Here is a 72,089-nt window from a genome sequence, read left to right as displayed (position 1 = left end):
TTTGGGTTGGTGCTTGGCCCTCTTCCATCAGGTGTGTTTGTAATATGGATTTTGATTGCATAGTAGATACCAGTGGTTTTTGGGGACTGGATATAGCTCTTGGTATAAGAGAGAACCAGTATAAATTGCTTGTATGTTTTTCTCTTACCCTGAACTCATTTAAATTCTACTTTTAAGTTGTTTTCAATTCAGTTGATATAAACAACTGGTTGAATCGCAAAAACAACCGGTTGATTTTTTGTAAATCAACTTAAACAATTTTAATTGATTGCTTTCTGGATTTCTATATCTGTGATTCTGCTTTGAACTTCATTATACCTTCAAAGTTTGCGAAAATATTTCATAAACAATTCACCCCCCCCCCCCTTTTGTTTAAGGCCATATATTCTAACAATTGGCATCAGATCTTGGTACTTGAAAAATACTCAAGTTTGATCCTAAAAGTCCTTTTTTTATTGCTGAAAAATTATCCTTTGGGGAGGGTACATCAATAAACATACCACCTTTGTTTTGTGGTTTGAATTACCAATTTTGGAAGGTACGTATGAAGATCTTTGTTGAATCTCTTGATAGAGGGATATGGGATGCAGTTGAAAATGACCCTTTTATTCCTAAGTTTGAAAAGGATCGTGTTTTTATTGAAAAGCCTTGGTCCCAATGGACTAATGCAGAAAACAAAAGAGAAAAGTTTGATTGCATTGCAAAAAATATTATCACCTTTGCCTTAAATTCTGATGAGTTTTTTAGGGTCTCTCAATGCGGATCTTCTAAGCAGATGTGGGATACTCTAGAAGTAACTCATGAAGGAACAAACGATGTAAAAAGGGCAAGGAAACATACTCTAATCAAAGATTATGAGATGTTCAGAATGCTCAAAGGAGAATCAACTACGGATGTGCAAAAGCGGTTCACTCATATTTGTAAGAATTGATGGCTTAAACAAGAGGGGGGTGAATTCTTTTATAAAAGATTTTCGCAAATGCTTGGTCTAGAATGAATCTTTAACAAACAACTCATATAAGCACGTAAGGAAGGCAATCAAACAATCCAAAAGAAACAGATATCAAAATTTTAACCGGTTAAAACTGTGTTTTAATTGGTTGTTTATAGTAGCGAAAATATCAAACAGTTATAGAGTTTGAGAGAAAGAGAGATTTCCACACAAGGTTTATACTGGTTCACTCAATCCTTGAGATACATCCAGTTCTCAGACAAACCTCTGAGATTCCACTAGTAATCAACACATATTACAAACACACACCACAAAGAGGTGATTTTGAATCCCACAAAGCCTACTCACCCCCTTTGCAAAACTTCACACCTCAAGACAGAACAACATCTATCCTTACAAGATTTCAAACACAAACAGTATGTAAAAGAAGTACAATTACAAGACACTAAGTAAGGATAGAAAACACCTGGAATTACAGAACCAAAGATCCTATGATCAGCACTTGTCACCACAGCAAAGCTTGAAAGCACTCTTGCTTTTTTTTTTAAAACACTTTCAAAAACCAAATCTCTTTCTCAAATCTGAATCAATACTTGTTGTATTTGTTGTGTGTACTTTGATTTGAATGAAAGCCTTATTTATAGTCTTTGAAAAGCAGCCGTTTAAGGCATATTTGAACAACTGAATCAGTTAAAACAAGTTTTCAAAAAGTTGTTATGAAAACACACATTTAACCGGTTGAATGATTCAAGCAATTACACAGCTGATTCAAAAAACAGTTTCAAAACTTCCAGCCAGCTAAGTGACAAACAACCAATTATATCGACAAATCAACCGGTTGTTTTCCCTTTGCTTGGAAAAACACTTAGTTTCTTAAAATAGATTTAATCAAGCTTTGTGTAGGCTTCAAGGATTGATCTTAACAAAGATTCTAAACAGCTTAAACTAAACCCAAACCCAGAAAGCAGCACAGCTTCAGGCTTCATGTGGATTTGATACATCAAAGCTCCCATCTTCAGAGGATTTGATACATACTTTAAAATTAAACCAGTTAAAGCAGTTTATAACAGCAATGTTCTAAGCACTAATAAAGACAATTATTAAGAACATTACAAAACTAACACAAACCAATTCTTCTCCCGCTATTTGTCTCATCAAATAGACAAATGGTAGGAAAAAAAACATAAGGAAAAAGAAAGTTTAAAGCAATGAACTAGAATGAAGTACTATCCTCTCTTTCAGATTGTAGTTCCAAAATCTGTCTCTGGACTTCTTCAATTTGCTCATCCAGTGTTGAAAAACGTGTATCCATGTTGCTAAATCTTGATTCACACATGTCATAGAGGTTCCTTTAATTGTCAACAAAGGTGTCCATACGATTAATCATCATTCTTTCAAAAGGTGACATTGTAGTCATCCTTTCTCCCATGTTGGTGTCATTTTCATCATCCTCTTAAACTGCAGCAGCTAGTTCATCTTGCATTGCTGCCTCCTCAGGTTCATCATCTTCATTCGTTCCACATGGGCCAGCTTGGTCACCATCCTTGCTTACCCATCTTCCACCAATTTTAGTAAATCCCATCTTACTTAAGGATCCACTATTAATCTCACTAGAGGGCTTTATTACCTCAGCTAGCTCTCCTTCTATATTTACTTCAAAATAATGAAGAAACTTAGAGATCAAAATAGCATAGGGATAATGAAAATCACATAACCTTATGGATTTTTGCATGTGTTCTTTGATTGTGTGAATCCAATTGATCTTCACTTTGTTCATGATACAGTAGATCAGTAGGAGATCTTCTTCAGAGATAGTTGAATGATTGCTCCCCCTAGGTATGAGGATCCATGAAACTATGAAAGCCACAAGCCTTTCATCAAATTTTAGTCCACCAACTGAAAAATTCCTCACTTTGGAGTGGGGATTCTTGAGATATCTTTGTAGAATTGTATTTTGTTGAACTCTTCAATAACTCCAAGATTTCCTCTATTGATCCTCAATCCAAAGGATTTTAGCCCAATCACAGCAGACCATACATCACTTGTGATGACCATATCAACACCTTTAACATGTGAAGTAAGTGAGTCACCACTAAATTGAAGGATAGTGTAAAATACCTTCACCAAATCTGGATATATGTTCCCAGTGAACTCTAGGAATCTTCTCAGTCTTTGCTCCTTGAGAATGCTTCTCACAGAATCTATCTTTTGTTGTTTCATCCAAGTGAAAGAGACCAACTTGGGTGTGTTCACACTTTTTCTAGTTGTTTCAAGTGGATACTTGTTTATGAGATCAACATTACCTGAAAACCACCCTTCCAGTTTTCCACTACTCTTAACACCCCTGGATTTCATTCTCTTAACTGAGGGAGGAGTTCCAGCCATTTCAAAATCTCATAAACAAGCTTTAGCACACTGTAGAAAAAGCTTAAAACAGAGAAGAGAAGAAAAAATATATTGTAGGTGTGAGAGATAGCAACTAATTGCATTGCCTTATATAGCCAAAGTTCATGGTCAAAGATGGCACAGAGAGAGATGTTTTCAAACATAAAAATGAATCAAATATGAACCATAAAGCTGACATTGTCAGTCACATCAGAAAGGTACAGATTCACATGTGATTTTGAGCAAACATTACCCTTCTAAGCCTTCAACAGCTTTGACTAAGCATACTGGGAGACCCGACGATGTGCTCCTTGCGGCGGCGCGTAAACCACCCGATCTCCTAGCATTCTCCGGCGATCTCTGATCATCTGATCTCCTAGCACTCTCATACGGCGACAGTGACGTAACTCTGGTGACCGCCGATTACGCACACTAGAGATCGGAGAACGCCAATTCAGCGATCGGCGACTATGCCCACCTCTGAACCACTCATCTTTTCTAGCCTACGTGTTCCACTGAGCACGCCCCACCCCGAGCACGTGCGAGACACGTCATCACACCCGATGACCTGGTCGGTACAAGATGCAAGAACATCTTCAAAATTGGACTTTCCAATTGTAAGCTTGTCCAAGGTTTTCAAAAGATAGTGAATCTTCTTTTCAAGAATTTCACAATTTTCACAAGCTTTTGTCTTACAACTGCAAGAAGAATTTTTGTAAACTAATTTCAGGTTTTCAAAATCTTCTTTTGTTTTGCTTAGCTCTTCCTCTAGAGACTTAACTCTATTTTCCAACCAGTTATTCAGACCTTTCAACCGATTGAGAGAAAGTGTCAATCGGTTGGCTTCATCATGGGTTTCATTAAAAGCATCAAACACTTGATAGTAATTGTTACCTTTACTTGATGATGTGGAACTCATGCTACTTGTTACTAAAGCTTGAAGGCATAGATTAGCTTCCTCATCATCTGAAGAACTTGAAAATGAGACATCATTGTCATCCCATGCTACATAGGCCTTTTTATCTTTTCCCTTTTCCTTCTTGAAGTCTCCCTTTTCTTTGACTTCATTGTTGGGACATTCAGCCTTGATATGACCCTGTTCTCCACAGCCACAGCAAGTATACTTATTAGAATTAAATTCACTAGGTTTCTTTGAACCATACCTTTAAGAAGCTTGTCTTTTCTTCAAGAATTTGCTGAATTTTCTTAATAACAAACTTATGTTTTCCTCTTCACTTCCACTGGAATTTGGTTGCTGCTTGCAAGCCTTAAGAGTTATGCTCTTGTTGTGCTTGTCTTCACTCTCTTGGACAGCAAGCCTATGTATTTCAAGCTCATGCTCTCTAAGCTTACCAAACAGAGATGCAACCGTCATTGAGGTGAGATCCTTTGATTCAGAGATGGCAATGACTTTTGGCTACCATGTTCTATCAAGACACTTTAGTATCTTTATGTTAAGCTCCTCCTCATCAAACTTCTTACCAAGACTCATAAGATGGTTCACAATGTGAGAAAACTTCTTCTGCACATCACATATAGATTCTCCCGTTTGCATCCTGAAGAGTTCATACTCTTGAATCAAAGCATGCTTCCTAGCTCGCTTGACATCAGTTGTTCCTTCATGTGTGACTTCTAAGATATCCCACATTTCCTTGACAGAGCTTCATTGTGAGACCCTGAAAAATTCACCACAGCTTAAAGCAGATGTTATTATGTTTTTGGCTATCCAATCAAACTTGGCTTTTTTGTTTTCAGCCTCAGTCCACTCAGATGAAGGTTTATCATCAAAAACATCATCTCTCTTGACTTGAGGTATGAAGGGACCATTTTCAATTGACTCTCAAATACCCTTATCAGTTAAGTGTATAAAGATTTTCATTCTCACCTTCCAAAACTAGTAATTAATCCCACAAAACATTGGTGGCCTGTTTATAGAAGCACCTTCCCCAAAAGGCATTTTGTCAACCATCAAAACAATTTTAAAAACAGAAACAAGGACTTGAGTAATTTTCAAGAACCTAGCTCTTAATGCCAATTGTAAGAATTGATCGTTTAAACAAGAGGAAGGGTGAATTGTTTTATCAAAGATTTTCGCAAATGCTTGGTCTAGAATGAATCTTTAACAAACAACTCAGATAAGCACTTAAGGAAGGCAATCAAACAATCCAAAAGAAACAGATATCATAATTTTAATCGGTTAAAACTGTGTTTTAATCGGTTGTTTATAGCAGCGAAAATATCAAACAGTTATAGAGTTTGAGAGAAAGAGAGATTTATACTGGTTCACTTAATCCTTGAGATACATCCAGTTCTCAGAAAAACCTCTGAAATTCCACTAATAATCAACACAGATTACAAACACATACTACAAAGAGGTGACTTTGAATCCCACAAAGCCTACTCACCCCCTTTGCAAAACTTCACACCTTAAGACAGAACAACCTCTTTCTTTACAAGATTTCAAACACAAACAATATGTAAAAGAAGTACAATTACAAGACACTAAGTAAGGATAGAAAACACCTGGAATTACAAAACCAGAGATCCTATGATCAACACTTGTCACCACAACAAAGCTTGAAAGCACTCTTGCTCTTTTTTTAAAACACTTTCAAAAACCAAATCTCTTTCTCAAATCTGAATCAATACTTGTTGTATTTGTTGTGTGTACTTTGACTTGAATGAAAGCCTTATTTATAGTCTTTGAAAAGAAGTCGTTTAAGGCAGATTTGAACAACTTTCAAAAAGCTGTATGAAAACACACATTTAACCGGTTGAAACCACTATTTAATTGGTTGAATGAGTCAAGCAGTTACACAACTGATTCAAAAAACAGTTTCAAAACTTCCAGCCGACTAAGTGACAAACAACCGATTATATCGACAAATCAACTGGTTGTTTTCCCTTTGCTTGGAAAAACACTTAGTTTCTTAAAACATATTTAATCAAGCTTTGTGTAGGCTTCAAGGACTAATCTTAACAAAGATTCTAAACAGCTTAAACTAAACCCAAACCCAGAAAGCAGCACAGCTTCAGGCTTCATGTGGATTTGATACATCAAAGCTCTCATCTTCAGCAATATTGTCAATCACCTCATGTGATGGAGATCAAGCCCAAGAGAACATGGAGGCCACTCATCAAGCTCAAGAAGAGGTGGAGGCACAAATGGAGGATGCCCATGGAGGTCAAAGTCCACCTCAAAGGATTACAAGAAGCATGTTCAAAGCCTTGGGAGCAAGAGGACATTTATTTTCTCTTTTTGTAGTGTCTTTAGTTGAAGGTGCTTAGAGGGAAACCTTAGAAACCTCTTTTGTTATAGCATCTTTTAGGTTTTAAATAGGACCTTTAGGGGGGTGTATTAGTAGATAGGTGTAGGTGTAGTTTTTGGGAGGTGTCATAGTAGAAAAAGGTCACACCTCCCATGTGACTTGTTTTTGGTGGGAATTTCAAATGAGTTTATTTGAAATTTCCCACCTATTTTTCAGCACCTTAGGCTATAAATAGAGGTGCTTCCTTTGTAAAATTCAGATTTGGAATTTGTAGTATCAAAACTCTCCCAAATTGGTGATTGAGTGTAGTGAGAACTTGTCTTCTCCTCTTCCTAGTCTCATCTTGAGTGCCTTGGTTCTCTCAAGTGGCGGCATTGCACACTTATCTTGGAGCCTTCACACTTCAAGTGGCGTGTTCATCAACCAAGAACTACAACCACATAAGTCCTCTTTCTTCTCCATCTTCTCATTCCATTTTCGTGCCTATTTGAATTCCTAAACATGTCTTAGGTTCCTTTCTTGCTTTCTATTCGGTGTTCTTGCTTATTTTCATGTTTCAATCGGTTCATCTTCTTTCTCCTTGGATTTGTTTGGTGCATTTCAGTTTTGAAGCATTTTAATCGGTTCATTTCATTTGTTATGCATTTTAATCGGTTCATTTGCATTTTTACATCTTTTAATCGGTTCAATTGGCAAGAAATGGGTCTTCCATGTGAGTTTGGTGTTTGGTGCAAGTTTTGGTGAGTTCTTGATTATAGAACCTTGATCCAATTCTATTAAAAGTGCCTAAGCTATCTCCAACTCAAGTTGATTCCTAAGAATGTCAAGAATCATTCATATTGTGCTATTGGAATCACATCATGTGGTATCATGAGTCTTAGGTTCATTCTTGTTTAATTGTTGAGTTGTGTGCACTTTATTTCAAGAGCTCTTTAATTTTTCTTGCAATTTAAGTTTCTGTTTTAGAATTTTAATTGAGTATTCTTGCTGTTTTTCTTTTGCTCCAAGTGTTTGTGGAAAGGTTTATGGCACTCATAATTCTTATGAGTATGGTTGCTCTTTTGGAATGGCATTATCCTTCCTAGAGTTTACCTTAAGCTTCCTTCCACTTGTTACAATTTGTGTTGTGTCTTTTAATTTTTGAATCTTGTTAAGTTTTGTCTTAGTCATGTTATTCCATATATGTCATTACTTCTAGTAGTACTTTTATTGTTTTGATTGTTTCTTGCTTTGGTGTCATATATTTTTTTTCTGAATTGATGTTGATCCTTTGAGCATTTTCTTTTTAGCATTGAGTTCATACTTGTATTCTAGACCTATACAAGTTCCAATACATCATTTTCTATTATGTCTTTGCTAGTTCATCATCCTGTTTTTTTATTCCTATTAGGATTCCTCTGTTTCTGAAAAAAGTGCTTACTGTTTTTCCTTATTGCAATTGATTTACGTACTGTAAAATTCTGAAATTCTGGATTTGAGATATTGAAAGTGTTAGAAAAGAATAGAAAAAAGAATCATTCAAAAATATGAAGTACACAAAAAATGATAAATAAAATAAAAAAAGTGTACATTCCTGCCGAAAAAAATACGGTAATCTGGCAGTGATTTTAAAAAATTTATTTCTCTCAATTGGCTTACTGTTTTTAATTGATTCCAGTGCCATTTTTGAGTTAACATCTTGAAGTTTCTGTGGTATAAATTTCATAATCCAGTTCGCTCTACAACGTTCCAGTTAAATCAGTGAATATCAAACACAGTTTGCATTAAAAAAAAATTTCCAGTAGCTAAATTTTTTTTGTTTTCTTCATCTACTCTAGTGCTTTTCCTTAGGTATTCTTTTGTGTGCCTACTTTTCTCATTGAGTTCTTTATTTTCTTGTTTGTCTTTCATTCTTACTCTTTGAGTTTGTCTTACACATAGTTTTCCTTTTGCAATTACCTTTCCTTGCTTATACCTTTTCTTGTTTGTCTTTATTGTTTCATTGGTTTTGTGGTGGTTTGCTCTTAAGATTGGTGTGCTTGCTTTGACATATTTCATTTGAGGATTCCAAGGCCTCAAGATCAGATTGGTGCAAGAACATTATTTCTTTGAGAGTGATATCTTTTCAGCCTTAAATTCACTTCGGCAGTTTCAATTGGAAAGCTCACTGTTTTTGCTAATTTTTAACTTGTTTGCTGTTTTGTGTGTTTGCTGTTTTTTAATTACAAATGGCTGGATCTTCAAGTGATGCATCCTCCAAGCAGAATTCTCCTTCCAAAGCTTCAATTCTTGGTGAATTACATGAAGCTCAAAGAACAATTAGAAGGTTGGAAGAGAAATTGCAAAAGATGGAGGTCAAACAAACTAGACCATCTCCTTCTATCCATGATGGACATCATTCTCATAGACCATCTTCAAGAGCTTCTTCAAATGATGTTGGCCGTGAAGATGAGCATAGGAGAAGGAGACCTCCACCCCAAGTCCATGGACAAAGACATCATCACCAAGGGGAAAGAATTCACTACGGCAATGGCTTCTACCATGATGCAAAGTCCAAGCTTCCTTCGGTCAAACTACCTTGTTTTAATGGTTCTAGTGATCCAAATGTGTATTTAGATTGGGAGGCTAAGTGTGAACAAATTTTTGAGATCCATGAGATCCAAGATGAGCATAAGCTCAAGCTAGCCACCCTAGAGTTTAGTGATTATGCCATGAAATGGTGGCATGGGATTGTAAAGGACATTATCTATCACAAGGGTCCTCCCGTGGACTCTTGGAACTCTTTAAAGGATCATATGCGCGCTAGGTTTGTGCCCCCACATTTTAGGAAAGACCTCATGTTGAGACTCCAACGGTTTCAACAAGGCACGCTAAATGTGGATGAATATTATAAGGAGCTTGAGACGCTTGTGCTTAAAATTGAATTAGAAGAAAGTGAAGAAGCCATGGTTGCTAGGTTTGTGAGTGGTCTTAGGAAGGATATCCAAGACATTGTTGAGTTACAAGAGTATTCATCATTGGGCTCTTTAGTTCATCTTGCAATGAAGGTGGAAGCCCAACTTGCTAAGAAAAACTCTTTTAAAAATGCTTCCAATAATGGATACTACTCCAAGTCTTGGAGAAACAAAACTTCTTTTTCAAAACATCCTTCCAAAGATTCTTCTTTCAAACCCAAGGAATCTAAGCCATCAACATCTAGACCTAAGTCTCCCACTAGAACATCTAACACTAAATGCTTTAAATGTATGGGTTATGGTCATATTGCTGCAAATTGTCCTTCAAAACGAAGTATGTACATGCATGAGGGCATTGTAGTTAGTGAGCATGATTCGGATTCTTCAAAGCATTCATTGCATTCTCATGCATCTAGTGAGGAAGAGAGTGAATGTCCACTTGAAGGGGACTTGTTAGTTGTGAGAAGACTTCTTGGACAAGTTTCACAACCTTTTGATGAAAGTCAAAGGGAAAATATTTTCCATACAAGATGTCTTATTCAAAACAACATTTGTTCCTTGATAGTGGATGGGGGTAGTTGTGCAAATGTGGCTAGTACAAGAGTAGTAGATAAGCTTGGATTGCCTACTATCTCTCATACAAAGCCCTACAAATTACAATGGCTTAGTGAAGTAGGAGAAATAATTGTTAATAAACAAGTCCTCATCCATTTCTCCATTGGAAAATACAAAGATGAGGTATTATGTGATGTTGTGCCCATGGAAGCCACTCATGTTCTTTTGGGAAGGCCTTGGCAATTTGATAGAAAAGTTTTACATGATGGCTTTACCAACAAATTATCTTTTGAATTCCATGGTCACAAGGTTACTTTAAAATCTCTCTCTCCAAGAGAAGTCCATGAGGACCAAGTTATCATGAAGAAAAAGAGGGAGAGTGAAAAAGATAAAAAAGATAAAAAAGATAAGAGTTCTAAGCCTACACTCCTTGTGTCTAGGCGTGACATTGAAAGGGAAATAGTGGCTCATCATCCTCTTTTTTTAGCCATCCCTAGAACTCTTAGCATAGAAACACTTGTTGATAGTCCTCATTGCTTGGAAAATTTGGTAGAAGAGTTCAAAGATGTGTTTCAAGATCCTCCAAATGGCCTTCCACCTTTGAGAGGGATTGAGCACCAAATTGATTTGATACCGGGCTCTTCTTTACCAAATCGTCCCGCATATAGGACCAATCCAAGTGAAACCAAGGAAATTCGCCAACAAGTTGAGGCTTTGATTGAAAAAGGGTGGGTGCAAGATAGCATGAGTCCTTGTGCTATGCCTATCATCTTAGTGCCAAAAAAGGATGGCACATGGCGAATGTGTTCGGATTGTAGGGCCATAAATAACATAACCATTAAGTATAGGCATCCCATACCTAGATTAGATGATTTGTTGGATGAATTACATGGTTCAAAAATCTTTTCAAAGATTGATCTTAAAAGCGGCTACAATCAAATCCGTATCAAACCGGGTGATGAATGGAAGACGGCTTTTAAGACCAACTTTGGTTTATATGAGTGGTTAGTTATGCCTTTTGGTTTAACTAATGCACCAAGTACCTTCATGCGCCTCATGCATCATGTTCTTAGACCTTTCATTGGTAAGTTTGTTGTGGTTTACTTTGATGACATTCTCATTTATAGCTTATCTTTGAATGACCATAGGTTGCATGTTAGGCAAGTTTTGGAAACCCTTAGGAAGGAACATTTGTATGCTAACCTTGCTAAATGTATGTTTGCTCTTGATCATATAGAATTCCTAGGGTTTGTTGTGAGTTGTAAAGGGGTCCATGTGGACAAAACCAAGGTGGTGGCCATTCAAAAGTGGCCTACACCGAAATCTTTGAATGAGGTCCGAAGTTTTCATGGGCTTGCTTCTTTCTATAGAAGATTTGTCCCAAACTTTGGTACCATTGCCGCACCACTCAATGACATAGTGAAAAAGGATGTGGTCTTTCATTGGGGAGAAGCACAACAAAATGCTTTTGATACTTTGAAAGAAAAATTGACTAATGCTCCCATCTTGGCCCTTCCTAATTTCACTAAGACATTTGAGATTGAGTGTGATGCTTCAAGCATAGGTATTGGGGCTGTTCTCCTTCAAGAGGGCCACCCCATAGCCTATTTTAGTGAGAAATTGAAGGGAAGTCATCTCAACTATTCCACCTATGATAAGGAATTATATGCACTTGTTAGGGCTTTGTTTACTTGGCAACACTATCTTTTTCCCAAAGAGTTTGTGATACATAGTGATCATGAATCTCTTAAATATTTGAAAAGCCAAAACAAACTTAACAAGAGGCATGCTAAGTGGGTGGAATTCATTGAGCAATTTCCTTATGTGATCAAACACAAGCAAGGCAAAATAAATATTGTGGCGGATGCTCTTTCTAGAAGATACACCTTGCTAAATCTTTTAACCTCTCAATATCTTGGTTTTGATCACATTAAGGAACTTTATCATGATGACCTTGATTTTTCTCTCCTCTATCAAGAGTGTCTTAAGGGAGGACACAAAGATTTTTTCATTCAAGATGGCTTTCTTTTTAAAGGAAAACGTCTTTGTGTTCCCCAATGCTCTATTAGATTATCTCTTGTTAGAGAAGCTCATGAGGGGGGCTTAATGGGACATTTTGGGGTTGCTAAAACTTTGGATGTGTTGCATGAACATTTCTTTTGGCCTCATATGCATAAACATGTTCATAGTTTGTGTGATAAATGCATAGCTTGCCGCAAAGCTAAATCTAAAATGCATCCCCATGGTCTTTATACTCCTCTTCCTATCCCTTCAATGCCTTGGGTAGATATATCTATGGATTTCATCTTAGGCTTACCCAAGACATCAAAGGGAAAGGACTCCATTTTTGTGGTAGTGGATCGTTTTTCAAAAATGGCTCACTTTATTCCTTGCCACAAAGTGGATGATGCATGCCACATTGCAAACCTCTTCTTCCAAGAAGTGGTTCGCTTGCATGGGATTCCTAGGTCTATAGTGTCCGATAGAGATCCTAAGTTCTTGAGTCACTTTTGGAAGACCTTGTGGGGCAAGCTTGGAACTAAGCTTTTATTTTCTACCACTTGCCACCCACAAACCGATGGTCAAACCGAGGTGGTAAATAGAACTTTGGGACAACTATTGAGATGCTTTATTTCGGGGAATCCTAGAGTGTGGGAGAATTTACTACCCCATGTTGAGTTTGCATATAACCGAGTAGTAAATTCTACCACCTCCCATTCTCCTTTTGAGGTGGTCTATGGGTTTAATCCCCTAACACCTCTTGATCTTCTTCCTATTCCCCTTCTTGACGATGTCTTGTGCAAAGATGGGGATGAAAAGGCTTCTTTTGTGAAAACTTTGCATAAAGACATCAAGAAGAGAATTGAGAAGAAGGTTGGCAAGTATGCTGAACTTGCCAATAAGAGGAGAAAAGCATTGTTGTTTGATGAGGGCGATTGGGTTTGGCTTCACTTGAGGAAGGATCGTTTTCCTACTCAAAGGAAGTCCAAACTAATGCCTCGAGGGGATGGACCTTTCCAAGTCCTCAAGAGGATTAATGACAATGCTTATGAGTTAGATATGCCTGATACATTCTTAGGTAGTCATACTTTTAATGTCAGCGATCTAACTCCTTTTTCTGTAGGTCTCCAGAATTCGTGGTCGAATTCTCTCCAACTCGGGGAGTATGATGGAGATCAAGCCCAAGAGAACATGGAGGCCACTCATCAAGCTCAAGAAGAGGTGGAGGCACAAATGGAGGATGCCCATGGAGGTCAAAGTCCACCTCAAAGGATTACAAGAAGCATGTTCAAAGCCTTGGGAGCAAGAGGACATTTATTTTCTCTTTTTGTAGTGTCTTTAGTTGAAGGTGCTTAGAGGGAAACCTTAGAAACCTCTTTTGTTATAGCATCTTTTAGGTTTTAAATAGGACCTTTAGGGGGGTGTATTAGTAGATAGGTGTAGGTGTAGTTTTTGGGAGGTGTCATAGTAGAAAAAGGTCACACCTCCCATGTGACTTGTTTTTGGTGGGAATTTCAAATGAGTTTATTTGAAATTTCCCACCTATTTTTCAGCACCTTAGGCTATAAATAGAGGTGCTTCCTTTGTAAAATTCAGATTTGAATTTTATCTAAAGAAACTATACTCAAAATTGGAGTGAGCATTTGGAGAGCTTTGAGCTTCTTCTCTAGTCTTATCTTGAAGGACCATGGTTTCCTCAAGTGGCGGCTTCCACACTCATCTAGGAGCATCCATTCTTCTAGTGGCGTGATCATCCAACCATTCCTCCATCTTCATGAGCATTCTCTTCTCCTTCCTTTCTTCTTCTTCAATTTGTTCTTATTGCCTTGAGTTTTGAGTTGTTTTTGTTTCGGTTCCTTTAATTTTCCAGCACCTATTTTCTGTTTAGTTTTTAAATTCTGTTCGGTTCTTTTGTTTTGAAGTTCAATTCTGTTCGGTTTGTTCTTTTCCTTCTCCTTTGTTGATTCAATTTGACAATATTTGGTTCATCCAAATGAGTTTGGGATTTGGTACTTGTTTTGGTGAGTTCTTGATCTTAGAACTATGATCCAACTTCTAAGAAAGTGCCTCTACATTTTCCAGCTCAAGGTGATTCCTCAAAGTGTCAAGAATCTTGTTCTATGTGGCTATTGGAATCACATCATCATGAGTCTTGGAAAGGTCTTTGACAAAGAATAGTTGAATATCAAGATTCTCAAATAGATCTTGGCAACATAAAGTCACGACTATCTCAGAATCAAGGGACTTGACATCTTTGACTACAGGCTCCTTATTTGGAAAGCTTAGGGAGCATGAGTTGGAGATTAATAGACTCAACATTCAAGAGAGTGAAGATAAGCATGTGAGCAACATTGCCTTGAAAATTGACAAGCACAAGAACAACCATGTTTCAAGTGATGAGAGTGAAGGAGAAACTCTTAGTTTGTTGTCCAAAAAGTTCAGCAAATTCTTGAAGAAGAACCACAACAAAGACTCAAACAAAGAAAGGTATGACAACAAGAAAACTAGTGATTTTAATGCTAACAATTATACGTGTTATGGTTGTGGAGAACAGGGGCACATAAAGGTTGAATGCCCAAATAAAGAGAAGAAGTCAAGCAAGAAGGAAAATAAAGCAAAATCAAAAAGTGCCTACATTGCTTGGGATGAAAATGATATCTCTTCATCAAGCTCCTCATCAAGTGAAGAAGAAGAAGCTAATATGTGTTTGATGGCCAAGGAAGAAGATGATGCAAGTAGTGTAAGTTCTTGTACTTCTTTAAATGCTGAAAATTATAGTCAACTTCTTCAAGCTTTTAAAGAAACACATGAGGAAGCTAACCGATTGGCACTCTTGAACAACCGGTTAAAAGGGTTGAACAACTGGCTTGAAAATAGAGTCAAGGCACTAGAAGAAGAGTTGGAGAATTCAAAAACTGATTTTGAAAATTTTGAAATGCTTTACAAGAACTCTTCTTGCAAATGTGACTCACTTGTTTGTGAAAATTGTGAATCTCTTGAAAAGAAGGTTCACTACCTTGTGAAAACTGTGGATAGGCTTTCAAAGGGTAAATCCAACTTTGAGACTGTCTTGGCATCTCAAAATTGTATTTTTGGAAAAGCAGGTTTAGGTTTTAATCCACAGAGAAAAAAAATGAGTTTCCAATGCCTTTTTCAAAACTACCAGAAAAACTACCGATTGAAAAATCGAAACAACTAGTTGTTACATGTTTTTATTGCATGGAGAGAGGCCACTAAGTTAGATTCAGCAGTCTTAGGAAATATTATGTTCCTAAAGGTGTTATGAGATGGATTCCCAAGAATTCTGAGGCTCCTCATGATAAAGTCAATGCCAAAGAACCCACTTTTGTAAGGGGACCAAATCTTGTTGCTTGATTTCATGGTTTTGCAGGATTACTAAGAGATCAAGGAGTCTTGAGTCACAAGATCAAGCTTATAAAGGGATCTTCTGGTCTTCCAATTACTGTGTTGTACCATCTTAGTCTTCTTGGAGGCCAAGAGAAAATTCTTGATCATGGACAATGATTTATTGAAAGAACTACTTTGTCAAAAGGATAACACTTTCCTTACTTTATTTTTCTTCTCTTGAATTTTTCGTTAAATTCTGTAGTATGAAAAATATTGATTGATGTCTTTATCTTTCATATATGTAATGTGTATGTGAAGCCTTCCTTTCTAATTCATCTTTTCCTGTCAATTCTGAATCTGTGAAATGCTTAAATTGCTGTCACAGAAAAACAACTGATTTTTTTCACGAACCTATTGTTTCCCTCTGACAGCACTGCATTAAATTGAATTAATTTTGTTATGCATTTTGTCTGTTGCAGATTCTTTCCTAAAGCAGTTATGGGTCAAAGTGCATTTATCATGGGCCTGATTTCGTTCAGAAGGGTGTTACTTTTGTCATAAATGGAATATATTCCATAATTTCTTGGAAAATTAAGAACCTTTATGACTAGTCAAAGTCTTCATGTGCTTTCATGTGAAATCTGCCAGAGTGACGTGCCACTGTGTAGTCTTGGACCAGATTCTCTTTCTTGAAGACTGATACCCACTAAATGCCAAGGATTGGAATTGTTTTCTGTGTATATATAAACTCATATGCAGTTGTTTCTCTTCACAAAAACAACCCATTGCCACATCTCTTGTTGGTTATTAAATCTGCCAAAGTTCTCAATCTGGTTTCTAGTTTTCTCTTTGCTTTCATGGATTCCACACCCCCTTCATCAAAGAGGATCAAAACAAGGGCTGTAAGAAGAAGAGGACGCATTGAGGCATGGTTCTCGGGTGAAGATGAAAAGATTGAGAAATATCTTCATGAAACAAGTAGGACGAAAATAAACAATCCAAAGCTTATCTCTTTCACTTGGTTAAAGGAGCAGAAGCTGGGTGAGCTGAGAAGTCTTCTCAAAGAACAGATGCTGAAGAGGTTCTTGGAGATGTCAGGGAACACATATCTTGATATTTTGAAATAACCTTGTTTCTCATGTAAAAGGGGTTGATATGGAGATTACGCATTGCCATCACTGGATTAAAGTATGCAGGGCTGCGAATCAACAAAGAAAACATTGGTGTGGTGGATAAATTTAACAAAATACAGTTTTACAAGAATTGTTTGAAGAATCCTCAAGCTAAAGTGAGAAACTTATCAGTGGGAGGTCTTAAATTGAATGAAAGGCTAATTGCCTTGATTGTGACATGGATGCTCACACCTAAGGGGAGCAATCATTATGTGCTTACTGAGGAGGATCTTGTGATAGAGATCAAGTAAGAGAGGATTTCACTAATGGAGAAAGAGACCATCCACCCAATAATTTAAAGTTCTTCCTTCTAGTCTTCTCAAAAATTAAAGAAGAATTAAATAAAGAGAGGACCAAGCCTAAAAGCCAACAAGAATACTACAAGCATTCAAGAATGGGCTCCAATTAATCTCTCTCTTTATAGTTTCTTTTGTATAAATTTGTAAATAATATAGAATAGCTTTAGGATGTGATAAAGAGGGAAACCTTAAAGACACCTCCATTGTATAGCACTTTAGGCGTTAATTTTAGGAAAGATCTAGAAGGTGCCTCTTCACTCTCCTTTAGGCGCTAGAATAGGAAGAGTTATAAGGCTACCTTGCAAAGCTTCTCTTGTAAGCTTCCTTTGTAATTGTGACCGATCATCCTCTCTATATAAGGAAGGCTTAGGTCTTTGAAATAATAGAATTGATTTTGTGAGTAAAGACCCTCTCCCAAATTGGTGAGTAAATTGAGATAGACTTGTGTCTTCTTCTCTTCAAGTCTTATCTTGAGTGCATTCTTAGACTCTCAAGTGGCGGCAACTACACTCATCTTGAAGTCATTCATCCTTCAAGTGGTGTGCACATCTCCAAGAGCTCCAACCACATAAGTTTCCTAGTTCTTTTCATCTTCTTCATCCATTTCCATTCCAAAACATACTCTAAAACATGTCTTTGATGTTTCTTGTCTTTTCAATCGGTAGAACTAGTTTGTTTTGTGTTTTTATTCGGTAGTTTCTTCTAGTTTGTTGTTCTTGTGGTTTTGGTTGTGTTTCCTTGTGTTTTAATCGGTTCATTTGTGTTCTTTCTTGTTTTAATCGGTTCAAATGCCATAATATGGATTTCTATATGAGTTTGGCTTGGTTACTTGTGTTTTGGTGAGTTCTTGAATGTTAAGAACATTGATCCAATTCTTAAAAAGTGCCTAATCATATTCCAACTCTTGTTGAATCCATAACATGTCCATATCATATCTTTATCATGTTATTGGAATCATATCATCTTGTCTACATGTATTGCATTACGAACAAAGTCAAGATCAATTGGATCCACATCATCAAGGAACACATGCAGAAATCAATGAGGTTAAGTGACTATCATTATCCATATGCTGTATTGATTTCTAAATTCTTGAATTATTTTGAAGTGGACCTTGAGGAAGAATAGACTGAAGTTGTGAAATCATCTCTTAAAGTGAACAATGGGTCACTTAGCAAGATGGGTTTCACCAAGATTGGCAGAAAATGGGTGAGTAAAGATGGTGATCAAGGTGGTTCCTCAAGTGGTGTGCATGTTGGACAAGAAGAGGAAGATCTTGATGCTGGTGAAGGTGCTAGAGTTGATGCTCAAGAAGAACATGTTGTTGCTGATATAGGTGCTGGAAAAAGTGTTGGAAATCAAGGAGAAAGGATTATCTCAGTGTATCCTTTTGAGAGGTTTATGTTTAATAGGATGGATAGCTTTGCTGAAAACCAAAGGAATCTCCATGAATTTTGTGCTACAAATTTTCAGAACTTTGATGGCAGATTCCAAAGCATGGATAAACGTTTCCAGAACCTTGATGAACAGATTAAAGTTATTCAAAACAAACTATTTGAGCTGCATTATGGAAAGGAAGGTTGAAGCAAAGTTTTAGTTATGTTTATGCTTATCTTGCTTTAATTTTTGGACATTTCTTTCTTAATTCTGTTTTTATCCCTTTCTTCATTCTATTTGTGAAGACAAATAGGGGGAGAAAGTGTTGGTTTATGTGTTGTGTATGATGCTACTACAAACTCTGATTTAAAGTTGTTAATTCTGCTACATTGTTGCTACTCACTGGTTTTGGCACTTTTTGGACTGGTTTTTCTGTTGTTTTGATTGTGTAGAAAACTAGTGTGTGTGCCTTGTTAACCTACTACTATATATGTTTTGTGTTTGCATAGTTTCTGTTTTGCAGGTGCAGGTTCAGATTCAAACAGATCAACACAAGCAACCAGGGATTTATCTTTATCAAATAGGGGGAGATTGTTGATCAAGGATGATCTTGAAGCTTTGATGTCTCGAAATCCATGGAGTTTGATGGAAGGCTGGAGTTTTTGTATGTGTGGGTGTGTTTTAGGTAGAATGATGTGTAATCCACTCTTTGTTTGATTCTAAAACAGTTTGGAATCAAAACCTTTTTGAAAAAGTTTTGCTTTATGAAGAAGTGGAAAAACAACCTATTGTTTTGTCGTTTCAATCGGTTGTTTATCACTTAGAGGTTTTTGAAAAGGGTTTGAAGTTGGTTGACTTGGTTGACTTGGTTGACTTTGCTTTCAAACAAATTCAATCGGTTGTTTCGAGGATTCAACCGATTGTTTGTTGAAAATCCATAACAAAATTTTTGTTATGTTTACAAATCAGCTTTAAATGTTTTCTAACATAATAGGCTCCTGTTTTAAATATTTTAACAGCTTTTGGAGTATTTAAAGAGGTTGTTATACTCTCTTAAAGATTAATACAGTTTTGAGACATTTTGTGAAAGTGTGAAAACAGATTTGAGTTTTCAAGATTTGCATTCAAGCTTTTGGGTTTTCTCAAACAAGTGGAATAGGATTGTTGTAATCTTTTGATTTGATCTTCATCAGGTGTAATCCTTTATGTATCTCTTGTATTTCTGAATACTGGTGTGTAAGTGCAGAATCAGAGGGTGTTCTTATTACTGTGGTGTTTGTGTTCCAAAGGAAGTGTGGGACTTGAGGTGTTCAAGGTCACTTCTTTGGTGGTGTGTTTGTAATCTGGATTTTGATTGCATAGTAGATACCTAGTGGTTTCTGGGGACTGGATGTAGCTTTTGGGATAAGAGCAAACCAGTATAAATTGCTTGTGTGCTTTTCTCTTACCCTGAACTCATTTAAATTCTGCTTTTAAGTTGTTTTCAATTTAGCTGATATAAACAACCGGTTGATTTTCTGTAAATCAACTTAAACAGTTTTAATTAAATTAATTGTTACTTATATTTCATAATAGTGCAATAAGTAACTAGGAAACTTTGAATGTGATTACTATGTGAGGCATTGGTGTGGAACATAGCACGTGTGAGGATTATAGACTCTTGGGAGCAGGTATTATGTGATTTTAAATGCTCTAACTTCTCATTCTGCATATTTAAAGTTAGTATGAACACTAATATACTCTTACATTTCTCAGCTTTTTGAAGATTCCGAGCCACTAAGCACAAAAAATCTTGAAGAAATATGTCAGGAATGGGCAAAGTACTTTCTACAAGTTAGGAATCAAAACATGCAATGATTTGTTACTTTCTAACATGTGTACATTTTCATTAGATGTAAATTATACAATTTTGATTAATTACAATAGCAATATTTATATTTCTCTTAATATACAAATCAATCTGGCTGGTATTATGGTTTTATTATATTTACGGGTTTATAAATTTAGGTAAAAAAATATTTTATTAAATTTATAAAAAAAACTGTCACATTTTACACTGATTATGACCATAACCGGTGTAATATGGGGCTCAATTCACTCCAAAATATGAGCTCTAGAGGCACATTTTACACCGGTTATGACCATAACCCATGTAATATGGGTCTCATTCATAACTCAAAATTGACCATATATTACACCGATTAATTAGTGTAATATAGGGGTTTACCAACTGCACATTTAAGCCCCTATATTACACCGATTGGCTCGAGTAACTGGTGTAATATATAGTCATATATAACACCAGTTGAGCAATCGGTGTTATTCCGTCCGGTTGACCGGGACGTCTTCGTGCATGACCTCAACCGTCAGCTAGGGACTCCTTCCCACGGGTTACCTGTGGATTCCTGCAAAAAGAGGACAAAAGGGCGCCCTAGCGGCCGTTTACACTCCGACGCTCAAGTCAGCCAGCAAGAAACACCAAAACTGGGCACCTCCGTATCTGAGCACCGTGTATGGCACTCTGAAGGTGGTAAAAAGAACTGTGTGTTGTGTGTATGTTTTCTCCCTCAGGCAAAGATCTTTCCCCAGTCCCTTGTACGTAACCTAAAGGCACGAGCAAGCAACTAGAGAGTTCTGGTAAATTTGCCAAAAGTTCGAACCCCGTTCCCAACATTCTCCGCGCTATTTAAACTACCCAAGCATTTAAAGCGCCTTAAAGCGCTTTTAATCATAAACATAACGTGCTCATTAAAGCGTTTAATTAGAAAACGTAGCGCATTTAAGACGTTGAAACGCTTGGGAGCCATTATAGTACCTGAACGCTCGAAACGGAAACTGTATTGAATGACTTAATTACCTGGCACCTGACTAAAGGGTGTTTCTATTCTGACCTGGCTGTCGTACACGTGGAGGACCTCACGACACCATGACCCCATCTGGGGGCGTTTCTGCCCAGCTGGGGACGTTTCTACGTGTGAGTCCTCCTGCCTGGGAGTGCTACTGCGCAAGGGGTGACTTTTTGGGTGCCAACTCATGCCCCAAATCATCTAGTCACTTACTTTGAGAGCGTATCTGCCTTCCTCTCGTACCCTGCACCCGGCGACCATGGGCGTGACTTTCCTCTTGAGTCGTATCTGTCCCAAAGGCGTCTCTGGGGCGGCAGGGGTACTTCACGAGTCAGGCTGCCCTACACTGGTGCTATCACTATGGCCTTGAAGCCACCTTTTCCTCCTCTTTATTACTGTTCCCTGGTTATCCAGGGTTTGGGGCCTTCCCACGGCGCCGCCCCCTCCATGGTCTTTCCTACCCATGGGTATTGGGGAGCAACGCTGTGGTCACCTTGTCCTTGTGCAATTCCATCTAGCGACGCTCACCCCACTGTTACATTCATTCCCTCTGCGTCTTCGGCACTGTTCATCGTCTTCAAACCCCTTTTCTCTGCAATTGCTGTTCTCTCCTTCCTGTGCTCTTCTTCCACCTTCACTTTGATAGCAAAGGTATGATTTTCGAACACTCACGACTCTTCCCTTTCGTCGCATTGTATGATTTATTGAACTGCCTGGGACTGTTGTCATTCATGCATTACTGCGTTCTTCCGCTTCTCCTTCCTTCTCTGTTCCCTTCTCCTTCTTTCTGGGTTTTCTCGCGTGGGTGATGTTTCCTGGGGTTCATTCCCCTTCCTGTCATGGCTACACTTGTTAAAACCTTTTTCCTCTCTTCTTTCTCTAGCTATTTATTTACACCATGACGCGCACGAACGCGGAGCCTGATTCCTCCCCCAAGACCCCCAAGTCCAACTACAAAGCCTTCTACCCATGGGCCCCCGACGAGCTCCTGAGCGAATGTACCAGCCTGACTTCCTTCCAGGACCTGGAAGCTCATCGTGGGGATCCGCATTTGTAGAACTTTAACGCCTTCTGTCGCACTCACGACGCCCACATATCCGTCCGTCCCGACAGGCCTGGGGAACATGTATGTTTGGACGACAGACCTAGAAAGGGGAAACCCTTCTTCTTTATGTACCAGACAGTGTTCAAACGCGTAGGAGTCCGTCTCCCATTTACCCCCTTTGAAAGAGAACTCCTCACTGAAATCAATACCGCCCCCGCCCAGCTCCACCCCAACAGCTGGGCGTTCGTAAGGAGTTTTCAAATTCTTTGCGGACACCTGGGCATCCTCCCTTCCGTAGACGTTTTCCTGCATTTCTTTGAGGTGAAAAAGCAGGGAAAAAGCTTCTGGGTAAGCTTTTCCGGGATCGCGGGCAGAATCCTCCTCTCCCTCTTCCAAAACTCTTACAAAAACTGGAAGGGAAAATTCTTTAGAGTGTGCAGCGCCAAGCACGACCCCACAGCCTTGGATGGCTTCCCCCTTTATTGGACGGAGCGCCCTAAGCTGCTTAGGGCCAAAACCCTGGAAGAGCTATCTCCTGCTGACAGGGAAGTAAGCAAGGCCTTGGCTGGGCTGGGGATCGTGTTTGATACTTTGAAGCTTGTTGCTAGCGAATACAACGCTCACGCCCTGACAACATACTTCGGTAAGGAGACTTTTCCCTCGTCCCCTTTACTGTGAACACCCAGCTACCGGATGTTTGTTCCCACTGCTTCCTCCCCTGTTTCCCATGGTGCCATGTTACTTGCATCTCACGCCTCTATGCGCTTTGTAATTTTGTATAGTTGCTTTGGCCTTGATTTCTGTTGCTTGGTCTATTTTGATGTAGGATCGGTGATGGACGCCTCCAAAAGGATGATGCTGGCGAAAGCGATGAAGGAGGCTCGTGCTGCCAAGGCGGGCGCCTCCTCCGCCCCTGCTGTTGATCCGATTCCCCCACCAACTCTGTCATCGCCACCTCCGATCACTGCAGAAGCTCCTCTAAGCTCATCTCCGTCGTCTCCACATAGCCCCGAAGCACTTCAGGCTCCCAGCTCTCCTCTACCCATCGCCGCCGTTCCCCTAGCCGCGGCCTCGTCTCCGGCTCCAACACCCCTTGACAAAGGGAAACGGGTCTTGGAAATTTTATCAGATGATGAGGACTCGGAAGGTGTGGCACCCTTCAAGAGGAGAAAATCTGCGCGGGTTCCTCTTCTGCTAGAGGCGTCGCCCCAGAGAGGGAATCCCTTCATGGATGACCCTCCCAGCGCGACCTCACTTCCACCCACAACAGTCCAAGAGGAAGGGGGCGAAGATGCCGAGTCTGCCCCGCCCCCGCCACCGGTAGAAGTCTCTGCTTCCCCTTCTCCCGTTGCTGCTGCTGCCGCCCCCGATCTCATCGCCATCCCTCCTCCAATCATGCATCTGATGAGGGGCTTCAGTGGCGGGACTATGCCAGAGGGCACCGACAGGAAGGAAGGCATGCCTTTCTACTTGGGGGCCTTCTTGGCGGTGGCCCTTGAATGGCGCGCCCAGGCCAGGAATGTTGTCCTGCAAACTCAAACTCTCCAGGCCTTGGAAACAAAGGTAACTGCTCTGGAGGAGGAGAAGAGAACCCTGGGATGCCAGAACGAAACTTACCAAACTTCCCTGAAGCAAGCGCAAGAGTCCAAAGCAGAAGCTGAGAGACAACTGGCAGAGGCATTGGAGCTCCAGGCTGACTTTTACACTCGGGAAGTCGCCCTCCAAGTTCAGTTAACGGGCCTTCAAGAATTGGTCAAAGCTGATGCAGAAGTTCAAAAGGACTTGAAGGACCGTTGCTGTGAGCAGGCTGACGAGATGGAGCGGATGGAAGGGGAAATGGCCACCCAGTCCAAGGCTATGGGCCTTCTCCAGGCTGACTACGACAAACTACAGGTCGAGGTCAGTCGGCTTCGCGTGGAGAAGGAGGCTTTGGAGAAGCAGGTAGCCTCTGGGGACGCCGCCATTGAGGAGCTAGAGAAGGACAAAAAGGCCCTTATCCAGGACATGGCGGGCACCTTTGAGGAGGGATTCCAAGAAGCGCTGGCCCAGGCAGTCTGCATGAACCCGGGGATCGACGTCTCCAGCTGCGATTCCACTCAGCACATTGTCGATGGAAAGGTCGTGCCTCTGGAGATAGACGACTGAGCCGCCACCCTCAATCACCAGCCCATTCTTTTATACTTGTTTTAACCTTCTTCATATAAACTTGTAATTCTTTGAATCATCTGTACTCTTGCTACAACTCTGAGATTTTGTTATGATTACTCTCGTGTCTTCGCGACATGGAATTCTGCCCGTGTGATTTTATTCTCATTTGTTGCCTTCTTGTGCCTTGGTTGTTTTGCTTGCATTATACTCGCTTCTTTCACTTCGTTGGGCGGCCTTGTAGGCCCAGGAAAGGTCACGTGTCGATGCCCACGCCCATGGAGAGGTTCACCTGGTGGAGCCGTATCGTCCACGGGGTGTCTCTAACACCGAAACGGTCCTTTCCTTGATCCTTAACGCCCGGCGCCCACGCCTAAGGAGAGGCCTGCTACAGCAGCGCCGTATCGTCCCCGGGTGTCTAAAACGCCGAGTGCTCTGGGGGGGGGGGGGTCGTTCCCTCCATGGTCTTTCCTTCCCATAGGTATCAGGGAACACCCTGCCAGCGATTCGCTGGCGTTTGGCGGTCTTATCTCCCTCCACAGTCTTTCCTACCTATGGGTATCGGGGAGGTGACGCCAGTAACTAACTTTGCCCTCTTCAATTTCGTCTCCCTCCACAATCTTTCCTACCTGTGGGTATCGGGGAGGCGACCCGGCTGATATTTGGGTTGGCGACGCCCGCGGCGTCTCACGCTGGCGTCGCCCTTTGCGTCCTTCCGAGCGACGCCTCGGGCGTTATCTTTACCTTGACATTGACTTTGATCTTTGCCTTGGTCGACGCTTGATGACAGCGAAGAGCTCAAGGTTTTGCCCGTGCCATCCACGTGGCGCTTCTTGTATGGCTGATGGGACGTTCAGTCATTCGACTTGATCCACGTGGCGCTTCTTGTATGGCTGATGGGACATTCAGTCATTCCACTGAGTCCTGACTCCTACTGCGCCCCTGACCCACTTTCGACGGCGCATCGTACCACTGGATATTCTGTTGATACGACGTTCTCTGAGTTTAACCAGCGGTGTCAGGGCCATCCTTTCATCTTCTACCACGTGGCTCGATCGTGCGGTGCATCCGCTCGCGTTGTTTAATGCTCTAACTGCAATACTTCTACTTGCGTCGTTTGGCGCTCTAACCGCTTTATTTAACTCTTCAAACTCTGAAACCGTTCTCATCATTTCTGCACTCTTCGTAACCTACTTACACTCTCTCTTCTTGCACCCTTTCTTCTTGCACCCTTTCTTCTCTCACGAAGGGTTCTTCCAGCATTTGCTCCCTTCGCTCGACTCTTGCATTTTCGGCGGGCCATACGCCTTTGACAATCCCGGATCTTGTTAAAGAATGTCCTCTCATGCTGCCTCCCCCAGGGTCAGTCCTAAGGACCTGTACCCTTGGGCTTCGAGTGAACTTCTTGACGAATGTTCATGCTTACTTGCTACCAGGGCCATAAGGGAACACAAAGGGGATTCAAGTTCCTATGATCACCGGGCCTTCGCGAGGAGGCATGATGACGACATTGTTGTGCTCCCTTGCACTCTAAGGGAGCCAGTATGCGGAGACGAACGGGCCAACGAAGGGGTTCCCTTCTTTTACCTTTACCAGGTGGTTTTCAAGACCATCGGAGTGCGCCTACCCTTCTCGTGGTTCGAGAAGGAACTACTGACGGAGATCAATGTCGCTCCGGCTCAGTTATACCCCAACAGCTGGGCCTTTGTCAAAGCCTTCGACATCCTCTTCGGGTTTCTGGGTTGTGCGCCCTCGGTTGACCTCTTTCTTCACTTCTTTGAGGTGAAGAGGCAAAGGCACAACCTCTGGGTAACTCTCAGTAACGTTCCCGGGAGAGTTCTCCTCACACCCTTCCAAAACTCGTTCACCGGGTGGAAAGATGTGATATGACCGTCCGGGAGGCTGATGAACCAGTCCATAGCCATCCCAGTCAGGGTGCTCATAAAGAGCTTGCACTTGGCAGCGTCAGAACCGCCTACCAGGACCATCTGTGTGTGAAATGCAGCAAGGTGCTTCTCTGGGTCCTCCATCCCGGTGAATATCACCTTGGGCCCCGCGAATGTGTTCGGGATCACTGCATCTAGGATCTCCTGTGAGAAGGGAGTGGAAAACTCCCTTAGTGGGGAATGGTTCTCCATCTCGTCATGTCCATGTTGCCCCCGATTATTTCTCAGGCCCTGGCGCAACTCCTCATTTACACGGTGGAGCTCTTCATTCCTCTCATGCGAGGCGTCAAGATCCGCATGCATGCGTTCCTGTTCCAGCTTCGACTCAGCCATATCCTGCTGTAGCCCCCTCATTATCTCCAAGACCTGTTGCATGCATAATTCTGCTGGGGCTGCGCGTGCTGTACCTCGTCTGGTGGGGGCCATTGTCACTCCAACCTCCTCCAACGTTACTGTAACTTGGTAGATTTTCTCAAACTTGTGATGGGACTGATGTTTTATATCAGCCCCATGGTGGGCGCCAAATGTTCCGTCCTGTTGACCGGGACGTCTTCGTGCGTGACCTCAACCGTCAGCTAGGGACTCCTTCCCACGGGTTACCTGTGGATTCCTGCAAAAAGAGGACAAAAGGGCGCCCTAGCGGCCGTTTACACTCCGACGCTCAAGTCAGCCAGCAAGAAACACCAAAACTGGGCACCTCCGTATCTGAGCACCGCGTATGGCACTCTGAAGGTGGTAAAAAGAACTGTGTGTTGTGTGTATGTTTTCTCCCTCAGGCAAAGATCTTTCCCCAGTCCCTTGTACGTAACCTAAAGGCACGAGCAAGCAACTAGAGAGTTCTGGTAAATTTGCCAAAAGTTCGAACCCCGTTCCCAACATTCTCCGCGCTATTTAAACTACCCAAGCATTTAAAGCGCCTTAAAGCGCTTTTAATCATAAACATAACGTGCTCATTAAAGCGTTTAATTAGAAAACGTAGCGCATTTAAGACGTTGAAACGCTTGGGAGCCATTATAGTACCTGAACGCTCGAAACGAAAACTGTATTGAATGACTTAATTACCTGGCACCTGACTAAAGGGTGTTTCTATTCTGACCTGGCTGTCGTACACGTGGAGGACCTCACGACACCATGACCCCATCTGGGGGCGTTTCTGCCCAGCTGGGGACGTTTCTACGTGTGAGTCCTCCTGCCTGGGAGTGCTACTGCGCAAGGGGTGACTTTTTGGGTGCCAACTCATGCCCCCAATCATCTAGTCACTTACTTTGAGAGTGTATCTGCCTTCCTCTCGTACCCTGCACCCGGCGACCCTGGGCGTGACTTTCCTCTTGAGTCGTATCTGTCCCAAAGGCGTCTCTGGGGCGGCAGGGGTACTTCACGAGTCAGGCTGCCCTACACTGGTGCTATCACTATGGCCTTGAAGCCACCTTTTCCTCCTCTTTATTACTGTTCCCTGGTTATCCAGGGTTTGGGGCCTTCCCACGGCGTCGCCCCCTCCATGGTCTTTCCTACCCATGGGTATCGGGGAGCAACGCTGTGGTCACCTTGTCCTTGTGCAATTCCATCTGGCGACGCCCTGGTTGGGCGACACCTTCATCTAGGCGACGCCTTGCCTTGGCGACGCCTCTTCTTGACGACGCTGGCACTTAGCGTCTCTTGACCTAGGCAACGCCTTGTGTTGACTTTGACCCCTGGTGTTGACTTTGACCTTGACTTAGTCAACGCCCGGGTACGGGACGGTAAAGGTGTTATATGTAATTCACATTTTACAATGTCCACAACTACAACGATGACAGGACTGGTGTAAAATGCCTCCTAAAACAAGTGTAAAATGTCATTTTGACACTAGTAATATCAACGCACCCTGCCACGTCGCGGTTATATGCGGGCGCAAACCGATCAACGGTTGTAAACATAACATTTTTTCTTTCATAATCATGCCCTAAACTATTGGTTGTATAATTTTTTTTTTCTTATATATATAATATGTTATGTATAAGTGTACCGTCCGGGTCTCGACCATTGACCATTGACCAAAGTAAACATGGGACCCCCGAAGAAGGGGCCCACGAGGAGGTTTCAGTTGGTTAGAAAGGAGCCTCGTCAGGCTCACGTGTAGGAGGAGCCAAGGGGGTGTCGGCTTGGGGGAAAGGCGAGGAGTCCTCGGCCCTCGGCAATCGAAGAGAAAAACGAGTCAAAAAGGTGGCTTGAAGGCCACATCCCAGTTATCAATACAGAGAGGCCCGGATCACAAAGACCATGCATGAAGGTGTAAGGAAGCGGCAATACGCCCCACCGCTGGAGAGCCACCGAACGTGAAGGGGCATGCATGGAACGTGAAGGGGCAGTATGCGCTCAGTATGGATGATCCCTCTGATATTGGGCGTATGAGTTGACGCGTGAGTGATCATCCCGCGCCAGTTGCACTTCGAAAGGGCAGCCTCACGCACTGGAGTCAACCTTAGCTTGGGTTACGAAGGCGTGAGGGCTTGCCTGCAGTGATGCTCGAGTCAGAGGCAGCCTCGTGGCAAAGGCACTTAAGTCAAAGGTATATAAGCCTTTCTGAAAGGTTTAGAAAGGTACATGAGATTACGTTTTCACACTTTAGACACAAGTGATCTGACAGCGAGAGAGAATTCAGTTACGCGCTTCCCTCAGCACGGTGTTAGCAGTGTTCTGTTACGGAGGCGCAACAATGTTTTCTGCCATTACTGACTTGAGCGTCGGAGTGCAAACGGTCGAAAGGGCGCCCATTTGTCTCTCTATTTCAGGTATTCACGACGGCGAAGGGTGAAAATTGGAACGAAGGCAAAGGAGTCCTTGAAACGCAGCTCGTAGCTACGCACGAAGGTGATCAAGTCAACCGGCAGGAACATTTGGCGCCCACCGTGGGGCCTGATCTAAAACAGCGGTCCCACCGCAAGAAGTTTGAGTTTCAGTAGCGACGGTGAAGGTGATGGAGGTTTTCAAAGATTCTTGAAAGATTCATCGAGAATCCTCAAGATTTGCTCAGTTTCACCGAAGAAAGTTCCAAGGTTTGCAGAAACAGTTCAAGATTCTCCAAGAAACAGTGAAGAATGAGGACTATGAGGAAGAGTTCTATAGTGCGCACCGAGAGTGATGGCATGACCTTGCAGCAGGTCATGGAGGTGATGCAAGGCCTTCAAGAGGCGATGGCGGCGTCGAGGGCGGAGCAAGAACACATTCAGTTGGATCTTGCGGCGTCGAAAGCAAGGAACGAGGAGTTATGCCGCGCGAACGAAGAGTTGTGCCGCGGGATGCGCAACCACCCTGAGAATCGCGAAGCAGAGGATCGCGAGTGCTTCACACCACCCAGGCAGTTCCCCATGCCTTTTCGCAGTCCATCATGGAAGCGGTGATAACACCCACGTTCGTAGGCCCAAAGGTTACGTTCACTGGGATGGAAGATCCAGAGGCGCACCTCACTACATTCCATACGCAGATGATGCTTGTCAGCGGTTCTGACACCGTGAGGTGCAAGTTATTCATGAGCACACTGGCGGGAATGGCAATGGACTGGTTCATCAGCCTTCCAAATGGCCACGTGACCTCATTTGCGCAATTATCATAGCTGTTTAGGGAGTAGTATATCGCGAACCGGGCTCCCCCACCGGTGTCGTATGACCTTTTCGACGTGAAGCAGTACCAGGGGGAGACGTTGAAGGAGTACATCAACTGTTTTGGGGCACAGGTGGTGAAGGTTGGCACCACCGAAGAGTCGATGGTAGTGTATGCATTGAGGAAGGGGATATGTCCTGGGCCATTTTGCAAGTCACTCATCAGAAACCGCCCTAGGACCTTCGCGGAGATCAGGCGTCACGCGGTGGAGCACATCGCGACAGAGGGAGAAGTATGCGAGAAGCGTGCGAGTGTTGTACCTGCACGCCCTAGAGCACCGTCGCGCACACATCCCACGAGGGTGAATGAGGCCGCGACAGGGAAGAGAGGCCAGGAGAGAAAGCGCCCCTACGAGCCCAAGAAGCCTCAGGCCAGGGGACGCTCAGGGGAAAACAGGCCAGTGAGGCACAACTTTGTGGTGGAGCTAAAGGACCTCATTGCGGTGCCCAACATAGCAGATAGGTTGAGGGTCCCGGCGAAGACAAACAAAGCGCTGGGACCACGCAAGGACGCGTGGTGTGAGTTTCACCAGGCGTTCGGGCATCCGATCACCAATTGCTTGGCTCTGGGCCATTAGTTGGACGAGCTCGTGAAGAGCGGGTTCTTAAACGATTATTTGGTAGGGCCATCCGGAGCCGCAGCCTCGGCGACGCCAGCAAAAGACCAGGCCCATGAGATGCCTATCCATGGTAAAGTTCACACCATCTCTGGTGGTTTTTCGGGTGGAGGATGCACTGCCTCTCAGCGCAAAAGGTACGTGCGATCGGTGAATTCAGTAGCTGAGCAGGGGGCGAACGAGTCGCTGGACATCGACCTTACGTTTACGAAGGTTGATCTTCACGATGTCGTCCCCCCACGATAACGACCCCGTGGTGGTTTCGGTTGTGACCGCGGGAAGGAAAGTGAACCGAGTGCTGGTGGACCAAGCTACAGTTGTCACCTGATCTGCTGAGACCATACACAGAATGTCTGTATGGCTTCGCAGGACACCAGGTGGAGGTGCGCAGCTATCTAGAGTTGAGGACGACTTTCACGGATGGCGCCGCGTCTCGCACCGAGAATATAAGGTACCTGGTGGTGAACGCCAACTCGGCGTACAACATTTTGCTGGGGAGGCCAGCTTTGAACAGGCTGAAGGGGGTGTCGTCTACCCGGCACATGAAACTGAAACTGCCTGATCTTAGTGGCAGAGTGATCGTAATTAAATCCGATCAGAAGGAAGCTAAGAAGTGCTATGAGAATAGCCTTAAGACAAAGAGGGGCATATTCATGGTGTTGGAACGCCCGCCCATGAAGGAGACGCTTGCGGAGGCATTACCCATGAAGGAGGCGCCTGCGGAGGCGTTACCCGTGAAGGAGGCGCCTACCGAGGCAGTATCTGGAAGGGAGGGCCGCGATGGCGTATCGCGCGCTGAGAACGCTCGGGAGAGGTGACCCGAGCCATCTGAGAACATGGTTGAGCGGCAGATAGGTGGAAAGGTGTTTAAGTTGGGAAAATCGTTGGGCTCGGTTGAGCAAGAGCAGGTAGCCGGGGTGATCGCCCGGAACCTGGACGCCTTCGCATGGTCCGCCTCGGACATGCAAGGCATCGACCCCGATTTTCTGTGCCACAGCCTAACCATGGATCCCAAGGTAAAGCCTGTTCGCCAGCGTAGAAGGAAATTCAATGAGGAGAGACGACAGGTCGTGAGCGAAGAGACCAAGAAGCTGCTAGATGTCGGCCACATCAGGGAGATCCAGTACCCCGAGTGGCTGGCCAATGTGGTCTTAGTTAAAAAGGCCAATGGGAAGTGGAGGATGTGTGTTGACTTCACTGACCTCAACAAGGCCTGCCCCAAGGATTCGTATCCCCTGCCCAGCATCGACGCATTGGTGGACAGCACCTCGAGCTGCAAAATGTTGAGTTTTCTGGATGCGTTTTCGGGGTATAACCAGATCAAGATGCACCCCGTGACGAGTGCAAACTAGCGTTTATGACCAAGACGTCCTGCTAGGTAATGTCGTTCGTTCTGAAGAATGCGGGAGCCACATATCAAAGGTTGATGGATAGGGTTCTTGCACCCATGTTGGGCAGGAACGTGCAGGCCTATGTAGACGATATGGTGGTGACCTCCCAGGAGAGGGGACGGCATATAGCTGATCTAGAAGAGCTGTTTGCCACTATAGCTAAGTACCGCCTCAAGCTGAACCCTGAGAAGTGCGTCTTCGGGGTTGAGGCGGGTAAGTTTCTGGGTTCTTTGCTCACCGAGCGGGGGATAGAGGTGAACCCCGAAAAGTGTGCGGCGATCTTGGCGATGAGGAGCCCAACCTCGGTGAAGGAGGTTCAGCAGCTGACAGGGCTGTTGGCAGCCCTGTCAAGGTTCGTGTCTGCCAAAGGAGATAAGGGTCATCCTTATTTCCAGTGCTTGCGAAGGAACAGCCGATTCGTGTGGACCGAGGAGTGTGAGGCAGCGTTCCTCAAGTTAAAAGAATACTTGGCCGCCCCCCCAGTGTTGTGCAGGCCATAGATGGGTGTGCCGCTTCGCTTATATTTCGTTGTAACGGAGCGGGCGATCAACTCAGTCCTCATCCAGGAGCAGGACCAGGTGCAGAGGCTTATCTACTTCGTAAACAAGGTGTTGCAAGGACCAGAAGCAAGGTATCAGGTCCTCGAGAAGGCAGCCTTGGTCGTGGTATTCTCGGCCAGGAGGCTTCGCCATTACTTCCAAAGCTTCTCAATGGTGGTGATGACGGACCTCTGCTGCAGAAACCGAATGTAGCGGGAAGAATGGTACATTGAGCGGTAGAGCTCTCTGAGTTCGACCTACAGTATGAGCCTCGGGGCCCCATAAAGGGCCAGATCTATGCGAACTTTGTGGCAAAACTGTCCCCGGGGGATGTGCAGTCAGAGGAGGAGGTCAGCTTCAGGTGGGTCCTCTCTCTTGATGGCTCCTTCAATCAATAGGGCAGTGGAGCTGGTGTCATCTTGGAGGGGCCGAACGGGCTGTTGATCGAGCAGGCCCTCAGGTTCGCCTTCAAGGCAAGCAACAACCAAGCTGAGTATGAAGCCCTCATAGTTGGGATGCTCTTGGCCAAGGAGATGGGTGCACGGAGCTTGCTGGCAAAGAGTGATTCTCAGTTAGTGACAGGTATGGTGACCGGAGAGTACCAAGCCAAAGACCCACAAATGGTCGCGTACCTAAGTTATGTGCAAATGTTGAGGAGAGTGTTCGCTGTGTTTGAGCTAGTCCATGTCCCCGAGAGAGCAAAATGTCTATGTTGACCTGCTCGCCAAGCTGGCCAGCTCTAGCAAAGGGGGAAGGCAGAGGAAAGTTATTCAGGAGATGCTCAAAGCACCGCAAGCATTCGTGGCAGATAACATGGTAGGCATCCTCCAGATCGACCCACCAAGGGAAGAGGGGAGGAGTCATCGGTCGCTGACACAGGAGACGCTGAGGGTGCCCAGTATAGGTGCATATCCGGACACACTGGAAGAAGAAGACCCCATGCAGGTATGCGTGCTGGAAAAGGGGGATACGTGGATGACGGCGTACAGACATTACCTGGCTGATGAGATACTTCCAGTGAAGCCTGAGGAGGGTAAGAAGATAAAGAGGAATTCCACGAGATACACCCTCGTGGACGGAGAGTTGTTCAGACACGGGTTCACTCACCTGATCTTAATGTGCATGAGTGGAGAACAGTGCACCCGGATCATGTCTGAGCTTCATGAAGGGATTTGCGGCAATACGCCCCACCGCTGAAGGTGTAAGGAAGCGGCAATACGCCATGCATGAAGGTGTAAGGAAGCGGCAATACGCCCCACCGCTGGAGAGCCACCGAACGTGAAGGGGCATGCATGGAACGTGAAGGGGCAGTATGCGCTCAGTATGGATGATCCCTCTGATATTGGGCGTATGAGTTGACACCTGAGTGATCATCCCGCGCCAGTTTCACTTCGAAAGGGTAGCCTCACGCACTGGAGTCAACCTTAGCTTGGGTCACGAAGGCGTGAGGGCTTGCCTGTAGTGATGCTCGAGTCAGAGGCAGCCACGTGGCAAAGGAACTTAAGTCAAAGGTATATAAGCCTTTCTGAAAGGTTTAGAAAGGTACATGAGATTACGTTTTCACACTTTAGACACAAGTGATCTGAGAGCGAGAGAGAATTTAGTTACGCGCTTCCCTGAGCACGGTGTTAGCAGTGTTCTGTTACGGAGGCGCAACAGTGTTTTCTGCCATTACTGACTTGAGCGTCGGAGTGCAAACGGCCGCAAGGGCGTCCATTTGTCTCTCTGTTTCAGGTATTCACGGCGGCGAAGGGTGAAAATTGGAACAAAGGCAAAGGAGTCCTTGAAACGCAGCTCGTAGCTACGCACGAAGGTGATCGAGTCAACCGATAGGAACAATAAGTATTTTATAATTTTTTATATTATTATATTTTTTAAATATATTTATCTATTATATTTAATTTTATAAAACATGTGTTAATAAATATATGTTTCATGTAGTAATTATTCATATATATATATATATATATATATATATATATATATATATATATATAACTTATGTATATATTCAATATTTTTGTTTATATATACAATATAATATAATTAGAATTAGCAAATGAATTTTGATTTAAACAATTTTATTTAGTATCTTATTATAAGTTAATAATGTGAGTAATTTTGTAAATCTACCTTATAAAATAATTATATTGATATTAATTATAATTATCTAAAGATATGATTATGTATTCCTGAATTATAAATGAAAAAAATATATATTTATGGAAAAATTTTGAAATATATTTATCTAAAATAAATATTTTTCAAAATTATTAATTTAAATTTAAATTTGTTAAAAGTTGATTAAAAAATATTAAATCTATTAATCAATTTAATTTATAATATATAATTGTATTATTAATTGGAATGCTATAATTGTTTTTTAATACCATATAATATCATTAAATAATTAACATTATTTGTTAATTTATTTCATAAAGAAATTACTAATACCAAGAGTAACATTATATTATAATTTGAAATAACATTATATAATTAAAATTATTTTAATCATAAATTTTTATCTTAAAAATAATTATTTATATTTTAACCAATATTAAAATAGTAATTATTCAAACAAAAAAACCACCCAACCTAACCTTGTCATAACCAACATAACAATAACCAGTTACAAATATCTTAATAACAACTTCAGTGTTTTTGGTATGTTTTTTACTTAGTCCATTTTTATAGCAGAGCAGACCTCTGACTTGGCTTGAATTGTACTAAGAAACGATGGAATGAAAAACAAAGAAACATAACATGGGTGGTGGTGATTCTATTGTTCCTCACGGTATTTGGTCTTGTGTTCTTTTTTGAAATGAAAATGTTATTTCTTTTTATGTTTGATCAAATTATACCATGTCCCAACATTCAGGTACAGACGAAGGTTCTCTCTGGTTTTCTGCTCATTCCTCACTTGATGTCGGGTATGATAACTGTCTATGACTTGGTTGACATCAGTAAAGAGTTATGGTGATGATTTTGTGATATCCAATGTTTCAGGGATAACATGATCTTGCAGGATCAAAACAACAAAATAGAAAGGGGGTCGACTTCTAGTGAAATTGATGAAGAAAACACACATCCTTTTAGGGTTGATTTTGAAGTCACTGAGCAGATAAAACCTAGTGACGACCTTCAATGTTGTTGTGATGAATTGAAGATTCACAAAAAGGATTTGAAGAGGGAGAAACAAAAGATTTTGAGGTGTTGATTTGAACATCTATTTTATACAGTATTTTGCATACAGCTCTGAGAAATTTGATGCAATTTGTTAATTTTCACGGGTTAGGTGGTTTGTTTGTCTTATTTGTCTAATAGAACGCAACATGTTTAGGCATCTTTGGTTCCTAATTGTTGTCAAGTAAGTAGAAATTTAGAACAGTTGTGAGTTGTTAATAAATGCCTAAAATGCAGATAAATGCAGGTATCTGATTGAAATTGATATGCATATCATTCTAAAATCAACTTTTAAATGTTTTTCAGAGCATGAATAGTTGCGGGGCTCGTGAGTAAGGGTATTGAAAGTGTGGTTTTAATATTGATTGTCATATATTGTGGCTTCATTGGCACAGATATAAACCTGGAGCATGGATTGAGAAGGTTGGTGGCTTAGAGACTAGTGATCATGATGTACCAAAGACAACATGCCTCTTAATGGTTGGTCCAGGTGGATCTGGAAAAAGTAGTCTCATAAATAGAATCTCTAAGGTGCTTGATGATGACAAATTAGCACCCCCAAGAGCACAAGAATCATGTATAACTTTTAGCACCTCAATTTAGATATCAATTTGAAGAAAGAAGAAATAATTTCATTTCATCATAGCATATATCTTACTACATATCTTTCTGGGCCAGATAACACACATACAGAGAATGGAACATACTTCCTCCAGGAGTATATGATGCCAAGATATTCAAATTCTATTTGTTTGTATGATACACGTAGTTTGTCATATAAGTTGGACAAAGATGAGGACATTAGAATGTTGAAGGGTTGGATGAAAAAAGGTGTCCGTCATGGAGAGCTTGTTGTCAGGTTTGAATATTTAATTTAATATACTTAATTTCCTCATCTACTCATATATAACTTTTGCTTCAATTATACAGGAAAACAGATAATGCGAGATTGAGAAAAAGTTTGGAGAGCAAAGATCACAATAAAGGTTACTTTTCCAGTGAGACCAGAAAAGTTAATTTTGTAATATATGTTGTTAATGGTCTTCTGGTTCTGAAAGCAATGAAGAATGCTGGTGCTTTGGAGAAACAATACGTTGAAACAATTGTTTCTACTTTCAATTGCCCATTCCTATCATTTAAAGGTATTTGCATTGCACAACCCTTGTATATTGTCTTTAGTTCGTCTCTCTTTTCATTCTCTTATGAGAGTTATATACTAAGCACAAGCTTTTTGTTATTGACATAAGTTTATATCAATAGCAGAGAGTGAATTATGGAAGACAATTCTAGTACTATAAAACCTAGACAATTCATATAAAAGACTATAACATCATCACCTTCTACCCAAGAGTTTAAGACAATGGATTTATGGGTCTTATACTCAACTTGGAACTCAGATTCCTAAGACTAGTTGCTCTTCATAATATATTGTACAAATTAAGGACTATGTGCTATTAACTTTGATATTAACCAGATCTTCATCATTCATCTTATATACACCGTGGCAGACCAAATTGCTATTCTCTATAGCCAATATGATTGTTTATTTCTATTACTTGCAGATGACAAACCAGTACTTGTTTTCACTCATGGGGATCTCCTTTCACACACTGAGCGTGCTCATGTCCGTGGACATCTGGGAAGGGTTTTGGGAATTCCACCCACCAAACAAATTTTTGACATCCCAGGTACATTTCAAATATCACCACCTTGACACCTTTCCTTTTCATTGAATATTATTTCATGTCACTTGTACCTATTATGCAGATTGTGATTGTCCAGCAACTGCATCTGCCATAATTGGAATGCTACGATATAGTCTTGCCCATGCTGACAGAAATTTTCTTCAGAAATGCAAGGTTGTGGATAAGGTTTGTGTTGTTTGCCCAAATTTATAGCTATTAGCTGCAGAACTCATAACGGAATTATGAACTTTTCTATCTTACCATGTTTCCAGTTCATATTTTACAGCTTTTTAAATTTATAAGATTGGATAATACCCTCTGTAGATGTTGTCATTTAGTATACTTTTTGAATCCTAATTGTGTTCTTCTTATGGATTTATTTTCTGATGATGAAGAGTGTAAGCAACGCACTCTCTGACACAACACTTCTAGTCCACTCTGTTATTGATTAAAATTTATTGAAAACTGCAAATCAGGAAAAACTCATTAAATGAGAAATGTAACTCTCAAACATTTGTGATTTCCATTTCAGCCAATAATAGAAATATGTTCAGAAGAGAGTGTATAAGAAAGTGTGTTGCTAGCAGTTCTCCCTGACGATTTGTGGTCTCTTTTGAGTCTTTACTATTAAGGTGTTAATCAAGCTATTACATAAAACTAATTTAGTGCTAATCTCATCCCTTACCAATTAAAAATAAGTACTTTGAAAAGTACAAACTAAAACAAGAAAAGATAAGCCTTTTTTTAATAAATAAAATCTTTTTGTCATTGGAGCTGCATTGAAAATCAAGGAACATTGGTTCATTTTTTCCTTTTATTTTGAAGGTATTAAATGTTTTATGTCCTTTTCCTTTAATAGTTTCTATTTGTTATTTGTCAAACACATTAACAAAATCTTATTTAGTATTCTGAGACAACTATGTAAATACAGTGGAAAGACCATAGGACTTTGCTGGTGGTTTCTCAAGTTTCCATCATTCTTGCATATTATGATCTTCTGGCTGTGTGAAAAGAATATCTGATAAATTTTGTCTGTGATGGTGGTTGCAGGTTCATAAAGTATCTCTGTCAGCATACATGATTTTGCTGATTCTAGGAATAGGAGTGACCATTGGCTTGACACAGAACACAGAAGTACATGTTCCACTACCAAAAACAAGAGTTCCCAAGAGCAAGCCAATGATAGAGTGGCATAAAATTAGGCACATATGGTAGTTATGAATATTGTTGATATGGCTTGTACATGTAATGGACATTTTTAATTTGGTTGAATTGGCAACACTTAGCATGTGGTTATAATTTTTGTTTAATTTGGTTTAATTGGTTTATAATTTTTGTTTTCATTTTAGACAAGAAAATGTATAGCAATTATCACAAAATATATCATAATTTACTATTAAATCACAATATTTAGACGTGGATCTGATCACATTAGAAGAATCTCATTTAATAAATCTAGCTATTTATTGTGTTTATCGGGATAGTGGATTGGTTAGCTTTTTTTATTTTAACTGAATGTGTTAAGTGAAAAACACTAAATATTAAAATTTACTGTTTTTTTTAACTGTCTTATAATTGGAGAACTAAAGAAATGTAATAATTACTTAATTTTAATAAATATTTATAAGATTTATTGTTTTACCTTTTTTTTAATACGTAAAACTATTTTTAGGTTAAAATGTTTTGGAATTACTCTTTTCTATTGAAAAATATCTCACCCAACACTTGCTTAAACAATTGTCTTAGTTGTTTTTTCAATCCAGACAACTTTAAAAATAAACAATATCATTTTACTTTTTGAAACAATAAATATTACTATACCCAGTAATTAAATATAAATATAAAAAGATACAATTATGAGTTGTTTAGAATTTTTTTCATTAAAGTAAGATTACAAATATTTTTTTAGCTAAAGCACAAAGGAATACAAATTACATTTTCTAAAATATGAAGTAAGTAATGTGAGTTGTTTCTATTAAATATACCATGGAATTAATTAAAAATTAAGTGAAAGGTAAAGGTAAATAAACAATAAAAAAGTAATTAATGCTTTCTTAAATTTTAAATATAATAAATAAATAAATAACTTTCAGAAATAGGAGACTTAAAAGTGAAGATGAATATTTAAATTAACTTCTCCTATTTATTGTGTTTGGATACAAATTCCTAATTTATTATGGTTTTATTATTAAGTGAGTTCATATTACATGGTATTGAAACTATTTTATCCCAAGGACAGATGGTAAAGTAACTAGATTGTAAACATGTGCTTCCCCATGCTTGATTCCTCCTTATTTAACTAATTAACAGCATTTACATAATCATGATTAGATCCATAAATCCCTGAAATCTATTGGTGATTTTGATAATATTTAATAGAAGAAATTACACTAATCTCCTCTGTTTTGTTTTCATTTTAATTTCATTCGATATTATTCTTTTACCCACAGAAAACTTAATTATTTTAACAATATTATTTATACTGACATCCTTTATAACTTACATCAGTCTCCCTTATTTGAAAAATATTATATTGTAGGCCCTATATGGATGGTGGTTGTAAATATATATAAGAAATAAGAATATAACTGTTAATTAAAAAAATAATAATATTGACATCCTTATAGATTACATTAATTTCTCTTTAATGGTTTGAAAATGTTACAACATGAATTCTTATAAGGAAGATTGTTTGTAAAGATAAAAAAACAAAAAAGAGTAGAAATATTATGTACAATCTAAAAAAAAATTGAGTCTCAATAAAATTTACTGTTTTATTTTGCATACTATTTTGGTTTAAATGAATCGTGTATACTCATTCTCAATATAGTTAATACACATGTAAATAATTGTTTAAGATTTGTCATTTGGAATGATTTGATATGATCCAGAGAACACTCCCTTTTGCTGGTTATAGTCCTTTGCAAAATAGTGACTAATTGAAGGGTTTTATTTTTAAATAGTTTCTTCTTTCAAAAGGGATCAATTGATGATTAATAGATCAATCTCCTCCATCAAGTTTCACCATTTCTCTTTATAATGTAACCTTTTGGGTTAGGGTTTGATGAATTTCTACAGGAACTCTTTGTTGAGGACTTGGTTAAATACTTGGTCTTCATTAAGTGATTACTTAGTTGCTTGATCATGGATGATTTTTAAATTCAATTACACTACTGAAAAGTTGGTAATCCGGGTTGAAAGTGGAGTTTTAAAACCCATTTTCAATTTAAATCACTTTGCATTCTTCCTCTGGAAAAGAAGACAGTTTCTCTTGGCATTCACATTTCATACTTACCCTTTGCTACTTGTGTCATGGAATCAATAGATCTCCATTCTAACACTAGAATAAAAGCACCAAAGCATTTGCATAATATTCAGTTTAAACCATGCTCTTTGTGAACATCCATACAAAGTATTTATAAGTATTCTGACTTAAAAATCAGTAACTTCCAGGGTACACTAACATCATTAACATTCTAGGAGCAGTGTGCCAGTACATAAATCTGGACGAATCCCTTCAATTTTTCTACTATCGTGTAAAAGACTCAAAGCCACAAAAACAATGATATGACTATCAATCATCAGACAATTTCTGACTGTAAATCTGTCACTGAAACAAAAATTTGAGGAACTCAAAAACACAAGACTATCTATGACAGTATATCTTCTGAATTTATCCAGGCTGGGGTTGCTGAACTGCTGACAGTAAAATTTCAAAGTGCAAAAAATGATCTGAACTAGTGCTAAATTATTTCAAGTGAGCTCAAACAAGAGTCATTGCTCCCCAGTTGATGTAGGACTTGGAATACTCTGCAAGAATGAAGCTCTAGCAGTAGGGTCGGTTGAAAATCGTCCTAACACAGCAATCGTAGCCGTACTACTTCCAAACTTCTCAATTCCCCTAGAGATCATGCATGTGTGACTTGCCTCTACAACTACTATCACATCTCCCCCTAACAGTGGGGAAATGGTTTCAGCTATCTGCCTGGTAAGCCTTTCCTGAACTTGGAGCTTGAAACCATAAAAATGTACTATTGATTGTAGAAGTGATTTTCCTATAGGATTGAATCCATCAGATATGAGGTATCCTATGTGAACAACACCATGAAATGGAAGTAAATGATGCTCACATTGTGACCAAAAAGGTATGTTCAGCTCAGACGTTATTTTTTTGTTTAAATTAATCTCTTCATTTACATTCAAAGCATCTATCCCACCATAAAGAAAACCATTCAACTTCACATCAAACTTACTGTTTTGAAAGTTCATCAACCATTTCACAAATCTACTTGGGGTCCCTATAAGCTCGTTCCTCAAAGGATCTTCTCCCAAAGATTCAATGATCGAAGCTACTGCAGAGATCATTACAGGATTGACTGGTCCGATTTTTGAGGAAACTTTGGCAGATAGAAAAGACTGAGAAGGACACCAGCATGGATCAGATGATCCTCTGAAGTGAATTTTATCCACACTGATGCCTCTAAATTTAAGAAGACTAAAGAAATCATTCCATACATCTGCATTTTTGTTCTCAAAATCCCCAGAACCTGAGGAAACAAGTATCTTAACCCATCCTTTGTGGTTTGAGTCGAGAAAGACCGATTCTATGTCTGGAAAGTGTATGTGTGTACACTGAAGTACGATAGCAACACCTGCTGGCTTTATTCCCTGATGCAAAGCAGAACACATCTCATCTGCCAGACGTTGAGGCTCTTGAAGCCGTTTTGCAAATACATCAGCAACACGAGAGAGCTTGCTCAAACCAACAACTCTTTCACTAGAGGGGACATAACCCACATGACACTTGACCTGGAATGGAAGCAAGCAAGACTCACAATAAGAAAACAAGTCAAGATCTCGAACAATCACAAGTCCACCTGCTCCACCTGCATGACCAACTCTATTATCTAGACCAGCTTCAGGGAACAAAGCACCTTGAACTATGTCCTTCACCTTTTGCCTGTAACCTGGAAGAAAAGAAATCTCCTTACTATTTGTAATACTTTATTATTCAAGAAAAATATGATAATTTGTATCCTAATACAACACTAAATGGAAATATTCATGTACGAAATTGTGAAGGAAGGCAAAGCATATAAAGCGACAAACCAATAATGGAAGAAGAAATATACATATACTTACCATAGAAAGAAAGTGTGTTAAGGTCACAGAACTTCATTATGGAATAAAATCTTTTCTTGAGTGATTATGTAATGCAGAAAAAAATTTGAAACAGGATGCCAAAACCTTCCATCTCTCCCAAAGACGTGCATGCATTGTATACCTACACAACTGCATATGCAATGTCATGGGATTGAAGAAAATGCACCTAGCAACTACACCCATAGGATGGTAGATACCTTTATTACCAGATATCAGTCCTTTAAAACAGATAGACAAATGACTAATTTCCATGGAAAACATGCTCTGACCAGCAGTTGGCGCATCATCATGATTCATGAATGAAATAAATTATTATCTCTTTGGTAATTCTACCCTGAGAAAAAGAAGAGTGACCAAAAGCATCTATTTTCAAGCTTGGAAACGATCATATTTACATGACAATGTAGACCAAAGCAAAGCTATGACATTCAGAAAAGCACATCAACAAAAAAAAAGGATATGCAGTGGAGCAGAATCGCTGAAATGAAATTAACAAAGAGGAAAAAATTAATTCAAGTAATTGAAAAACTTGAGAAAGAACAGCATGTCAAATACTCTGTTGCAGTAAAGAGAGTGGCTAAACAACAAAATATCAACATTTTTCAATAAACTATTTATAGTACCTCTCCAAAAGCCTAACCATGTGCCATGCTAGAAATGTTTAAGGAAGATGAAGAAAAGGCAATAACCAAAACTAATCAGTATCTTCTCCACATGTAACAGAGTGAAGGCCAGGAGATCGAACAAGTTCATTACAGTAGGCAGTATGGAAGCATTTAAAAAATATGGCTAAGCAATGAAGCTTTTGGGAAACAAGATGTAAACCAACCCAGTATTATTGACTGTCTGAGAGTTGGTGATGTTTGTTGGTATCAACAGGCAAAAAACCACATAAGAAAATTAAAAATGTACCATCATTTTTTATTTCCAAATGGAAATATTAAGCCGGAAGCTAACAAGATGAATTAATACTCTGTGCTCACTACCTATGTCCATCGCTTTCATCAGCAGGGCAGTCCAACTTACAAGGAAAGAACAGAAAGTGTACTGTAAAATGTAACTCAGAATGCAGAAAGCCTTTGGAGAAATAACAAATACTACATTTTGTCATGTATATAAAACCCTTTTAATTAATTGACAAGGCTAAGAAAATACGTTCATTTAGTCAGTGGAATTTGTATCAGTTTTCAGAAATACCCTTAAACCATTGGGATGCTGTTCTCTTAATCTTTTTCCATCAAATGAAATAATAAATCTCTGCATAATATTTATAAAAATTTGATTAATACAGTAGACAATTTGAGTAAGTTTTATAATAAGAACTAGGAAATTTTTTTCCAAAAAGTTAAGAAGGACTAAATGTGGCAGTCATCAAACAATAAAAGAAACGAATATCTCCACCTCTAATCAGCTTTTACTTTAACCTTTTTCCAAGCAAAAAGACAGTCACAAAGTAATTCTCCATTCATCTAGTTATGTTTGGCTTTTAGTTTCAATTCAAAAAGAAAGACTGAAAAAGCCTCTTGCTAGGTTTTCAGTTGTTACGACTCTAAACTGAGCTTTGTCTCGGTTTGCCTTAAAAGTAGATTTAAAATGGAAGAAAATAGAGGATATTTTTTGCAAACTTAACTCAAACAAGCACTAACATGAATGATTTAGATCCATATTTCGTTATTAGGTCCAATCATTCACAAAACTCTGCAGAGGTGAAAAATTGTAGCACTCGCTACCATTCAAATACCAAAGTACAAATTGTGTAGCAAACCAAGCAAAAAAATAAAATAGAAACAACTTTTCTTTACATAAAAGAAAATTGAATGGCAAAGCAAATCACTCACCTCTGGTTCCTTCACTAAGGGCCTTGGCAACACGAAGTGGTGTCTTTCTAAGTCCTTCCCTGTTTACATCTTCCCCTAGACCCTCCAACAAAACCTTCACAGCCTCCTCAATGGCACCACCATCATTCCCCAACCCCACTTCACCACAGTCATTGTTCACTCCATTTTCAATCACAACAGCGAAACGCCCATCATCCAAACACCCCATTGAAACTCCACAAAAATAAAACAAACAACAAGGGAGCCAAAAATCTCAATATCCAAATGATGCCACAAAAAGTTCTCAACTTTTTAACAACAAATCTGAATCTTCGGCAACCCACTTGACAAGTTTGAAGAATACGTTCGGCAGGGTGACAAACACCCCGAAACAAACGAGGGGTGGTGCAGAAGAAGAAGCTAGATCTCAACAAAGACACAATAATCGTTCAAATCACAAATCTGAATACGGGATGAAGAAGAAGATACAAAAGGGTGGCCGAGGCAGGGATCGGTGGCAGAAGATAGCATACACAGACGGAACAATAATAACCAACCAAGAAACAAGAGAAGTGGGTAATGAAGAAGAAAATAAGTAAATAAATAAAAATAAATAAAAGAGAGGCCAAGATAAAAGGAATGCAAAATGGTATGGGTGTTGGTAAGTTTGGTGGAGACAGGGGATGGTTGGTTGGTATAAATCAAGAGTGCATTGTTAAGTTTGGTAGTGATAGGGGATGGTTGGTTTCTATAAGTCAAGAGTATCTTGGTTGTGAAAAACAAAAACTTTAGTGCATCTATTGCCACTTCACTTTAGATTGTATTAAAAACTAAACATTAATGCATCTATTCCAACTTTAGATTGTATTAAAATGTAAATTTGAAGAGTAAATCAATCCCACAAAATTAACTTATAAATTTAAATTTATATTCAATTATATATTATAAAATATTAATGTTATAATCTTCTCTATATGTGAGATAGTTTGTTTATAAAGTAAATAATTAAAGTATGAAATTGTTTTTATTTAATGGGTGGTTTTGAATTTGACTCTTAAGCACCAACTCCATTAACTTTTAAACAATTGTTAGTGAGGTTCTAGTTTCATATGTTTATAGTTCTGGATGTAAGAAAACAGAAACTGTTTTAAAGTAATTTTAATTTATATAGATAAAATTATGTTTCACTTAATTTTTTGGAAAATATTTTATTAGTGAGAAAAAAGTTTATTAAAGGATATGGATACAAATGTTATAGAAAAATGTTAATATTAATTGTGTCTTTCCTAATTCTTAGTTATTTATCTTTTTAGAGGTGAATAACTTTATTTTGTCTTTGTCTGTTATGATTCTAGTATTTATTTATTGATTATTTCTTTCTTTGGCTAGACCTAGAATAAGTGTACAACTTGTATATATTCAGACTATTCGTTCTGATTTCAATATAATAAAAGAGATATTAATTCTCATATCAGTTGCCTTCCTTTTACTCTTTTTGTTCGTCTTTGTTTTCTTTTGTTCATATTTGTTCTATTTTATAAAATGGTACCAAAGCTATTAATGCTCTGGTTGCTACATTTATATATGGGTGAAGTTGTTGATCAGAGCTCTGGTTGCTACATTTATATATGGATGAAGTTTTTGATCCCTCATAAGATCTTTGTTCACCTTACCATGTTATTCATCAGATAATTCATCCTTGAGTAGAGTTTACCATATTGCTACATTTATATATGGATGAAGTTTTTGATCCCTCATAAGATCTTTGTTCACCTTACCATGTTATTCATCAGATAATTCATCCTTGAATAGAGTTTTTGCTTTCTCGTTACACAATAAGAGATTTCTTGTTACACAATAAGAGAGGCAAATTTTTGGTAATCAGTCCAAGACAATGATTGCTACTAGCAAAGGAGGTTATAAAGACAATGCTACGACCTGTGGCATAGGTGGTGGATACGGAAGAGGAAGCTATGGAAGAAGATATATTTACAAAATTTGCAATCATTGTGGAAAGACAGGACATACCATTGATACATGTTATAAAAAGCATGGCTCTCCACCTCGTTTCAAATTTAAAAATCAGAACCATGATTAGAGTCATGTAGTTTTTCAGAATACAAATTTTAATAATAATGAGCAAAATCATGAAGGTTCAAAGTCAGAAGTGGGGTCTCAACAAATTGGTTTTACTCCTCAACAATATCAAGCATTGTTAGCTCTTTTACAACAGGTCAAATCCAATGACAATGTTTCTAGTCAAGTCTCTATTATTCCTTCCAACATGACAACACAAATTGGTAATAAATTTATTTCTTCCTTTAGTTCTTGGATTATTGATAATGGTGCTACTAATCACATTTGTTCATCCTTAACTTATTTCGCTTCATATAAACAAATTCATCCTATTTCTGTTAAATTACCAAATGGTAATCAAGTCATTGCCAATTATTCTGGAAGTTTTTTTCTCAATCAAGAACATGTCATAGACAATGTTTTATATATTCCTTGTTTCACCTTTAATCTTCTTTCAATAACAAAATTGATTGATAAACTATCTTGTGTTCTTACCTTTGATTCTAATGGTTGTCACATCCAAGACAAAAACTCCTTTAAAATAATTGGTTCTGCTAAGATGCAAGATAGACTTTATATACTCAGGATCCAATCTTACCAGGAACTTCACATTAAACCCATCAAATCTACACACACCATCAATACTGTTAATGTCACTGCTAGTGATCTAGAAACCCTTTAGCATTTTCGATTAGGTCATATTTCAAATAAATGTATTGATGTTATCAAGAATAAATTTTCTTTTGTTAAATATAACAAATCTTTTGTTTGTGATGTTTGTCATTTTGCAAAGCAAAAAATACTTTCTTTTCCTATTAGTACATCTAAATAAAAGAAAATGTTTTGATTTTATTCATGTAAATATTTGGGGACCATCTTCAATACCATCAATTCATGGCCATAAATATTTTTTGACCATAGTTGATGATTATTCAAGGTACACATGGATTTTTCCTTTAAAACAAAAATCTGAAATTGTCAAGGTTTTGGAAAATTTTGTTGTTTTTGTTCAAACACAATTTGAGACATCAATAAAAATAATAAGAAGTGATAATGGGACTGAATTTTTCATAACTAATTTCTTTGTCAATAAAGGAATAGTACATCAAACATCATGTGTCAATACTCCACAACAAAATGGTATAGTTGAAAGGAAACATGATCATTTATTAAATGTAGCAAGAGCTCTCATGATACAATCTCATTTACCCAAAATTTATTGGTCATATTTTGTGATACATGTTACGTATATTATAAACATGCTTCCCACACCTGTTTTAAACTATTCTTCTCCTCAGGAAATGCTTTACAAAACTGAAGTAGATTTTACTGAATTAAAGGTGTTTGGTTCTTTATGTTATGTTAGTACTTTGTCAACCAATAGAAAAAAATTTGATCCAAAGGCATCAAAATGTGTTTTTACTGGTTTTAAAAGGGGGACAAAAGGATATATTTTGTTGAATATTCAATCAAGAGAAATATTTCTGTCTAGGGATGTTGCCTTTTACGAACATGTTTTTCCATATCAAAGGATTCAAGATACTAGCAATGAAACTAACAATCCTGATATTTTTTATCAAATTTTTTTTGTTGAAGATCAACCTGTCTTAAGTCAGCCATCACAAGCCATTCTTGAACCTTGTGATAATGCACCTTGTGATAATGTTGAAAATAATAGTGATAATAATTGTGAGTCACACATTGAGGTTTCAGAAGAAGTTTGTTCCCATATAGACCAAAAACTCAATGAAGATCATGAAATATAACAAAATTTTGAATCAGATCCATCTGTCCGAATGAGTACAAGAATAAAAAGATCACCTAAGTATTTAAAGGATTATCATTGTAATCTTAATGTTTCCAATACATCTTCAAGAGTTAAATATCCTTTGAATTTTGTTTTGTCTTATAACAAATTATCACCATTTTACAAGTCTTTTGTTATGTCTCTTTCTTCACATGTTGAGCCAAACACTTATTCTGAAGTTGTGAAATATGATTGTTGGAGAAAAGTTATACAATGTGAGATATTTGCTTTCTAGTCAAATCAAACTTGGGAGACTGCCTGCTGCCTAAGGACAAAGTTGCCTTAGATTGCAAATGGGTATTCAAAATAAAATATAAAGGTTGATGGGACAGTTAAAAGGTATAAAGCAAGGTTAGTGGCAAAGGGATACACACAAACAGAAGGCATTGACTACCTTGATACTTTCTCTCCAGTAGCAAAGATGAGCACCATAAGGTTGCTTCTTTCTCTAGCTTCTATATATAATTGGGAGTTGAAACAATTAGACATAAGCAATGCCTTTTTACATGAACACTTGAAAGAAGATGTAAACAATTAGACATAAACAATGCTCCTCCTGGATTGACTTCTATTCCACCCAGAAAAGTTCGTAAACTAAAAAAGGTTTTATATGGCCTTAAGCAAACCAACAGAGAGTGGTTTGCCAAACTGTCATCCTTTTTGCTTTCTATGGGATATACTCAATCTATGAATGATCATTCCTTGTTCAATAATTCTTCTGAAGGATCTTTTACAGCATTATTGGTGTACGTGGATGATATAATATTGGCAGGAAATGATAAAGAAGATATTGCTCGAATTAAACAAGCCTTGAATTAGACATTCAAGATTAAGGATCTTGAGGATTTAAAATATTTTCTTTGTCTAGAAGTAGCAAGAAGTAAAGAAGGAATAATGGTGAATCAAAAGAAATATGCATTAAAATTGTTAACAGATGCAGGTCTTTTAGTCTACAAACTTGCACCCACTTCTATTGATAATCATGAAAAATTTTCTTCTAGTGGAGGTATTCCTTTCACATATATTCAAGCTTATAGAAGATCAATTGGAAGACTTATGTATCTCACTAATACCCGACTTGACATAACATTTTCTGTGCAACAACTTTCTCAGTTTCTTGTTAAGCCTACAATTTCTCACTATACTGCAGTGATTAGAATTCTCATATATATTAAAGGAGCTTCAAGTCTTGGTTTATTTTTCTCTTCCAACACTTCTGCTCATCTAAAAGCCTTTTGTGACAGTGATTGGGGCACCTGTAGTGATTCAAGACAATCAGTGACTGGTTTTAGTGTGTATCTTGGGAATTCTCTCATATCCTGGAAATTAAAGAAGCAAGGCACGATATCAAAGAGTTCTTGTGAAGCTGAATACAGGGCAATGACCATTGTTACATGTGAAATTCAATGGCTAACTTATCTTCAAGATTTCAAAGTTTCTTTTGAGCAATCATCTCTTTTATATTGTGACAATGACTCAACAAGATACATTGCAAGCAAATCCAGTGTTTCACGAGCGTACGAAACATATAGAAATATATTATCACGTTGTTAGAGAAAAATTAAAGAAGGGTCTCATCCATTTACTTTCCATTTCCACCACAGAGCAACTAGCTAACATTTATACCAAAGCTTTAAGTCCTTAATCTTTCAAGAGTATTTGTTCCAAGCTAGATATTTGCTCCCCAGCTTGAAGGGGATATTAAAGGATATGAATACAAGCGTTATAGAAAAATGTTAATATTAATTCTGTCTTTTCTAATTCTTAGTTATTTCTCTTTATAAAGGTAAATAACCTTTATTTTTTTTGTGCCTGATATGATTCTAGTATTTATTGATTGATTATTTCTTTCTTTGGCTAGACCTAAAATGAGTGTACAACTTGTATATATTCAGACTATTCATTCTGATTTAAATATAATAAAAGAGATATTCATTGTCATATCATTTGTCTTTCTTTTACTCTTTTGTTCATATTTGTTCTCTTTTGTTCATATTTGTTCTATTTTATAATAAGTTCACTTCGTAATATGGTATCAGAGCCAATTTCGAGCCTATCCTAACGAGGTGCAAACCTCACCTCGTAAGCCGATTTTATAAGGTTGAATTAGCCTTAAAGTCCACTTCATAATAAAGTTTAATTAGTATATTTAAACTTTTGCTTTTATTCTCATTCTTATTTAAATGTACAAAAAAAGTATGTAGTTATTTACTGATTGAGAGTTTTACTAATTATAATATTATTATTTAATTTTCCCCTTTTTATTTTTCTTAGAAGATGAATAAAATAATTTTCAAAACTTTTATTATAACACTTAAATTAAAATGGTGTTTGATATTTTTCTGAGTCTTAATTTATAACTTCTCTCGCATTTATTATCTTTTATTAAAATAATTTTAATTATGAGCATTTTTTCTAAATCTAATAAATTATAATATTAATATTTAATGTACACATTTTCGTTTCCTTAGAAGATGAATAAAATAATAAATACTATATGTGTGAAAAATACGAAAAACATAAGAAGTGAAAGTTGAATTGTGTTTTAAATTTTTTTTTGCAATTTTTGCAACTATTTGTAGACGAACAATAGGTGTAAAATAGTCAAACGAATTGACAAAAAATTTCGTAAACTGAGTACGAAAAACTTCACTTTCTTAGTTAGTGCAGGTGCAATAACATGCAATATAAACAAGATAAGAGAATGAATTACTCGAGATATTTTTATGTTAGTTCATTTGATCGGCAGATTACATCCAATTCTCAATCAACCTATTGAGTTTCACTAAAGAGACTAACATTGCAAGATGCAAACGATTATTCTTTTGGCTCATAGCCGGTCTTGGTTAATTCGTATGAGTATTATTTCAGAATGTAGTTATTTCTAACTAACTAGTACGAGTATTTGATGACTTTTCTCTGGCAAGTGCATCGTGCTATCATAAGCAATAATTTGTTCCTAAGGACGGATATCGAACTCACAAGGAAAAGTTGAATAATCAAGTAAAAGATTCACTAAATATAAAACATAATAATAAAAGTTTGTTGAGATTTGTTATGATGACAATGATTAATAAGAAAACAAGTTCAAAAGTTTGTTGCTTCAATTGGAAAAATAGGGATTGGGGTTCATCTTTCTCACTCTTTTGTATTTTGACTAGCATAATATTGTGTCATTTGATTGATATTGATGCCCGTATAAAAATTATTTATATTGATTCCTTGCATATAAAATTATTAAGATGTTTCCTAAATATCGATTCCTCGCATATTTATAAAAACAACTTAGCATTAAGATCAAATGTTGATAGAAATTAAAAATTAAAATCTATTCCTAGCATTCAAATATGTTAAGCATTATCATTTGGGTCAGAACCTTAGAAGTACTTTCCAGTCAAATCTAAGTTTCGAGATCATGAAAAACCAAGCATTACAAACAAAACAATAATACCAATCATCAATCAAGAACAAAATATTATGTTTAGATATCATCTCAATACATAAGAGTTTGAACATATTACTCTCAACCCAAACGTGTAGAATTAGCCACACATGATGGTTGTTACAAGACGGGAGAGAAAGAAAAGAAGATTCTGGATGTTTCTCCTTGACAACTACCTCCTCTAGGGTTTTCTAACACCTTCTATTCTCCTAATTGGATTACAATTCACTCAATGGTGTTTTCTTCTTAATCTTGCACACCAAGGGTTGTGCCTCAAGCCCCCTATTTAACCTAATTTACTTGGGCTTAAGTGATTTCTCGCTTGGGCGCTAATGGACTCGCTTGGGCGAGTTTCACGTAAAAAGGCCCAACGTTACTAGAGCAATCTCGCTCAGGCGAGTCTCGCTTGAGCGAGATCCACTAATGACATCTTGGCTTTTTGCGAGTTTGGAGCAGCTTTGGTGATGCTAGTGCATTCCAACTTTCCCTTTTTAGCTTTGTATATTCTCCTTTTGCCCATATATCTTTATTTTTCCCTAGAATCCTGAAATTAATACAAATTTAGGAATAAATTGTTCTTGTTTAAATTAAAATCACAAAATATGTAAAAATTTATAATTTCATAAATTAGGGGTTATTTTATACTTATTTGAACAATTAATATTCATACGTGTCTATATTTTAGTATGAAATATTACTAAAATTAGGCACTTATCAATATTCTTTAATAAATAGTCGTTCTTGGCTAAGATAAAGAATTTTTTGAAGATGTGATCAAACAAATCTCATGGTTGATCACTAGAGAGGGATAACATTTTGTTTATGTTTACAAGGTTTAGGCTTTCTTTACTATTTTGTTAACGAACTCTCACAACAAGGCTTTAACACTTATGATCTTGTGTGCATTCTTGTATTAAGACTTTTGTCGTTGTAGATCATCATCTTCTTTTCTTTGACAAGATCTTCTTTACAATGGGCTTGAGAAGAAAAGAATTATTACACATCTTTTGTAGCCCTTGCGAGGGTCTTTTATATGAAGCAACTTCTTCTTTAGTCTAAGACTTCAAGACGCATTAAATGTTCTTAACTTTGCTTGAATACGTGCAGCTTATTGGGCAATGCCTATAGGGCATATGGCAGAGCTTTACATGTTAGGATATGTAGCTTCTTTCCACCTTTGATCAATGCTCAAGGCTTAAGACAATTGCCTAACTTCACAATGATGACATCTTGCCTTTTCCAAAAGAAGTTATTTGCACAAAGAAGCTTTCAACATATTCTCTAAGAGATCTTTATGTTCATAAAGGATTGTGAGATCTTCTTGAGAGACTAAAGAAGTATATATTTCCAACAAGCATAAAATAAGCATTTGTTAAAGTTTGACATCTACTACGAAATGCGTAAGGCTTGCATGTGTCAGACAAAGTATACTTATCATTTATTTAAGCAACAACTTATTTGACTGAGTATACTTGTTTGTGTTTGTATAAGCAAAAGTTTATCACACAATGCATGTGAATAATATGTCTGTCAAAAGAAATATATGTTTAGTCATACAATTTGCGTCTAATAAACTAGATCAAATCCTTTACATTTGATACACATCAAATTATATATTATACTTAATTGTTTAAGCACACAATCAAAACCAAACCTAACATCTGTTTAACTTGAATCTAATAAGATGTCTAATGATATTTAAAGTCTGATTTCTTTATAAAAAAAATTATTTTTATTTTTATATGCATAACCAATAAAAAATTATTTTTTAAATATTAATTATGTGAGATATTAAAGAAAGTAAAACTAATAATTTAAAAGGTAAAAATAGCCATTTATACTATGAATAATTAAAAAAAAAACATATAATGTAATGAAAGTTAAATAGTATTCTTATATTAACTAGTTTTTAAAACTTTGATGAATTAAGAAAAACAATTATTTCACATACCTAAAAATTTATAAAATGGAATACAAAATTATTATTCTATTAAATTCAAATAACACAATTATAATCTACTACACAATTTAAAAAAAATGTACATAATATATAAGTTTGAAGAATAGTTGAAAACTATCTTGAGTACTAACATCAGATACTAACATTTTCTGATTTATAATGATATGTCTAGTCAATTAATTGTTGTGAATTTTAATCTCAATTGTTAACTTAAATCTCCACATGGTAGCTCTTCACACCTAAATAGGTATAAGGAATCTTCATCAATTTTTCCTACTTGGTATTTTTCACCATATGATTCTACCAGTCAAAATATGGGTATTTTATCCATATGTTCCATAACTCAACACTCACCATTACCCTTTTGGTAATCATTATGTTAAATCAATCACCTAAATGATTTCACATCATCATATCATCTCCTTTCATCATCCACCATACGTAAACATACAAAAAAATTAATTAACATAACAATTTTTATCACATTATATAAAATTAAATAACATTCTTAAACTTATAATATTACCAAGGTAATAAAGAAATAATTATAATCAAGCATATATTTCTGTAAAATGCATATTTTCTCTCGAGTTTAAATCTACCAAGAAAAATTTCATTTCGTTAAATTTTTTAAAGTAAAAATTATTTAACTAAGCAAAATCCTTCTGTAATCTTTCCTATATTTTTTGAAGTAAACATGCTTAGCGAAATTATGTAAATATTAGTGTTTTCAAAATTTTACAATATTATAGTTCTTAATACTTATTTTACATCATAACAACTACTCAATTTAAAGAATGTTGATATAGATTTTTTTTCCTTCAATAATATTTGGTTGTTAATTGTTGGTTTTCATATAAGGAATGTGATTGTCATTTTTCATCACATCTAATATGTTCAATTGACATACCAAAAGGAGGTAATATTAGTACAAAATATCAAAACCACGATTCCATATAAAATCGGTTAGTAGAAAATTGTCAAAAAAAAAGGCGGTAACAATTTCGTAATTATATTGTGTTTTTAACGATTGTTCTAGGAGGAACCGTCGTTAAAAATGGTTCTGGGAGACATATAAAGAAGATTCTGGAAAGAACCGTCGTTAAAAACTGTTATGGAGAGATATAAAGATGGCTAGAAGGTACCATCGCTAAAAAGTATAAAAAAAATTTCAAAATGTTTTGTGTCGCGCGCGTCTCCCTTTTCCATTTCAAAATATTTCATTCTTCTCAATATCACTGCTCTCATTCTAACTCTCACACACTCGTCTCTTTGCCACCACACTCCATTTGCGACCTCCACCACTCCATGAAACCGCCCGCGCAACCTCCATCACTCCTGTCGTGCAACACCACAAGATTCACCCTCACTTCAATCGCATGACACTGCGACCTTCACCCTCACTCCAGTTGTGCGACACTAAGACCTCCACCACACTGCGAAACCATCACTCTTGTCGCGTGATACCGCAACCTTCATCCTCAGCCCAGTCGCACTGCACCGAAAACACTCCAGCTCTGCATGACACCGCCCCGGCCGTAACCTCTGTGCCTAGCCGCCTCCCACCGGAGTTCCTCCTTCCGTTTTCGCGCCAGCTTTTTATTTTTTTATTTATTATTTGCGGAATTAACAACAGTTCTAGAACCGTCGTTATAAATTCTTGAATTATAACTACACCTAAATTTATGAGGAATTTAGAATCGTCTTTAAATACTCTTTTTAACTGTCGTTAATTTTTTTTTTGCAATAATGTAAGCATCATTTGCTTCCAGTAGTCATACTTCACACCTTTAAACATTAGTGGATGATTGGTCACATAGCCTTCGAATTCATAGGTCTTGTTGTAAGATCGTGTCTCTCGTTTTGTTAAGAACTAACCTCAACAATTTAACTTTTATGCCAATTGAAGTAGCAAGTTTGTTATAAAATGTGGTTGAATAATGTTACAAGACTTTTCTATCAAATTATTAGTTTGTCTAATAGATAAGAATTTTGGAAGGATAACAACACCATATTTTATACTCGACACACAACTTATGGGCTATATTAAGTTCGTTTTTAAGTCACACTTAAGAAGTTTCATTGATTAAAACTTTGATTACACATGACTACATCAACCACAATTAGTTAGTTATTCTTTTTCATCTCCTCGTGAAACTAAGAACACGAGTATTCTTTGTTGGCATTCCTGGCTAAAACCAAAAAAGATAGGTTAAAGGAAGGATTACTTTCATAAAGAATATAGCGAGTGTTTCCACAAATATGGGTACTTCACAGAATGAAGGATACAAAGGAGAGAATCTGAGGTTAATTGTGTCGTACAGAAGGTTAGTTTTTGGTTCCCTAACAATCAGATCGGCCTTATCTTTCGTGTGGGGTCCAGTCTTCCAATCAGGTGGACATTCAACCACGTCACCTGGTGATGACATTTGGTAATTGATACCGATGGTACAAGTTTAATCTAAAAAATATACTCTTAGAAATTTCTAGTATTTTAATGGACTAATGTTTTCATTTAGATTATGGTTAAGATAAGCATACAACAACCAAAGTATTTTTCATCCAATCCTATGAAAGGTCGTTCATGATCACAACAAACACCAGATTTCTACAAAACAAATGTATAAAAAGAAACATTCAAAGGCCTCAATCAAACATAGTTAAATGCACATATATTGAAGACAATTCTAACATGCTTCCAATTCTACAAATGGACTTTTGGTACAACCTATGTATGTGTGCCTAACATGAAATTTTTTATAATAAAAAACCTATGTATGTGTTACGTAAGTGGTCGAAAAGACCTCGACATTAGGGATGACAAAGAGGGACGGGTCGGCCTGCGACCCGCTTAGAAAAATGCGGGTGGGCTGCCTATTCGAACCTGTTGGCTCACTTAGGCTCGCCCAGCATAACCCACAGCCCACGCGGCCCAAGTGTGGGGTGAGGCAGACTAGCCCGCATGACCCGCATAACTTAAAAATATATAAAAAAAATTCTATACCCCCATATTTTCTTCATGTAGTCTCATATTTTACATTCTGGAATTTTTACTCACATCTTATTACACATGTGTCGTGAGAATAATATTGTGGGACCATTTACCTAATACATCTAAATAAAAAATTTAAATTTATTCAAAATTTCTATTTTAAAAAATTATTTTTTATTAATTTAAAAAAAAAAATTCTTATGCGGGCTAGACCCTTATGTGGGGTGTATTAGTAAAATCAACCCGCATATTCTATGCAAGGTGTGTCATCCCGCATTGTCATCTCTGCTCGGCATACCTATTTGAAGGTCGAACATGCGTCGGTCACCTAAAGACAAATGTCGTGTTTAGACAATCAATTAAGCAAAACACACATGTACGAAACCCTCCCTTAATTACAAGATTAATTCGGTAAGTCGTGTCAAACACATGCCCACCTTATATCCCTATAAATACACGCCCAAGAATGACACAAAAATACGCATTTATAACAACAATCAATACTCCAACCACCGTATATCGAACCTTGATTTGAGTGTCAGAGTGCCGGAATGTCTTTTGCAGGTACTCCACCTTCGACTGAGACCGAGGACTGTAACTGAAGATCGAGGACCACAACCGAAGATCGGAACCACCAACAAATGTTTGAGGAGATGATTCCTTCCCGACCCGTGTAAGAATAGTATATTTAGAAGAGAAAGCAAAAAATATAGAATATTGAGTCTCATGCATATCTACATAACTTTCTCTTACAATTTTCTTATATGCGTGCATCGTGATTATCCTTTTCGTGGTAGATGGAAACTTCATAGCAAGGTGAGGTCTTGATACTATGACACCAAACTCGTTCAAAGAATATTATGTGAGAAAAATATTTTATGATGTGTTGACATCAATGATAATGTATCGTACTTCAATAGTTTTTGTAATTTTTGTTTCCTTTTTCGAATCTAGTATAGAGGCTAATGCATCTTCAAGTGTCACGTTCCTAGAGAAGCCGACAATTTTCTCATCATAAGACATAATTGCATCTTCAAAAGGTTTCATACGCTTAAACTTCTAATAAAGGATATCTATTGAACTATCTTGCTTTGCTATAATTTTAATCGTTGTGAAGTTAATTGGTTCAACTATAATCACCATCGAGTCATCTTACTCAGGATCAATCACTTGGAAGTCGACATCCATGAATGTAATGTGTTTCATTTTTTTATTGGTCTAGTAGTGACTACATTAATTGATTGAGCTATCCTAATATGTATTTGTCTTTACTGAATTGGAGGCACCACGATGTGTGAACTCCTCAACAATAGTGTTAATAACACTGCATAAGGGTGAGTCATGCTCTCTATTAGTGTCATCGTTTCGTTGATTTGGAAGGTACATTCTCATATCATTCTTATTAACCTCTTCCCTCTTTGCCTGATAACATGTGTTACGGTGTCTTTTTTTTATGAAATGACATAGATGACTAAATTGCACCAACTTTTCTATCATATCCTTGAGTGTCATGCACTTTTTTTGTTGTTGCATGATCATAATTGTGATGATAAAGATAGTGCTTGTTATTGTCAATGTTTAGCAAATTATAGACATATTAGACTTGGAATCAACTTAAAATTGAAGGCTTCCTCCAATATATTGGCTTTGTTTATGTTGAGATTGGTATAATGGGAGAAACAAGGTCCATGTGTTATATTTTAGAGTTTCTACAATCACTTATGACCTTTTGAAACTTTATCTATAATTTGTTTTGTTTTCTAAGATGGATTTGGTTTGAACTTGTTATAAAAGTCTTTTGACTTTTTTAAGTTGCATGAATTTTGTCGCACCTCATCTTAACTTATTTAGGATGGTAGGTTTCTTGCATAAGATGTTCGCAAAAGGATTTTTAAATTAAATGTAACAATTGCAGTTAATTATGATAAATTTTAGTCTTTTATTTCATTCTTATTACTTTCTTACCATCTGAATGGCTAGTCTAGTAACTCTCAAATGGTAATTATTTGTTTTGTTTGGTAATAATCGCTTACAAGAAAATGTAGAAACTTAAAAGATAAACTATCTATTATAAATCAAAATGATAATAAAAGCACATGAATTGGCTGTTTATGACAATACCAACCACTTGTAACAACTCATTTTATAGTAGATGAAATATAAATTGCCTATTAGAGATTAAAATTATAATTTATTTCAAGTGATATATGATATTATTTAAGTGGCTTTCATACACAATTTGATTCATTATTACATTTTAAATCATTAATTTTTTTACTAAATATAAATATCGTAAAATAAATATTTTATTTCCAAAAATACTTTCTGTCTCATTCTTTCTACATTCTTGGAGACTTAAACAACTATTATTATCTATCTCTATTAGAAGAGTTTAATTTTAAAAAAATAATTAGTGGAATCATCATTAATAATGTCTTTTTATTAGCACTCATAAAATTAGGGTTGCGTAAGTCACTTTCTCTTTTGTTAGGTGGAAGAAAAGTCCAACTATAGAACATATTAAATACTTTTAGTTACATTGTAGTATTTGTTGTACATATAAAGTGTTTTTCTTTCTATGACTATTATTATTATATTTATTACTATTTTTATGATAATAATAATTTTATTATTTATTTATATATTTATTATTTATTCTATATTTAATAAAATAAAAAATCTTATAAATATTTTATTAAAGTGAAAAGAAAATTATACATTTCTTGATTTCTTAAAAAAGATCTTAAATGTCTTTAAAAAAGAAGAAAGAAATTTAGTGGTATGAACCTAACTTTTACTTATAAAAGAAAGTAAGTAATCATTAAGGGACGACAGATCTAGAGATCTGATTGGAAGCCACAAAATACTAAAAGCTCCACTTCAAAAGCCCATGTGCTTTTTTTTTTTCTTTTCAGTAAATTATATTCATTTATTTATTTTTTGGATATTTTAATCTTACTGGTAATTATCACTCTAATACTTTTTAAATAATTAAAAAAATGCATTTAGGGAAGAGTATTGTGTATAATCTGAAACTTTTCTATAGTGTAAATTAAATTTATTACACTCAATTTGCATATGATGATTCTGTGTGATGGAGGAAATGAAAGTAGCGTGTGTTATTATTTTGGTGATTTGCAAAGAAATGTTGAAAAAATTGGTATTTTGCAAAATTGAAAAAATAATAAGTAAATATTTATATGATTAAGATTTATCTTAGAAATTTAACATCAACTAAATAAATTCACTTCATAATATCAATTATGTATGAATTCAGTTTACAATATGAAATATAAAAGTGTGTAAATTCAGTTCATAATATATAAATAGATAATATATAATAGATATAAATTTTATAAGTAATTTATATATCAACTTTTAATTTATATTTTAAAATTTCTTTTACATAATTAGAGACACTCACATATACTGGAAAATTATTTTTGTAATAGGTTTGTGATTGATAACAGGGTAGATTTTTCAAGCTGACGTGATTGTTAAGTATTTTAAAAAAATAATATTCAATTAAATATTATCTTTAATATAAGGATAATTTAATTATTTTGTAAATCTTACCATTAATGTATTTTTTTTTATTTGTTTAATTATCACTTCAACTTATTCATAAATCTTTCACCTGTTTTTGTCTTTTTTTTTCTTTTTTAATCAAACAGTCTTTTTACCTTTCATTCTATTTTCTATTTTTCTTAATTTTTCACTTTCTTTCACTCTAATACTTTTTAAATAATTAAAAAATGCATTTAGGGATAAAGAAGAGTCTTATGTATAATCTGAAATTTTTTTATAGTGTAAATTTAATTTATTACACTCAGCTTGCATGTGATGGATGATTCATGTGGTGGAGAAAATGAAGTAGAGTGTGTTTTAATTTTGGTGATTTGCAAAGAAATGTGTCATAAATTAGTATTTTGCAAAATTGAAAAAATAATAATTAAATTTTTATACTATTAAGATTTATATTGAAGATGCTAAATCAACTAGTAATAATATAACTGAGTAAAAATTCCGTTTTACAAGTCGTTCTTTTGGCAAATTCTTTCTGCATCGTTCGAAAGAAACATTTCCATATTTTCAAAAATACTAAAATTATCTATTTTTATTCTACAATTCAAAATACAATTTTTTTATTTTAAATTATTCAATTTAAAATACAAAATTTTACATTTTTAATTGTATAATCTGAAATACAAAATTTGAATTTCGGATTATAGAATCTGAAATACAAAATATAAATTTTGGTTTTGTATTTCAGATTCTATAACTCAAAAAAATTATATTCTAAATTGTACAATTATAATACTAATTTCTTTTTCTATATTTCAAATTATATAATTTAAAATACTAATTTTCTTTTATTCTAAATAGTGCAATCTAAAATATAAAAAGTATATTTTAGATTGTGAAATTTAGAAAATATTTTTTTATGCTTAAACGGTGAAGTTGAGGAATTGTTGAGGTTGTCTCGTTAAATGTGAGAGGTGTTGTGACGGTGTCACTAAATGTGAAGAATTTATGAAAAAAATCATCTTAAGAATTTTAGATAAAAAAATCTTGAATTTTCAATTTTATGTATTTGTAATCAGAGCTCAACCACATCACGTGCTTACATAACTATCAAATTGTTTACAATTTGTCTCATGCTCAAGCATATTACTTGCTAGATTCTCTTCTTTTCTATTTTTTTTTATTCATTTCTGAAAGCTACCACTTTCCAAAAGTTTTATAATAAACTTTTTATTTTAAAAAAATTCAACTTTAATTTATTTAAAGGACAAGTATTTTTGTAAGAGGTTTGTGACTGTTAATAGGATAGATTTTTTAAGCTGACGTGATTGATAAGTATTTAAAAAAATATTTAATTAAATGTTAACTTCAATATAAGGGTAATTTAATTATTGTCTAAAACTTAGCATTAATGTATTTTTTATTTTATCACTTCAACTCATTCACAAATCTTTCACCTGTTTTTATCTTATTTCTTTTCTTTTTTAATCAAACAAATTTTTACCTTTCATTCTATTTTCTATTTTTCTTTATTTCTCACTTCCTTTCACCCTCGAATACAAACAAAAACAAGGAAAGATCTTGCAGGATTCTCAAGTGATGATGAATGGGTAGGGGTTGTTTGGTTAGAGAGTAGAAAATGGAAAAAGAGAAAAAAAAATGAATTGAAAAGTATAACTCTTTGGATAAGAGATGGAGAATAAAATGTATAGAAAAATGAATGAATAATTTAGTTTATATGATAGAATAAAAAGTTAGTATATTTAAAAATGATCAAGATGTTATTGTATTAGAAATAAAATATAAATAAATGTTAAGACACATTTAAATATCTACATCATATTCATAGTTAATCTTGTATTGGGTAAGAGTGATTGGGATCTCGGTCCAAGCATTAGGTATGGTCAGCTCGGTTTTGGATGAGTATGGCCCAAAAGGTAGGTCATGAGCTCGGCTTAGACGTTGGTGGTCAGCTTAAAAAAGATAATTAAAATAGATGGAACATTTATTTTGATTATAATACATGTATTAATTAAATACAAACAAAAGTTGTTAGAAATAATGTGGTTAGCACCTGAGAATAGAGGTGCACATGCGTAGAATGTTTTGTTGTTGTTAAGCACCCGAGAATAAAGGTGCACGTAAGTAGTATGTTTTTTCTGTTATGATTATATGCTTTTTGTTGAGATTATATTCTCCCTATTGAGAATCTTGCTCTGTTGAGATTGAAGAAAATCGTTGAAGGGATATCTATAAAAGAAGTTTAAGACCCCGAGTAAAGGTATGTTGTTTCTGAATGCTTGAAACCAAAACTGATTTGATATTTTGAATGCTCTCACTGACTTGATCGTCAAAGTGAGATCAACAGGTAGAGCCCCCTTTATCCCAGTGGAGCGGCATCTCAAAGCACCAATTGGAGACAAATCAGAAGAGGAGCTCACCCATTCAATTCGCCTGAGGTCAACCGATGAGAACATTTGGCACCCATCGTGGGGCACGCTAACACCTGATCCCATCCACATTTGCGATTGAGCCTTCCGATGTGATGAGAAACACAAGGCAAGGCCTGCTAGGATCCGAAGGAAGTGATGCCCCACACCTTACAGCAACTCATGTAGGCCATGAGGTCCCTCCAAGAGACGAGCGAAGAATATCGAAGAGCGAATCCAAGAAGAAGCCAAGGCCGAACAGGAGCGACTACGAGCAGAATCCCGAGCTGAGCAAGAGCTCTTGCAAGATCGTCTGATGGCAGAAATCGAGGCCTCTTGGATAGCTATGGAGGAACATGTGCAAACCAATGAGGAGTTGCGCAAAACCAATGAGAAATTGCGGAAGAACCTGCACCGACGTGGTCGATGTTCCACAAGGAAACGATCTCTGAATTTGCCGTCGAGAGATGACCCCAAATCATTATATCACACCTAAAATTGCTTTTTTCTCGGGAGTAGAAGACCCTGAAAATCATCACATGGCATTTAGGACTCAAATGATCATCTATGGAGGATCGGATGTCATCCGATGTAAGATGCTCATGGGTACTTTTATAGGTACAACCCTCCAATGGTTTAGTGGAATTTCAGATGGTCACATCACCTCTTTCTCCCAGTTTTCTAGGATGTTTAGGGAACAATTCTCGACCAACAAGGTCAAACCCCCGAAGTTGTACGACCTTTTCAATGTCAGACAAAGGGAGGGAAAGACATAAAAAGATTATATGAATAGGTTTTGCGCGGTCATGGTAAAGCTTCAAACATACGATGAAGAGATGATGGTCGTCGCCTTCGTACAAAGGATGACAGCAGGACCGTTCAAAGATTCGTTAATTAGGAATCCAGCAGAGACATTCTCCGAGGTACGTGAACAAGTTGTCAATCACATAAAGGCAGAAGAGGCCGTACTCAGGAAGAATGGTAGCTCGCGCTCAAAGTAACCTAGGCCCAAGGAGAACAACTGAGATCAATCCTTGAGGGTCAATGAAACCTCCGTCGAGAAGAGAACGAACTCGAGGTACGTCCCATAGGTAGCCAAGAGAGATGAGCCGAAGATGAAGGCCAAGGAAGGGTCAACAACCAGGCCCAAATTCCGAGTATCCTATAAAGAGCTCTTGAGCATGCTAGGGGTAGAGAATAAGCTAAAGTTTCCCCAAAAGACAGATCGGTTCTTGGGATCGTGAAGAGATGCTTGGTGCGAATTCCACCGAGCATTTGGGCACAACCTAGAACGATGCATAGCCTTAGGTTTCCAACTGGCTAGCCTAGTCAAAGAGGGATTCTTGAAGGAGTATCTCGAAGCTAACCAGGAAGAACCAAAGGGAGAGGTTGCTATCAAGGACCAAACAGATGAGACACCGGTCCACGGGGATTTGAACACTATTGCGGTAGGATTTTTTGGAGAAGGAAGTTCGGCCTCCAAACAATACACACGAGCAGTGATGTCCCTGGATACAAGGGGACCTGATCACCCTAAGGAGCCCACTCTATAATTCACGAGTTCTGACTTAGAAGACATGTTTCCTCACGAGGATGATCCGGTGGTGATATCCTTCATCACAATGGGGCGAAAGGTGTATAGAGTTTTGGTTAACCAGGGGAGCTCGGCAGGTATGATGTTCTGGGCAATGTTCACCAATTTGCAGTTATCCCCTGATTAGTTGAGGCCATACGATGGTTGTTTGATCGATTTTGTGGGATACTAGGTAAAAGTACGTGAGTACGTTAAGTTGAGGATGACCTTCTCTGATGAAAGCACGACCAGAACGATTACCATCAAGTATATCGTTGTTAATGCGTCTTTTGCTTACAACTTACTTTTGGGGCAACCTTCCCTGAATAGGTTGGGCGCAGTAGCCTCAACCGCTCATATGAAGATGAAGTTGCCCTCTTCTGAAGGAGGGGTGATCACCATAAAGGCTAACCAAAGGATGACACAAAAATTCTGTGAGAGTAGTTTGAAGAATCGAAGGGGAACCTACGCAATCGCCATCCAAGCAGGAGAGTTATGATGGATTGCTGAGGCAGATGTCATTAATGAGAGACGACCTGGACCCGCTGGAGAAGTTCAGGAGAGAGAGATAAAAAGGAAGAAGTTCAAGCTCGACACCTCGTTGTGCAAAGAGTTGGAAGATAAGATAGCTTATGTGATATTGGAGAATATGAATGCTTTCGTGTGGTCATCTACAAACATGCCCATGATAGCCCTGTAGTTTCTATTACATCGGCTTACCATAGATGAAAAGGTCAAACTTGTGGTTCAGAGACGAAGAAAATTCAATGAAGATAAGCGCCTCATTATCCGAGAAAAGACTCAGAAGCTCTTGGATGTTGGCCACGTAAGGGAGATCCAATACCCTGAGTGGTTGGCGAATGTTGTGTTGGTAAAGAAGGCCAACAGGAAATGGAGGATGTGTGTTGACTTCACTGATTTGAACAAGGCTTGTCCCAAGGATTCTTACCCATTCCCGAGCATAGACTCCTTGGTTGACAACGCCTTAGGTTGTCGGTTATTAAGTTTCCTAAACGCATTCTCAAGGTATAATCAGATTCGTATGCACCCGAAGAACGAGAGTAAGACAACCTTTATGGTCGAGGTCGCCAGTTATTGCTACAAGGTCATGCCCTTTGGCCTAAAAAATGCTGGCACAACTTATCAAAGGCTGATGGATCAGATCCTCGCCCCAATGCTCGGGCGAAACATTCAAGCATATGTAGATGACATGGTCGTCACGTCGAAAAGGAAAGATTAACATATTGTCGACCTAGAAGAACTATTTGCAATAATAGAGAAGTACAATCTAAAGCTTAATCCAGATAAGTGTGTGTTTGGAGTGGAAGCAGGGAAGTTTCTTGGCTTCCTATTGACTGAAAGGGGCATAGAGGCAAATCTGGACAAGTGCACGACAATCATAGGGATGAGAAGCCCGACCAATGTGAATGAAGTACAGCAGCTGACCGGGCGTATGATTGTCCTATCTCGTTTCTTGTCGGCTATTGGAGATAAGGGGTACCCCTACTTCCAATGTCTTAAAAAGAACAACCGTTTTGCATGGACTAGTGAATGCGAAAAAGATTTCACCAAGTTGAAAGAGTACTTGGCTAGTCCCCCTGTTCTTGGTAAACCAGTCCTAGGAATTCCCATTCATCATTATTTTGCGATTACAAATTGGGCAATCAACTCGGTCCTTTTGCAAGATCAGGATAAGGTCCAAAAGCAAGTTTATTTCGTAAGCAAGGTGTTGCAGGGACCATAGGCTCGGTACCAAGCTATCGAGAAGGATACCCTAGCTGTGGTGTTTGCAGCTCGAAGGCTTCACCATTACTTTCAAAGCTTCACCGTTATTGTCATGACCGACCTTCCCATACGTAAGGTCCTCTAAAAGCCTGATATAGCAGGTCAGATGATCCGTTGGGTGGTTGAGCTATCCGATTTTGACATATAGTATGAACCACGAGGGCCAATCAAAGGTCAGGTGTACACAAACTTTATGGTAGAACTTTCATCCAAGGACTCTCAGCCTAATCCTAATGACTTCCAATGGGTCTTGTCGGTTGATGGGTCCTTAAATCAGCAAGGGAGCGGAGCTGGGGTCATTTTAGAAGGACCGAACGGGCTATTAATCGAGCAAGCCCTGAGGTTTGCGTTTAAGGCGAGCAACAATCAAGTCGAGTACGAGGCCTTGATAGCAAGGATGTTGCTAGCCAAAGAATTGGGAGCTCGGAGCTTGCTGGTGAAAAGTGACTCATTGCTCGTCACTGGGCAAGGCACATGCAAGTATTAGGCCAAAGACCTGCAACTAGCTTCATACCTCAGGTACATAAGGATCTTGAAGGCGACTTTCTCTACGTTTGACCTTGTTCATGTTCCTAGAGAGCAAGACTCCTGAGCAAACATGTTGTCTAAGCTAGCTAGCTCAAGAAAGGGAGGTGGGCAAAGGTCAGTGATTTAAGAGACAATAAATTCACCTAAGACAACTGTAGAAAGGTTGTCTGAGGTCGACCACTAAGAGGTCTTAGGGATCAACTTAGGAAAGGGGAGAAGGCATTGGTCAATGATTCAAGAAACCTTGAATGTCCTAAGAATAACCATCCATGAAGTTCTTGAAGTTTTGTAGGTCAACACCACAAAGACTTGGGTCGAGCCTGGAGTGCTTGGGACCTTGGTGCAAGCATTAGGTATGGTTAGCTCGAAAAAGATTATTAAAATAGATGGAACATTTATTTTGGTTATAATACATATGATAATTAAATACAAATAAAAGTTGTTGAAAATAATGTGATTAGCACCCGAGAATAAAGGTGCACGTAAGCAATATTTTTTCTGTTATGATTATATGTTTTTTGTTGAGATTATATTCTTCCTGTTGAGAATCTTGCTCTGTTGAGATTGGAGAAAACCGTTGAAGGGATATCTATAAAAGGCGTTTGAGACCTCGAGTAAAGATATGTTATTTCTGAATACTTGAGACTGAAACTGATTTGATATTTTGAATGCTCTCACTGACTTGATCATCGGAGTGTGATCAACAGGCAAAGCCCCTTTGTCCCAGTGGAGCGCCATCTCAAAGCACCAATTGGATACAAATCAAAAGAGAAATTCACCTATTCAATCCGTCTGGGGTCAACCAACAAGAATATATCTAAATACACATTTATATTTAGTTGTTCATTATTTGATACTCATCAATATCTATAATTTTGTAAAATAACTTGATATAAAAATCATGTTTAAAAATATAAATTAAAATTAAAATAAATTTTCAAAAATTTATTTATCAAGTTGAATTGCTTTAAATAGTGAGAAAGAAATTGAAAATTTTGAACCAATTCAAACTGGTGGAATTAATTGGATTGATGTTTTATTTTCTTTAAACTTCGTATTTAATATAAAATGATACAAAATAAATTGATCCAAGAACCATAAATTATGGTACATGGTGGATAAGCAATGGTAGTGGTCCACTTTAAAATCTAAAAAAATAAAAAATTAACACTTCTAAGTCAATGAGTATAAAATCTATGCTTTTTGATATTTTAATAAGTGACCTAATTGGAACTTTTTGATGTTAAAATTTAAAATATTAAGTAATATTACATTCTCGAATTTGATAAGATTTTATTTAGCTTTAAATAAATAGATTGTTTTAGGGCTATTTCTAAAATAAAATTGAGGTTTTTAGGACTATTTCGGTAATTAAAGACTTAACTTGACTAATGCGCAAATCGTCTAAAGCTTCAATGAAAAATGATGTTAGATTTCAACGTGATTACGTTTTCTGGTATTAATATTCGTAGTGGTAAAGTTCTTCGTCCTTTTCCTGTTAGATGAGAGTTTCCTTCACCAGGCTGGGTCAAAATTAACACCGATGGGGTTGCTAGGGGTATCCTAGTCTTGCTACTTGTGGAGGTATTTTTCGTGAGAGCATGGGAGAATTTATTGGTGCTTTCTTTGTGTTTATTGAAATACAAACGATTATGGTTGTTGAGTTTTATGAAGTTATATATGCTATAGAGGAAGCTCAAAAGATAGGACTTACTTATGTCTGACTTGAATGTGATTCTGCCTTGGTTTGTGTTGTGTTTACTGCTAAGACTAATATTCTGTAGATGCTTCATAATCGATAGAATAGTTGTCATTACTGTGGAAAAATCAGGTTTAGGGTTACTCATATTTTTCATGAAAAAAATACGTGTGTTGATAAGTTGACTAATTTAGGATTTATTTATAGAGAATCATTTTATTAATATAATAGATTTTCATCTAGTATGTTCTTATAATTATTTATGAATAGGTATAGTCTACCTATGTATCGTTTTTGTTAATTTATGCATATTTTTGTATTTTCTTTCCTTTTTCTTTTTTTAATAACCTTTTTTCATGGCAGATGATTATTATTACTTTTAAGGTGTCAATCTAGCTGAGATGTCAAGTTGCATAGTGATACCTAATATAGAAACAATTTTATAAAAAAATCAATTATTTCTCTCTAATTAAAATAATAATTTACAGGTTAACTATAAAATAATATAATGTCAAACCAATTACCCTTTTTTCAGTTTTGAAACAATAATTATTTACCAAGTCCATTTAAATATAAAATTTGTTTTAGAAATTAAATTAAATCAAATAATTTTGTATTGTTGGTAACGAAAATAAGTCACAAAGGATTGTGTAATTTGCATGAAATTGTCGATTTAAATTTCATCATCTTAAAAAAGGAAGATATAAAATGACATAAAGTGAATACGTGATTATTTTAGCACAATGAGTTCTATTACTTCTAATTATAAAAAAAAAACTCTGCATAATTATAAAAAAAAAATTACACAGAAAAATTATATATAATTAATTATATGAAATACATAATTATTATGTTAAATTTCTTTTATTAATACTTATGTATACAATATTAATAGAATCTTTATAAAATATTACCTTTCTGTTTATTTCTCTCAAATATATTATTTTATTTTAAATTTTATAAATATATTTCTTTTTAATTGCCATAAAAATATCACTATTAGTCCTTGTAAATATATTATTTGAGTTTACATTTTTTATCATGTCTATGTAGTCACCATTACACTTAACCCAAAAAAAAAAACAAACACCATGGTTCAACACACAAAAATTACAACAAAAATTACGACCCTTTGAATTACCACCATATACTATTGGATACATTTTGAAAGCCTTCTACTGCAAAACATGTCAAAATCATTCAGACCAGTCACTATAACATTAATTTCATTCACCATTGACTCATCACCAGTAAGCTTTTAGGGTCTCAACGCCAACTTCTGAAGAGCAGCATTGATTCTTTCATCGGTGAACAACATTCTGTAGCTTTCATAAAAATCAAGTATCTCCATTGATATGTTTTTGACCTGCCAAACATAAACAATCACTTTAAAGATATATTTTTCTTTTATCATTCAAATGACTAGAATTCTAATCTACTTCATGTTCAGAAAACTTGCATGCATGAAAGTGATTTTAAACTGGTAGGGCCCCACAAATGGCTAATGCACTTTGGACCTCTACCAAACACACGGCATCTTAAGAAGTTGCACTGATTTGGAAAAACAAAATGGAATCTAACAATAATGCATATTTGTGAATACTGTATAGACAGGAAGGAGTCAAGTCAACAACCTCCAATTGAGAGAACCCAAAATATAAGAAGGAAGCAGTTTACCACATGTAACCTCAATTGGGGAAAAACCAGTGTCAAAGTGGTCAGAGGTATTATAGGACCATTTAGCCAAAGGAATGAACTTGCCATCAGATTCAGGATGGTAGGCGGTGCTCATTTGAAGATTGGTGCCACAGATACAAAACAATTCAACAAAGAGGGGGTCATGATCAGAAACACAGCTACAGGGAAGGCCGTGTAACTAGCAAGCCATATAAAAAAATAAGGAGGCAACCTTGAAGGCAGTGTACTAGGAAGGCAGAAACCCGAGATGATCAACAACCAGAAAGCAGTAAATCTAAGAGATGGAGGCAAACCAAAAACAAACCCAGAAGAAAGATCTTCCTACACAGATGTTAGAGATGGAAAAGGTTTTAAAAGAATAGCTAGGCGCTTGGTTTCATACTTCATTTGTTTGGAGGTGAGGCATTGAATGACATAAGTTTTGACATTATTAGGAAGTGGGTTTAAGTCTAACTCAATCTCAAAAACTAATTTATAAGGTGAGATTTGTGATTTTTCTTTAATACTTCAAGTAACAACAAAAGGGGTTGTTGGCATTGAGCCATATTTTACCATTGTAGGAAATGAGGTCATATTGAATTTGATAATCCAATTTGGAATTAGGATCTTGTTGCAGCTGAGTGAGCAAGGAACAAAGTTCAGAACTAGTAGCAAAGGATTGTCGCAATTGCTCTAGGGATGTGAAATTAGGCATGGAGAGGGTGAGATATGATCCAAAAGAAACCATAGAGAGCATCTGCAATGGCGTTAAATGCACCAAACTTATACTAGATGATGTAGTTGTATCCTAATAACTTCGAGTTACATCTTCTACTTTGGGGACTAAATAACTTGTGACATCAAATCACGAAGACTCTTGTGGTCAATAAGAATAATAAAAGGGTGACCTAAGAGATATTGGCACCATTTCCAAACAACAATAGTGATGGCATGCAATTTGTGAACATAAGTAAAAACATTCTACAGCCACGAGCAAAATGGTTTTCTAAAGAAAGCAATAGAGTGACATCTTACATAAGGATGGCACCCACAGCTGAGCTGAAAGCTTTTGTTTTCAAAGTGAATGGCAAAGAGAAATTGGATAAGGTCAATACTAGTGTTGAAGTCATATTAAACTCATTGAAAAGAATGTTGGGCATGTGGAGACCACTAAAAAGTGTCCTTTTAGGGAAGGGAAGAAAGCCCTTCATGAACATCAGATAGAAATCAATGAACCCTATGAAGCCTTGAAGCGAGGCAGTGGAAGAGGGAATGTGATGGAAAAGGGTCAAGCACCACTTCAAAGGAAAACCAAACACAAAGACATATTGGGCCAACTACAAGGGCAATGGCTAAGAGGCTTGATAAGGATTGAGACACTGCCACTGATGGCAGAGAAACTTACCTTTACATGTTCCAAGAGGTCCAAAATCAAGCATAGCATAGTCTTTAAATTCTTGTCAAAGTAGTATAGGAATTTTCTTTTGTAAAATTGTTTAAAATGTAATTAGGATGAATTTTGGTTCCTAAAAACCAACCTAAGTTAGATTAAGGTTACTAGAACCTTCTATCCAACTTAGGCCGGTCACCTTTGGACGCTTGAAACATCACTTTAGTTCACGCTTGCCATGTGAACTCATTAGGCATCACATTTGCATTTCATTTGACTAGCATTCCATTGTCATTGACTCTTCATTTCCGGTCCTCCAAGCCTATATAAGGAGGAGCCTCCCGCATGTATTCTTAAGATTAATTTGAGTAATGAAATGCTGCCAAAATGTGTCATTCTTACTCCTTTTCCTAAACTCTCTTAGGATTTAGGTGCTTAATCTTCCAAAACCGCAACCTCAAAGAGAGTTGGCCGAACATCTCTCACTCTCATACTTCTCATGCACTTCCAAGGCTACCATAACTCCTAGGAGTGCCTTATCCATCAACAATCCATGGATGTTTCCGCCATTTTCTTCTCAAAAGCGCAAAGATGAAGAGCTCAAGCTATCATTTGGTATCTAAAGCTATGGTCTTCAAGAGATAAGTGTCTTTTTTCATTTTTTTGTTTGAGTTCTTCTTATTTTCATGTTGTTCATCTCTTGTTCATGTTGTCTTGCTGTTTTTACGTTTTTAAATTGATTTAGATGCTGTTTTAAGCATTTCAATCAGTACAAATTGTTCAAATTGTTCTTGAGCTTCCTATTTTCACATTTTGTGTAGGAATCTATGGTGAATTGTGTTGCTGTTTTGATTTTAGGTTACTTGAGTCTTGTTTGAATTTTTTTGTTCGGTGCAATAT

At 37.4% G+C, this 72,089-nt stretch overlaps 3 protein-coding genes across 7 annotated transcripts in view; 1 reads left to right on the top strand and 2 right to left on the bottom strand.

Moving 5' to 3' along the window:
* The first annotated feature begins 35,103 nt into the window (after nt 1-35,103).
* On the top strand, nt 35,104-38,657 carry LOC137826750 (P-loop containing nucleoside triphosphate hydrolases superfamily protein). Its single transcript, XM_068632887.2, has 9 exons — nt 35,104-35,252; nt 35,337-35,388; nt 35,465-35,668; nt 36,037-36,218; nt 36,320-36,500; nt 36,572-36,783; nt 37,204-37,329; nt 37,409-37,512; nt 38,377-38,657. The coding sequence occupies exons 1-9, from the start codon at nt 35,222-35,224 to the stop codon at nt 38,539-38,541; spliced, it is 1,257 nt and encodes a 418-aa protein (XP_068488988.2). The 5' UTR covers nt 35,104-35,221; the 3' UTR covers nt 38,542-38,657.
* A 2,015-nt stretch (nt 38,658-40,672) lies between these two features.
* On the bottom strand, nt 40,673-45,116 carry LOC137824107 (GTP cyclohydrolase I). Of its 4 annotated transcripts, none has more exons than XM_068629566.2 (3): nt 44,328-44,448; nt 42,469-42,618; nt 40,673-42,293 (listed from the first exon to the last, which is right to left on the bottom strand). In XM_068629566.2, the coding sequence occupies exons 2-3, from the start codon at nt 42,503-42,505 to the stop codon at nt 41,101-41,103; spliced, it is 1,230 nt and encodes a 409-aa protein (XP_068485667.2). In that variant the 5' UTR covers nt 42,506-42,618; nt 44,328-44,448; the 3' UTR covers nt 40,673-41,100. The 4 variants fall into 4 exon arrangements, with proteins under 4 accessions (XP_068485667.2, XP_090150490.1, XP_090150491.1 ...); XM_090294364.1 differs by lacking the exon at nt 44,328-44,448 and adding an exon at nt 42,687-42,823; XM_090294365.1 differs by lacking the exon at nt 44,328-44,448 and adding an exon at nt 42,696-42,823.
* Nucleotides 45,117-69,090: 23,974 nt separating this feature from the next.
* Nucleotides 69,091-72,089, bottom strand: part of LOC137824214 (cyclin-C1-2) — an 18,075-nt gene continuing 15,076 nt past the window's right edge. For both annotated transcript variants that reach the window (XM_068629743.2, XM_068629744.2), the window contains exon 10: nt 69,091-69,488. In XM_068629743.2, coding sequence (XP_068485844.1) covers nt 69,381-69,488 — 108 coding nt within the window. In that variant the 3' untranslated portion in view covers nt 69,091-69,380. The remainder of the gene's footprint in view (nt 69,489-72,089) is intronic.

The sequence above is a fragment of the Phaseolus vulgaris genome, chromosome 8, assembly GCF_051622355.1.
Source record: "Phaseolus vulgaris cultivar YP4 chromosome 8, ASM5162235v1, whole genome shotgun sequence".
Lineage (NCBI taxonomy): Eukaryota > Viridiplantae > Streptophyta > Magnoliopsida > Fabales > Fabaceae > Phaseolus > Phaseolus vulgaris.
The sequence above is the reverse complement of the archived record's forward strand: the minus strand, read 5'-3'. Positions and strand labels throughout refer to the sequence as shown.

Excerpts from the sequence above, each read along its gene's own strand:
- LOC137826750 (XM_068632887.2), top strand. The coding sequence starts at position 35,222 with ATGGGTGGTGGTGATTCTATTGTTCCTCACG. Across the intron at positions 35,669-36,036 it reads GAGAAACAAAAGATTTTGAG|ATATAAACCTGGAGCATGGA; the intron begins GTGTTGATTTGA and ends TCATTGGCACAG. Across the intron at positions 37,513-38,376 it reads AATGCAAGGTTGTGGATAAG|GTTCATAAAGTATCTCTGTC; the intron begins GTTTGTGTTGTT and ends TGGTGGTTGCAG.
- LOC137824107 (XM_068629564.2), bottom strand. The coding sequence starts at position 44,535 with ATGGGGTGTTTGGATGATGGGCGTTTCGCTGTTGTGATTGAAAATGGA. Across the intron at positions 42,294-44,327 it reads CCTTAGTGAAGGAACCAGAG|GTTACAGGCAAAAGGTGAAG; the intron begins GTGAGTGATTTG and ends CTTTTCTTCCAG.